Source organism: Akebia trifoliata, chromosome 15, assembly GCF_017979445.1.
Source record: "Akebia trifoliata isolate Shusen 1 chromosome 15, ASM1797944v1, whole genome shotgun sequence".
Taxonomy (NCBI): domain Eukaryota; kingdom Viridiplantae; phylum Streptophyta; class Magnoliopsida; order Ranunculales; family Lardizabalaceae; genus Akebia; species Akebia trifoliata.
This window is the reverse complement of record NC_141389.1, coordinates 25,347,909-25,418,291: the sequence shown is the minus strand read 5'-3', so window position 1 is coordinate 25,418,291 and position 70,383 is coordinate 25,347,909. Positions and strand designations below refer to the sequence as shown.

The window sequence follows — 70,383 nt, the reverse complement described above, 5'->3', positions numbered from 1 at the left end:
CTAAAGAAACCTTAATTTATGAAATTTGTTACCCACCAAATCTTATTTTAACAAGTATGATTCCCAAAAACGTCAGTTGGAGTGGCAATCCATGTCATAAAATTTAAATTAATGTGATGTGGGTAATTTGTTACTGAATAACCTTGGAATGGATCCTAATCACATTAATTTGTAGCATCCAAAAACTTGATCTGATGTCATATCATAGGATTACAAAGGAATGAATACTTAAATATGGATTTAAAAACCGTTTTGACTTGAAAGAGTCAGCAAGGTATCTTCACAAACGAATGGGTTAATCATTGAGAATCATCCTTCACATTGACATAGTCGTTAATAATCCTATACCCGATATGACATAAAGTACTTTAAAATATCAACCAACACTATAAAATTAAGTCAAGTGAATTATTTTTTTCAGTAAAAAAATTATTTTTTAACAATTCAAATATTATTATCTTATTATTGTAAGATATTACAAGTTAGTATTTTGAGAAATTAGCGAGTTTTAGTTTGAAGGGAGATGGAGTTGGAGAACGAGTAGAGGATGAGGGCAATGGAAGAGATGGAAAAGTGATGAATTGATTGTCCTTAATTACATTGACTTATTCGAGATTTGATATGATATATTCATCTACATTTTTTAAAATATTGGCTAAGTCCATCAAATTCGGGTTAGTCAATTGAGTTTTATATTATTATTTTTTATTAAAAATAATTAATTTTTAATAATTTAAATATGGGGACTACATACTTCTTATGCTTCATTAGGACATTCTTAACTTCTAATGCTTTTTGTTAATAACACTTTTAATTATTTTGTATTTTAGTAATAAAGTTAAATGTATTTTGGTATTTGTGCAATGTTGTGACTTTTGTATTTTCCACTAAAAGTAAGAGTATTATTGTACAAGTGGAGGCTAGGTCAAGTCGAGCAAACCGAGCCTTGATAAGATCCTCATGAAGGGTAGGGCACGTGTTCAAAATCTCATGAAGCAATGAATTCCTTAGGGCTACCCTCCAAGGCCCAGTTGACCCTCGACTCAATCAGTTGCAAGTAGGACTTTCTGAGGGGGTGGTGCGTGTGACATGGGATTAGTCTCACCTAAAGGGTGGCGATACCCACGATAAGGAAAAATTAAAAATTAAAAATAAACTTTATTATACAAGTGAAGAACATTTAATATCAAAAGATCAAAATATCCTTACATTTATCACCGCAAGAGGCACAAGACAAAAAAATTAATAGGTATTATTGAAAAATTAAAATATTGGAGATTGCTAAAGTCCAAAGAAACATTGGATGTTAGCATTTCCCTTCAAATATTTATTATTTTAACAAAAAATGATGTTGTGACCCATTAGCTTTTATTCCACCTTATTATATATATATAGGGAAATGTTCAGCACCCAACCATTTACCCAACATGTTTTGTCATACATGGGTTAGAAGTTTTGGAATGGGCTGATTTTTTGTGAGGATGATCTCTACAGTTAGAAGATCATCCTCACCAAAAATCAGCCCATTCCAAAACTTCTAACCCCATATTTACAAGTTGAAAAATCGTGGACCGTCCATTTTTTGTAAACCATTTGTGATGGGGTTAGAAGTTTTGGAATGGGCTGATTTTTGGTGAGGAGATCTCCTCACCATAGAGATCATCCTCACCAAAAATCAGCTTATTCCAAAACTTCTAACTCATGTAGGACAAAACATGTTGGGCAAATTGTTGGGTAAATGGTTGGGTGCCGAACGGGGCCCATATATATATAGTTATGCGTATTTGAATATAAATGTAAGTTAATAAAAAATTATGTGCCAAGTTAAATAAATCTCCTGCATGATAAGATGACTCAGTCAAGTCAACTTGGTATTGGTATGAGACCAATTTTATAATCCTATATTATAATTTTGAGTTGTGATGAATGCACGCGGTTGCCTACCAAAACCACGTGCATTCGTCCTTATTCTATAATTTTAGGTGATTTCTAGTTACATTTATCACCGCAAGAGACGCAAGACAAAAAAATTAAAAAAATTAAAATATTGGAGATTGTTGAAGTCCAAAGAAACATTGGATGTCAGCATTTCCCTTCAAATATTTATTATTTTGATAAAAAAAGATGTTGTATATATAATTATGTGTATTTGCATATAAATGTAAGTTAAGAAAAAATTATGTCCCAAGTTAAATAAATCTCTTGCATGATGAGATGACTCAGTCAAGTCAACTTGGTTTTGGTATGAGACCAATTTTATAATCCTATATTATAATTTTGAGTTGTCATTTATGCACGCGGTTTTGGTAGGTGTACCAAAATCGCGTGCATTCTCACCTACCAAAACCGTGTGCATTCTTCATTATTCTATAATTTTAGGTGATGTCTAGTTCTTATTGTGGGAGAATCAGTTTTATAATGCCTTACACAACTCGGATTTGGATTCTTGATCATGCACAAGTCATTTGCAAGCAAATTTCTCACAGAGACCCATATGTTATTACAGTTTAACTTTAAATAACCGAAATTGAAATTTAATTGTGAAAAAGAAATAAAAATACAGCAATAATGAACCATTAGATAATGGGATGAACCCTTTGATGCCTTTCATGCAATTGATGAATAACAGGGAAACCTCTTTATTCCATGTAAAAAGGGGTCACCCCTTCAAAACAAAAGCGGCGAGAGGGCTTAAAAAATGGCTACTTACGAAGCTGGGGTTGTAAGGCAGATTTGCATTTCAAACATTAATTATATTTATACCGAATATAAGTGGTTTCTACACCTGGATTGTATAATATACATGGAGAAGTGTCTATACTCCTTCAACCATTACAGAAGTTGTCAATAGTCAAGTGTTACTAAACATATAAATATATATATATATATATAGGGTCACGTTCAATGGCAAACTTTTTAGCAAACTTTTTGGCAAAACATTTTTCAAAACTTGAGTTAGAAGTTTTGGAATGGGCTGATTTTTGGTGAGGAGATCATCATCACCAAAAATCAGCCCATTCCAAAACTTCTAACCCCATCGTAAACAGTTTACAAAAAATGGACGGTCCACGATTTTTCAACTTGTAAACATGGGTTAGAAATTTTGGAATGGGCTGATTTTTGGTGAGGATGATCTCCTCACCGTAGAGATCATCCTCACCAAAAATCAGCCCATTCCAAAACTTCTAACTCATGTTTTAAAAAATGTTTTGCCAAAAAGTTAGCCATTGAACACTATCCACATATATATATATATATATTTGTTAATATTGTAGGTATCCCCACCTTTTAAGTGGGACTAATCTACGGTCACATGCACCGCCTCCTTGGAAAGTCTTACATGCAACATGTTGAGTCGAGGATAAACCGGACCAAGAGAGTGGCCCCAAGAAATTCGTAGATTTGTGGGGTTTCGAAAACTTGAAAGCCTTCAAAGTATTATAGGAGTAGTTATGTAGAAGATTAATAAAGTGAGTTGAGATACACCGAATCATATTGGTGTTGTAGTTACGTTACTTATGTGCTTATGTTAACCTAACCTATTTAACTATTATTTATTTAATAGAATCATCATCAGACATCAATGAATCCGGGAATTTCACATTATCTCAAACTCGTAGGCGCCATGTTATCTCGAAGGATCGTTTGTTGACTACAAACTTCCTCCATGACATTTCCCTAGATAAAGGAATCAAATTGTCGCAGCCATTTTCGCTAGCAGAAAAAAAACATAGCATCCAACTTGCGAAGCCAACTTTATCCTCGGCATGGCTCAAGCATGTTTCATCCTTGGCGTCACATGTACCCTTCTCCCCAAGGTGAGGCGTTGTAGCATTCCCATCAATGCCCTGACTGAAATAATCATATACTAAAGATAAGGAGAAAGGCACTCCCCCTCCTCCGAAGATTTAGGGTGGGACATGTTACGATTTCAAGACCGTCTCTGAAACCGTTATAGAAAACAGGTGTAATCGAAACAAAAAAACAAATCGAAAAAACAAAACACAAGATACAATCACAAAGAGACAGAGAGATTTTACGCGATTCCCTCTAGATTGAGGTACATTCACAAATCACATTGATTCCACTATGAAGAGAAAACTCGTAATTACAGATTTTACGCTTTCATCAAAACGAAAAATATAAATACCTTAGGAAATCCAACTAAATTTTTATATAATATTAGTGAAATTACAAAAATACCCTTGAAAAAATTTCTTCCAAGGGAAACCCTCAAACCCCCTGCGAGCTTACTACTGAGCTCGACTAGCGCAAAGGCGTGGCTTAATTTAACTACTTCCTTGTTGACCAGTCGTAATATCAGGCTCCACAAACCACAAGATGCTCGCTCCTCTGCAGCATGCTCTACCGAAGGAGACTAAGGGGCTCATTTGGCTTCCAGTTGTAATTTGGTTTGTCTCCGCATCCATCCAAATGGACCATACACTTCCTCTAGTATCCGTGTTTATGGTTGGAAGGATATTTGAATGGACACTGATTGAATAATCATTGCTCTGCTCTCTTTTCTACATCAAGACAAAATCCTATTGACAAAATACCAGTCATTATCTTTGTCATGGATGCCATCATAAGCACCTTATATCCAACAAATGCCTTCCAACGTGATCCATGGACTTACAACACCATCTTCACATGGAATACCCCATATGTCCTTTTTGCCGCCTACACTTCAGATCGCCGCCATTGAGACAACAAAATGGGATGGCGAAGTCTACAACCTCGCCTTTCAGGATCTGATATTGGGGGATGTTGTAAGGAAGTCATGATGACGCCTTCCACTTGGTCTATGCAAAGGCAACAAATCCTTTGGCTTCCTCAAGCCACATCACAACGCCTACGCCACTTTCATTGCTCTTACGTTGTCTTCATGGTTCACACTCCCATCTTCACGACTTCATGTTGTCTCCATAACACTCGTGCAGCACTCACGCTTATATCAACTTTATTGCTTCTATGTCCTCATGGCTCCCACGTCATCCTCGCAAAGTCCACGTCATCTTCATGACTCTGATGTCGTGCTTGTAGCTCTCACACCATCTTCATGACTTCGACGTCATGCTTATGGCTCTCACGCCATCTATATGACTCCAACGTCGTACTTGTGGCTCTCACGCCATTCTTGTGACTCCGACTTTGTGCTTGTGCTCTCATATCATCCTCGCGAATCCGATGTCACCATTATGGCTCTCATGCCATCCTCGTGGTTCCAACATTATCTTTGTGATGCTCGCATTGCCTTCATGGTGCCCAAGTCATCCTGACAACATGAGTTATCACGATCCCATATCATCCTCATTAAGTTTATGCCATCTTTGCAGTTTTCATTGTGTCTCTGGATAATGTTGCCTTTGAATGTTCTCCTTGGTTTGTATAATTTGCACCAACAGTTGCCCATCACATAGCTCATAATAACAATCTTTGCATCGTGCTAAGGGCTAAATGTGGATGATCCAAATTAAAAAGGTCATGTGTGTGCCACATGGATTGGTAATATGCAAGGTGGAAAGCACGATCAATGAAGGAAGGGGCAATTATGTCATTTTATATTTTTTTGTGCTCTGTCTCTCCCTCACATGTATTGTAGATTTTGTTATACCTTCAAAAATATTGTCACAAGTCTTCGGAGTCCGGAGATATAGTCCTAAATTTGGACAAATCCCGTGAACAAATCTTATATTGTAATCTCTCTCTCTCTCTCACTCACTCACACACAGTACTTATTGTGCCACACTCAAACCTTAGTCATGATGTCACTCACCTAAGACACCATAAGCTAGGACCGTACGGAGATAATTAGAACTCGACGTAATACCAACACTGAACAACCATGAAACATGGTTTAGGCAGTGGTGGGGCTATCCTAAATACCACTTGGCACGTGACGTGTGTAAATACCTTATATTCTGTGTATATAACAAAAATTGGGCATCGACAATTAGAAACCATTGGATTTTTCTTTCATCATTCTCAGTAGCCTACTAATATTTTGTCATATTTTCTTTATAAAAAATTATTAAAAATTTAGGAAAACATCATAAGGTCTCATTTTTTTTGTGACAATAAATAACTTCCATTACTTTATCTAAAAAATATAATACATCGGCGCCAATTGTGGAGGTCATTTTTGTGATTGACCTCGAGATTTAATTTTTAGCAAGATTATTTACCAATAAATCATAAAAAATAATAGAAAAAATAACGAAAAAGATAAATAACACGAAGAGATTTTTTACGTGATTCAACAAACGTGCCTACTCCACGGGCTCGGAGAGCCATTTCACTATAGATCTCCAGTTACATAGCCTCCTCTCTCTTTTTCTCTCCCCCTTCCTATAATAGCCTCCAACTCTTTAAATAGAGAAATCCTAATTAAAGTTTTAACCCTAATTAATTACAATTTACCACCTTGCCCTTTATCCAAATTAACAATTATATAACAAGGAGAATAATCATTTTAAACTTAAAATATTTCCTAATAAGATATAACTCTCTTTAAATGATGTCACGTGTCCACCTCGAGATACGCATTAATGGTGTGAATGGATGATCCGAATAGGAGACAATTTTAGCCCTCCACAATGCTCTCAATCTCACATTCTCTTTCTTTTGTTCATCAATGGCGCTTCGAAGAACCTTAGCTCATAGTCTCTACAAATCTTACCTCATATCTAGATAGGACTATGCATATTAATTTGGACCCATGGGCTCATTGATCACATATGGCCCATGTCCTTCAACCAAATAAATAATAATAATAATAATAATATGGGTTTTGTGGGGGGAAATTCTTAAATATGGACACGTGGCATGAAATTAAGCTCGGAAACATAGATCCGAGGCTCGGATGGCCTGGTATGAAATCCCAGTTGATTAAACTCTTCGGGGTGCGCGGATGTCTAGCTCGGACCTGAGTCACCGAGCAATTAAATAGCCCGGACAATGGCAGTATAGGTCGGTAAGACGGATCTGACAGATGTGCCATTGATTGACAGTTCTAACAACCCACATCATGTCAGATCAGCCCTAATCATCCCAGAAGTGGCAGGGCAGTTGCAACAACTCTTGCAGCTGACATGTCAGGGAGTGAGCTAACTGCCATCAGCAAACTAACTGCCCAGGGTCATTTCAAAGGGTGGCACAGAAAACGATCAAGTTTAACACCTATAAAAGGAAGAGGACTATGGGTAAAAGAGGTTCAAATTCTTCTTCTCTCTAAACTAACTTACATTGATCAATTTGTCTAACTTGATCGTCGGAGTGGGCTGATTTGCAGGTCCGCCCGAGCTAGGAGAAAGGAAAAGTATAGAGCAAATTCTTGCATCTATAATTTGGCACCGTCCATGGGAAACTTACAAGGAGAAAAACGACCAAAATGGGAAGGGCTAGAGGCGAGAATCATGGAGAGCCGTCAAATCTACTACCAGCAGATTCACCTCCAAACGCGCAAGACCCAATGCTTGCAATGTACAACTTACTCACAGAGATGAGGGAGGAAATGCGTAGGGGGTTGGAAAAACAGAATGATGAGATAACAAACATAAGAAGGGAAAATGAGGAGCTCAGGCAAAGGCTAGGCGAGCACGCTGAAACAGAAGAAGGCCCAGGTACAGAGCGAAGTAGTAATCATATTGTCCGAACAACACGGACAGAGGCAGACTGGACCGAAGACTCAGCAGCAGCCAAAACGCAGCAAGGAAGCTCAGAAGTTAAGGAAACAATGACGAGGAAGGAAGTGGAGGAAATGCTCAAGAGGAGGGACAAGGAACTCGCACGCGGAAAGGATCTTGCGCAAAATGTACGGAACGCAATCCGGGAGCTCAAGGGGATACCGTTCTCACCAATGATAATGAATTCGAAACCACCCAGAACGTTCCATATGCCGAAGTTTGAAACTTATGACGGAACGCGAGACCCTATGGACTATATTCTACATTATAGAAGTCAGATGGTGCTGTACCAGAACGATGATTCGTTACTCTGCAAGCTATTTCCATTAACCCTGAGGCTCGGGGCCATGATGTGGTTCCAATCTTTACCAGCTGGGTCCATTATGAACTTTTCCAAACTAGAGGAAACGTTCGTTGGGCAGTTCGTACACTTGCGAAGGAAGAAGGTCGGAGTTAACACTCTGTTTAACCTTCGACAGGAGGTCGGGGAGAGTATCCGGTCATTCGTAACTCGTTTCCGAACGAAGGCTTTGGATGTAGAAGGCATGGACGAGGCAACCGCCTGCGCGGCGTATATCACTGCAGTCATCCGGGGAACACGGTTGCATGAGTCATTGATCAAGTCTGACCCAACTCGTTTGGAAAATTTGTATGCAAAGGTGGAGAAGTACATCCTCGTAGAGGAATTCGTAAAGGGCAGGAGACGAAGCGCTCAGACAGTGGCCAATAGCGAAGGGGGAATTGAAGCAACAAAGGCACCAATTCACCTCGGAGGGGAAGGAAGCAAGAAAAGGCGGAGAGAACCGAACGAGCAATCAAGGTGGAAGAGAGGTCAGGTGTATACACCGCTCAATGAAAAGTTATCTGTGATACTGAGACACATAAAGAGAGAACCCGATTTCATTCAACCACCCTGGGGGTATAAGGGGAAGCCCGGAAAACCTTACTGCAAGTACCATGAGGCTGAGGACCACCCCACCGAGGATTGTTACAGGTTACTTCATATCATCCAAGATATGGTTGAAGCAGGGAAGCTCAAGAGGTATGTCTCGTCAGGAAGAGAGAAAAGAAGGGAAACCACGAAGAGAGACGAACGGAAGCCCAGACCTAGGTGGCTGGCAAAGGATGGGCGCCGAGATCCGAAAGAACGCAAGATAGTTCATACCATCACAGGGGTGATGAGGGCTGGAAGGCTCTCTAGGCAGGACATTCGGGAAAAAGTGAAGAAGATCCGACATGCGATTGGCATAAACCAAGTTACATCGGAAGCGCGGGTTGTAGAGACAACGGGCAGGGGAACTGATGCACGGGAGATAGCTTTCACGGATGATGACCTGAGGGGAACGGTAATGCCCCATCAGGACGCATTTGTGATCGCACTCCCAATTGGGAATGTCGAGTTCCGCAGAATATTGGTGGACTCGGGAAGTGCAGCTGATATCCTTTTCCTAAGCGCAGCAAGAAGAATGGGGATTTCTGATAGTTTGGAGCCAACCCAGACCCTAGTTTACGAGTTCAATGGAGCTCCCAGCAGCTCGGTGGGCGAAATTGCACTCCCAGTCACAGCGGGGTCAAAAGTGGTGATGACGAGGTTTGTGGTGATAGAGGCGGATTCAGCCTATAACGCAATCCTTGGGCAAAGATGGATACACGAAATGAAGGCGGTCCCCTCAACATATCACCAGGTAATTCGATTCCCGAGCCAAGAAGGAGTAGTAGAGATCAGAGGTGACCAGAAGATGGCGCAGCGGTGTTTCCACCTGACCCTAAAGCAAGGACGGCCCGCCGAAGCCGTCCTTCCGAAGAAGAGGAAGGAGCCCCCTATTGAAAGGGAGGCATTATAGCAATTACAGAATGAGCCACAACGGGAGCGACTAGCAACAGTAGAGGATGTTGAGGCCATAGACCTCGGTGATAGCGGAAATCAGCTGGTCAGTATCGGTACCACTATGTTGCAGGAAAAGAAAGTAGCAGTGGTCCAACTACTAAAAGCAAATAAGGATATGTTCGCTTGGTCGCTTGAAGATATGCCAGGAATAAATCCTTCGATCGCGTGTCACAGACTGAACGTCGATGGGGACTTCCGACCTGTCAGACAGAAGCCAAGAAGACTGTCATCCCGACTAAGGCAGGGGGTGAACGAGGAAATCGGGAAGTTACTAAAGGCGGGATTTATCAGGGAAGTAGATTATCCATAGTGGATAGCCAACATAGTCGCAGTGCCAAAGAAGGACGGAAGAGTGAGAGTTGCATTGACTTCACGAACCTCAATAAGGCATGTCCAAAAGACAGTTTCCCTCTGCCTATGATCGATAGGTTGGTCGATGCTACGGCTGGACATGAGAGAATGTCATTCATGAACGGATACTCAGGGTATAACCAAATCCCCTTAGCCGCGGAGGATCAGGATAAAATGTCGTTCATTACCGAGCAAGGGCTGTTCTGTTTTAAGGTCATGCCGTTCGGGTTGAGGAACGCGGGGGCCACTTACCAGAGGCTTGTGACGAGAATGTTCGAAGGGTTGATCGAAAAAACTGTGGAGGTGTATATCGATGATTTGCTAGTAAAAAGCAAGAAAGCGGAGAACCATTTGGCAGACCTCGAGCAAACTTTCCACCGGTTGAGGAGTTTTCAAATGAAGCTGAATCCGAAGAAGTGCGTATTCGCAGTTTCTTCTGGGAAGTTCCTCGGGCATATTATCACCAGGAGAGGCATTGAGGCCAACCCAGACCAAATCCGGGCTTTAGTGGAAATGCCGAGCCCTAGTAACCAAAAATAGGTGCAGAAATTAGCAGGGAGAATATCTGCGTTGAATAGGTTTATTTCTAGAGTATCCGACAGGTGTCGTCCACTATTCAAGCTGTTGCAAAAAGAAAAGAATTTCGCCTGGAGCGCAGAATGCGAAATGGCGTTTAGCGACCTTAAGAAGTATTTAGGGCAGTCGCCGATCCTTAGCTCTCCGGAGGAAGGGGAAGAGTTAGGAATTTATCTGGCCACAAGCTCATCTTCTGTGAGCTCAGTATTATTCAAAGTTGACTTCGGACGAGAGTACCCTATCTACTACGTTAGCAAAACACTGGGTCCATCAGAGGCGAGGTACACAAAGACGGAGAAAGAGGGATTGTCGCTCGTTTACTCAGCACATAAGCTCAGGCCTTACTTCCTCTCACATCGTATACGAGTAGTGACTGACAGCCCATTGAAAGAAATGATGCACAGGCCGAAAAAATCCCGGCGGATGACGAGATGGGCGATAATTCTCGACGAACACAACTTACAGTTTGAGTCACGAACGGCACTAAAAGGGCAAGTGTTGGCAGACTTCCTCGTAAATTTCTCAGTCGAAGATCCGAACTGGGAAGAGTTGGAAGACGAAGACGAATGAGCAGAAGAAGTGGAATTGTGGGACAAGCACGCAGGTTGAAGGATGTTCGTCGACGGTTCGTCAAATTATTCCGGCTCGGGGGTTGGAATAGTGCTGGTAACGCTGAGCAATGACAGACTGGAGAAAATAATCAAGCTCGGATATGTGGCATCAAACAATGAGGCTGAGTACGAGGCAGTTATCAATGGGCTGAAGATGGCAAGCGAACTAAAGGTCGGCCGAATAAAGTTATGTACTGATTCGCAACTCATAGCGAATCGGTGCAATGGCAAATTCGAAGCAAAGGACGAGCATATGGCAAACTATCTAACTGCAGTAAATCGGGAAATTAAAAATTTTGACCAAGTACAGATATGTCAGATACCGAGGGACGAGAACAGACATGCAGATTTGCTGGCCTACATCGCCTCAATGTTGGGGGAAACAGAGAGACGAGTTTTACCGGTAGAATACTTGCCCAAAGCAAGTGTAGATCACGGTGATAGGAAATGCGCACAAGTGGAACGAGCCTCGGGATGGATAGAAGAGTACACGCAGTATCTACGCTCGAAGGTGCTGCCGGCGAACAAGGTGGAAGCTAGAAAAATGCTACGACAGGCCAGCAAGTACACGCTCATTGATGGAGAGCTCTATAGGATGTCGTTCGGGGGACCACTCCTTAAATGCCTTAATAAGGTAGAATCCGAGCTCATAATGGCGAAAATCCACGAGGGAATCTGCGACAATCATTTGGGAAGACGATCGCTTGCCAATAAGGTGATCAAGCAGGGCTACTTTTGTCCCAGGATGCAAGAAGATTGTAAGAAATACGTAAGGACTTGCGATCAATGCCAAAAACATGCCCCCATGCATTTGCAGCCAGCCAGTGAGCTCCACCCTATGAAGTCACCCTGGCCGTTCTCAATATGGGGAATGAACATTATTGGACCTCTGCCTCAGGGAAAAGGCGGTAAGTTCTTCATCCTCGTAGCCATGGATTATTTTACTAAGTGGGTCGAAGCTGTTCCTCTCACTCGGATTAGGGAAGAAGAGGTTATCAAGTTCACTTGGGAACACATCATAACTCGGTTCGGAATCCCTTACGCGTTGATCTCCGACAATGGAACACAATTTAAGGGTAACCGTGTGCAATCGTACTTTAAGGAGCACGGGATCCGATCACTCCAGTCGTCACCAAGGTATCCATAAGGTAACGGACAGGCCGAAGCATCCAACAAGACAATCCTCAGAAATTTGAAAAAGAAATTGGCGGAGCATAAAGGAAGATGGGTGGACGAGTTACACAGTGTCCTATGGGCTTACCGAACTACAGCAAGAAGGGCAACAGGTTTCACTCCGTTCGCGCTAGCCTATGGGACTGAAGTCGTCATCCCGACCGAGATACAGGTTCCTACTACTATAACGCAAGTAACCGAAACAGAACTGAACGATGAGATAGTGGTTCAAAATTTGGATTGGTTGGATGAGACGCGAGAGAGGGTCATGGAAAGGTTGGCGCGGTACCAACAAGTGCTGAAAAGGTCGTATGATCGGAAGGTCCGGCATAGGGAATTCCAAGTCGGCGATATGGTGCTTCGAAAAGTGTTCTCCAACACCAAGGAAGTCAACAGTGGAAAGCTCGGCTCAAACTAGGAAGGACCCTACATCGTAAGTAAAATCAGGAAGTCAAGCGCATACTACTTGGAAACCTCGACGGGGGACGTAATTCAATCATCATGGAATGTATTCAATCTGAAGAGATATTATCAATAAACAGTTATCTTTGCACCTATACCTCTGCCTGAGCAAAGCCTCGGCCTCTCAACAGGAGTCGAACCCAACTGCGGAGTTGGTTCGAAGTTAAAGCCTTGGCCCCCTTACAGGAGCCAAGCCCAACTGAGGAGTTGGTCTAAGGCAAAGCCTCGGCCCCTCAACAAGAGCCGAGCCCAACTGAAGAGTTGGTTCGAAGCTAGAGCCTTGGCCCCTTCACTGGAGCCAAGTCCAACTGAGGAGTTGGCCTAAGGCAAAGCCTCGGCCCCTTAACAGAGCCGAGCCCAAGTGACAAGCTTAAAAAGTTGGCCAAAATAGAAGTCGGGTCTTAACAGAAGACCCCAATATAGAAACGAAAAAGGACAAACAGATAACACAAACGTGGCAAAAAGGGGCATTTCTATTAATGTGAAAGGGAGATTTACATTAACAAATACAAAAAATCGTATTACAAGAAGAAAGAAAAATAATCAGGCGTTCGCCTCAATATTTGTCTCTGCATCATCGGGGGTCTGAACGTCTGCTGGTGCTGCAATAACTTCGGGAATCGGCTCGGGAGTAGCTCCAACGATAGGCTCGGGTACATGCTCGGGGACGGCGACAGGAACAACTTCGGGTTTCTTCGCCGCCACCTCTGCCTTCCTCAGTTTCGCCTTCAGTTTGTTGTAGGCTCTCTCCCAAGTCTCCTCCGAGGAATCCAGTTGGGCTTGAGGGGAGTTGAGCTGATCTTGGAGGGCTCTCTCTTGCTCCACTTCTTTGGCCCTCACCAGTTCTTCCAAAGAAGAAATCTTCCCCTCCGTTAAAGCTAGCTTGTCTTTATTTTGCTCCAGCTCGGATAGTGCGCTATCCAAGCTTGTTTGGAGCTTTTGGGACTTGGCCGTAGCCGCATCCTTTTCAGCCTGAAGCTGAAGTATGCGACCTTCTGCAGCACGGAGTTCATGCGCAGAAGTGTCGCGGGCCTCACCGAGCTTGGCCATGACGTGTTGGGCCTGGAAAGAAAAGAGAAAAAGTGTTAGCAGGTTAAAAAAAGGGGGGGCATATAAAAGGAATGAATGAAAGAAGGAACGAAGAAATTTACCGCGGCCAGGGCCCGGAATGCGTCGTTCGAGAATTTCGCTGGGTCGCTGGCAAAACTGCGACGAGTCTTCTCCACATCCCACGGCAACGTGGACGCTTCGAAGACCGCCCTAGCGACGGCAGCATTGGACAAGGCCGAATCCTTGTCTGTGACCGGCTTCCTCCCAACCTTGGGGCGCATCACCCATAGGGTAGGTGGGGGCACATTCCCCCTGAGCTTCGAGCCAACCGAGGAGGTGTACGATGTCTCGGATGGTTGGCCCCCTTCAGGGGCTAGAAGGGGAAGAGGAGGGAGCGCAGGCGCGGGGGAACGAGGCCCCGGCCCCCTCTTCAACCTCTTGAGGAGGGGCTGGTGGTCTTCTTCTTCTTCTTCTTCTTGCTCGCGGACTCGTGACGCGCCTCGGTGATTCCTTCTGGAACACCAGCAGGAAGAGTGTCAACGACCTCGTCCTCCGAGTCGGACCCCAAAATAGGCGGCGGCCTTTTCGATTGAAGTGGCATGCTTGGGGGACGGATGGACGGTGGAAGAAAAGCTGTGGCGTAATCGTAAAGATCGGGATTCAAAAGCAAGTGAGTGATCACCACTGAATCACTCGGAAACTTGTCCTTGCTCGGGGCTGCAGAAATGAAGAAAACTGAAGTTATTTGCCGGGAAAAAGGAAACTGAAAAAGCAAAGAGAAGAGAATCATAGTAGAAACTCACCTTGGGGGTTGAACGAGGAGTGGGCCAAATAGGGAAGCTCATCACCTGGAGCGCTCTCCCACTGGCCGGATATCCGAATCGGGAACAAGAACCACTCCTTGTCCGAATCGGGAAGATCGACCAAGGACGGCTTCCCCCTCCTCTTAGAGATAAGTAGAAGAAGCTCGGTTTGTTCGGGCATTTCTTCAAAGCGAATTGGGCCCTGATGTCCCATAGCCCGAGCTGGAGGCCATCCTACAACCTACTGTTCATATGCTCGCAGGCGCTAATGAGTCAGAAGAAATTTCCACTCATTTGCCCGGGAGCCCTCCTATAAAAGTTCAGGACCTCCCGAGTCAACCTACTCTGAGGCCTACTCTAAATTGCCCCCAATGTATCACTGTGGTACCTGGGGGGCTTTCCCTGAGAGGTGAGGCCTCATCCACATAGGACATGCCTACATTAGCAGGGACACCTAATGTGTCCCTAACCGCCTCTAGTGGAGGGCGAGCAGGGGCATGGGATTTTCCCTTGGCCATTTGAATAACAGAAAAGAGAACAGGAAGAGGAGCAAGAGGAGAGGGGCCTCTGTTTTCGTTACCTTCCTTTGACCTTGCACTTCAAACGACCGGAAACTTCAGGCCACTGGATGACTGACGCGGCGAAGGCACGAGTGGGGGCAAGAAAGGCAGAGTAACAGCAAGGAGAGTGAAGGTAAAAGAGGAATGAGAAATGAGCAAGGTATTTATAGACCTGAAAGGCCTCGAGATCCGCGTGAGAATTCAACGGTTAAGATCTCTTAAGCGAACAATGATGGGGTATTAATTGCTAGGAGTTCCGATATGACCGTTCGAAATTCGCACGCAAATCAAGCTATTCACAGAACGCCACGTGTACTCTGTCCATAATTGCGCCGTATGAGTCAATAGACATTGCACACCTCACGAGAGCAGCTCTACCGACCGCCGCCCTCGAAAAACGAAAAGGCTAAGTGACTATTCGCCATAAAGAAATCATTAATCCTAGCTGAGACCCAATGAGAAGCTGCCACATGTCAACTTTCCAATTTCTTATTAATATTCTCGAGCGCCCGAGCAATCCTCCCGAGCCCTCGAGAGGGGTATTGTGGGGGGAAATTCTTCAATATGGACACGTGGCATGAAATTAAGCTCGGAAACATAGATCCGAGGCTCAGATGGCCTGGTATGAAATCCCAGTTGATTAAACTCTTCGGGGTGCGCGGATGTCTAGCTCGGACCTGAGTCACTGATCAATTAAATAGTCCGGACAATGGCAGTATAGGTCGGTAAGACGGATCTGACAGATTTGTCATTGATTGACAGTTCTAACAACCTACATCATGTCAAATCAGCCCTAATCATCCCAGAAGTGGCAGGACAGTTGCAACAACTCCTGCAGTTGACATATCAAGGAGTGAGCTAACTGCCCTCAACAAACTAACTGCCCAGGGTCATTTCAAAGGGTGGCACAGAAAACGATCAAGTTTAACACCTATAAAAGGAAGAGGACTATGGGTAAAAGAGGTTCAAATTCTTCTTCTCTCTAAACTAACTTACACTGATCAATTTGTCTAACTTGATCGTCGGAGTGGGTTGATTTGCAGGTCCGCCCGAGCTAGGAGAAAAGAAAAGTGTAGAGCAAATTCTTGCATCTACATGTTTCTACAATAGCAACTTGTTGCGCTATTCCCAACATCATACCACATGAAAGAGGTATAGAGAACTTTACCGACAAATGGCCCTCCACGATTTTGTTGGGCATACCATAACTCGCAGGATTCATTTTTCCATTGTCCTTAGCACAATAGCCCACTAATTTGACAAGGTTTGAGTGCCCCACCATCCCAAGAAAATTTACTTCATTCCTTGAACTCCCAAGGAAGAAAAGGTCGAATGTGTTTTGGGAAAAATGACATGAGATATTTTTACAAAAAGGAATGTTCAAATAACGAGTGTAATTTTGGAAGTCGGGGATGCATTCAATACACTCGGGCTTATGTTATTGGTGGATCCCAGATTCTGTGAGCAATTTTTTTATTTTTTATTCTCTAAAATCTCCTCTCTTTTTCAAGTGTAATGGTTATTTTCCTTGTGTTCTCAAGCAATACTAGTGGATCCCAACGAAGTTTCCTTAAAGACTTGCTATCAATTAGGATTCTTTACTAAATCACATCATCATTTAGGATTTTTGTTAAATAATACCTCATCCCTTCATCTTTTTTGCATTCTCTCCATTAACATATCTCAACTAAAAAAAATTGAAAGAACCTTGCAAAATAGAACTTAAAATATATTATTTTGTGCAATGGATGATGGTAAAAGCTTTTAGATGAGTTATAATTACTATACATTTCAACTGAAAATCTCTACTTCCCAACAAAAAATAAGAAAAAAAAATTCAGGATTTTCGATTCCGAGTAGGACTAACACTCAATTTAAATTTACCGGAGAATGATGTAATTTTATTTTCATGTTATATTATGAGAGTTTCACTGAAAAATAAAATGTTAAGTGTTAGCCCCCTCATGTAAATTGAACATGAGTGTTGACCATCTCCCATGCAAAGTTGAAAATCCTAATTTTTTTTACTGATGTGTTTTGTTGTTAGAAAATAGAGATTTTGAGTTCGAAATATGTATATAAACTTGTCTAAAAGCTTTTACCACTATCCTTTGCATGAAATGATTGTTTTAAACCTCGAATTTACAAGATCACTTCAAGATTTTAATGGAGATACATTGATGACGAAAATTCAGAGAAAGGATGACTTGATTCATGAGTAAAGAAGACGAACTAATGAACAAAATCCTAAAAAATAAACTAATTCAATGAAGAAAACAAACTCTACACCTTGATCTGATCCGTATAATCTTCCTTCCTTTTTTATTTTTATTAGAAAATGTAATGTCCTTTTAGTAATTTTTCTTGGGAGGTTATTTTAGTTATAATAAATACAATAAAAATTACAAAGCTACACTGACTTTTTGTCAAGAGGAAAAAGCATTTCAGTAAGGGGTATTCCTAATATTGCCAATTTTGCAGGGGTTATCGCTAAAATTCCCTTTTTTCAACTGCACCAATTCATAGCCAAAGTGATCAGAAGGTAGGACCTACAAATTGACTGGGCTTCAAACCCCATCTCCTTATCATGACTACAAGCTCCCATCCCTCCAATCAGATACAATTACAAATATTCTCGTGTGGCTTCCGAGGATTCTGTGTTCTGTGAGGATCGACTTGGTATCAGTGTGAGACCAATTTTATAATCCTACATTATAATTATAGTCGATATCTAGTTCTTATTATGGGAGAATCAGTTTTTATAATTCAAGCCAAACATGACATCGGATTCTAGAATAAGTTTATGAGCAAGAACCTGTGTTCAAAATCATGCACAATTCATTTGCAAGCAAATTTCTCAAACAGACCCATACATTATTACAGTTTATTTAATTTCAAATAACCCAAATTAAAACTTAATTATGAAGAAAAAAACAGAGCAACAATGAAATATAATCTCGGATTCTATAATGATCTTGGAATGCTATTAGAGTTTGTAATAAGGCATATTTGCATTTTACACATTAATTCTATTTATACAGAATATAATCATTTTCTACACCTAGATTGTACAATATAATATCCTTCAACCATTTTACATAACAACATATCAAGCCTTCTAACCTCAAAACAAGCTTTTTTTCGCCATTTGATTCCACAAAACTTCTCTTCAAATTGGATCCTTTTTCTTTTGGGGCACTTCAGAAGCATACTTTAGATCCCAGACTCATCATGAAGAGTTTATTGCTCCCATATCTGTTGCTTCCACAATCTGCTTCACCATCTCCAACACCTCACTCATATTGGGTTGTACCTTTGGATCGTGCACCAAACAACAATCTGCCACATTAGATAGCTTTATTGCAGACTGGAGGGAGTACTTCCCTTCGAGCCTTGGGTCTAATATCATTTCAAACTTCTTCATGTCTGAAAGATAAGGCCTGATCCAATCCAAGAGCTTCTGTTCACTCTCGGGGAGGTTTCGGTCCAGTGGGCGCCTACCAGTGATGAGTTGGTAGAGGAATACCCCGTAGCACCACATGTGACTTTTGGTTGTTAGGTGGCCAGTTTCCATATATTCGAGACCCGAAGATCTGACAGGATGTACAACCTGTTTCAGGATTAGGCAAATACATTGTTATCTCTACTAACCCATTCATATAGTTTTGGGGGTTTGGCACAAAACCAAGCTACTACCAATGAAAGCAAGTAGCAGAATTGGTTGTGAATGATCTCATTTCCAAATGGCAAAGAATGTAAATATGCTTTATGTGGAGGATATTTTTTGTAAGGGTACCAAGGGGTGACACGTGGCATATAAGGATCTGGGTTAACCATAGAGATCCAAACCAACTCATCTGAGGGTAAACCAATCATGGGTTTGGAACTCGGTTGGTCGGGATGTATTGGGTCAAAGTCACGTGATAGGACAGTTCAATCAACCCAAATCCCTAAAAATTAGGGGTAATGTAGTAGGATAGAGCTTATAACTTATTTATAACCTATTACTTCCAATGGACATACCACTGTTGAGACATGAGTTAGTTCTTCGGATGGCCCCAGCCTCGCTCTCATAAAGTCTGACAGTGACAGCTTTGCGTTCCATTGGTAATCTAAAAGAATGTCTGAAGCTAAAAAATTGCCAGAGAGGATCTGCGACAAATAATACAAAGATGTCACACCGAACAACTCCCACACCATCCTTTTTTTTGAAGAACATCAAAGCATGATAAAATTTTACTTTTTTACTGAAGGTCTGAAACCCTTACGCTGTGTTTGGATTGAGAGAAATGGAGAGAAGAGAAGAGAAAATAAATGAGTTTCTCTCCATTTCTCTTGTTTGGATTGTTAAGTGGGAAGATGAGAGAAAAGAATTGGAGAGAAGAGAGAAAAAAAAGGTGAGTTTTCTTTCTCTCCAAAAGTGGAGAGAAGATGAGAGAAATGGAGTTAAAATATTTTATAATTCCAACTCTACCTCTAGATCTCTTTTAAGATATTTTAAAATTCCAAAGTTGTCCCAAGTTCTCTATTGTCCATCTAAACATGGTGGAGAGAAATTGAGTTTCTCTTCTCTTCCCTTCTCTTAATGGGTTTTTCTTCTCTCCACTTCTCTCAATCCAAACATAGCCTTAATGTGCCAACCCCTCCCGTAAAAATATCAAGAATTCAAAAAATAAATAAATAAATAAATAAAAAAGGAACTTCGGAAATAACCTAGAGATACTAATCCCTCGTGCATGAATGGTCAATTCAGTAAGAGAGCTTACCAATGCACAGTCATTTACATTCGATGAGATTAATAAAAATTATCAATTAAACGATAAGATAAATTGAGTAAAAATAATCTCTCAAGTGAGAAGATTTTTTGAGATCTATTTCTTTTATCTACAAAAACAAAAATGAATTTCTAGAAAAAAAAAAAAAAAACATAAACACATGAATTTCTCTCTTCTAGAACAAAAGAGATATAAAAGGAATATTGATAAGGTGAATTACCATTTCGTGAGCTGAAAATGAGTTCTTTATGATTCTGGCTAACTGTTCATTTTAATTACCAAAACATGAATGATCACATTTTTGTTAAAATAAAAAAAAATCAGAACAGTAATGAATTCGGCGGTTTTCCAATTTATTCACTTTAAACCTGCGAAATAGTCACTTTAAAATTTTCTGAATCCATTATCATTCACATTTTGGAAATTAAAATGAACAGTGAACCGGAATTGTAAATTCGTCAAAAGTTGATCACTTTTTTGTAAATATCCCATATTTATAGACACAAATACATCTAATATATATTATCAGCCATCTGGAATATGGATTAAATTTAAATCCTTTAACACAAATTAACAGGAAAAGAACATGGAGTACCTGAAAATCCATTTCTTCGTGAAGGTATGTTAAGCCATGAGCAACATCCTGGGCTATTCTCAACCTCATGGCCCACGAAAGTGGTGTAGAGAACCTTGTTAACAAATGGTCCTCCACGCTTTTGTTGACCATATATTCATAAACCAGGAGTCGTTGGGTTTCTCTTTCATAGGCCTCATAACAATAGCCCACTAATTTGACAAAGTTTGGATGTTCCACCCTCCCAAGGATACATTTCTCCATCACCCATTCCATATGCCCCTAAGAGAGAAAATGTCAGATGAGAAAAGACAAAGAAGATTAAAAAAAAATATTCAGGGAAGAATAATAAAACATTTTTAGGGAAAAAGAATGTCCAAATGAGATAAGTATAAAATTTCCTCTCTTTTTCTAGTGTAATAGTTATTCTCCTTGTGTTCTCAAGCAAAAGAAAAAGGTAGTTTTGCAAAAATTGTAAGACTCAACAAATTTTCCTTTCAGCTGGTTCTTTCAACAATCTTTTCTATGTAAACCGAAAAATCAGGTTTATAAAGATTGTAATATTTGAAATAAGCTCAAGCTCTTTCAAGTAAAGTGCCTACCTGCTTCTCAAGTGAGAGAGAGGGCCGACAGTTGTGAATGTTCACTAAATTCCCCCTCCCTTTCAAGTAAAGTGCCTACCTGCTTCTCTCTATCATGGATGCTAGCAAAGATGCATTACTCTTGTTGCAACCTTTAATGTGCACATTCAATGGTTAAGGAATCTCAACAATGTAGTCCCTTATGCAATGCTAGTAAGATGCACAAAAAGTACCCTAGACATTAAAGTAAAAAATGCAACAAAGTATGAACGAGTGCAAGCTAGGTTTGACAATGTAGCATATCAACAAGAAAAAAATAACTTGGAAAGTCCCAAGGTCAAACCTCAAGGATTGGGATTTTTGTGTTCAAGAACTAAAATTACTACAATGTGGGTTGGTAAAAAGGAAGGAGCAAAATGAAAGTGTAGATGAAGTGCTATGGAGAAGTGAATGATGCAAATGCAAGAGATCAACAAAAAATACCAGAAGAGTGTGCTAAAAGTATAAATGGATGTGAGAAAATCAATAAGAAAGAAATTTTGGAGCATCAAGATTTGGCTTACACCTCCCCTCTTTGTTTCTTCTAGGGGTATTCCAAGCAAGTGGGGAGAATTAATAAGTTCCCCACTCAAGAAATGAAGCATTGAGCTCAACAGATGGTAAAGATTAGAGTTTCTCTTCACAAGAGATATTTTAATTCATTCAAGTCCTAAATTATATGTGATTTGTGACCAATGTTTTCAGACGATGAGGCATGAGCTTAGTGACCAGATTGCAGAGCGGGTGCACTAAAACATATGCGGTTGACGTGGCAAGTACATAGAACAATAGATCTTTTTCCTTCCCTTTCCAAAACTTGGTATCTTGGTGCAAAATTTGTGTTTCTCTACATTTGATTATATACGAAATATGTTTCAAATTCAAGGGAATTTTGATTAGAACCATGCTTTTAAATCTCTTCCATGGAGACCATTTTAGTCATGCAATAAGATAAGGAAACATACCATACGGATATAAAATGAAAAGCCCACTTAGAGTTCTAAGACACTCTTCAAGCCCATGAGCAAAACAGTAAGTCACCAAGCTCTACATCCTAAGGCAAGAATACCAAAGCAAGAAAAGAGATAGTTGTTCGCGTTCCCTGGCATGAAAAATGCGGAGCACAGTACCAACTGTTGTAATATGTGGCTCATATTGAGTGGAACACGTATATAGAGAAAGCAAGCGATGGATGCAAGAGTGAAGCAAAGTGGAGAGAGGGGAGTGTAACGTTCTGAGCAGAGTGAGGAATGCATAACGTATCGAACGGGAACGGAGTGGAATAACGGTATTTGCTTTTTGGGATAATTTATTGTTTTATTGCCAGGGACAATTACTCTCCGCGGTACGATACAGGGGTATTATTGGAATTTTCTAATACCTATTGTACAGCTAGGGTTTACTATAAATTCATATAATGTAACCCTAATTTGACATATAGTGAAAATTCAACTCCTCGCTCTTGTGGATGTAGGCACACCGCCGAACCACGTTAAATCTGTGTGTTCTTATTTATTTCTTGTTTTTTTTTTCTCTTTTCGTACTATTCCTCATAATTGTCGCACGTAACACAATACAACCGAGATCATCTTTAAAAAAAGAGCAAGAAAGGACTTTGGGTAGACGAGTATAAGACGATAAGTTACAGGTTGGATTGAAAAAAATCGACTATGTCGGTCAGACCTCAAACCGGACTTAGGGTTCATTGAATATCCAAGACAAACTTAAGAAAAACAAGTACTCCCTCTTAAAACAAGCTATCTCATTCATAACACAAAGACCAAACGCAAGTCAACCCCCCCCCCCCCCCTCCAACTCACACTCAACTAGACCCACAACACATGAACGACCTCGAGCAAGTATCTAAAACCGGGCACATTTGCTCGTGGGGGTAAGTACAAGAAAGATCTAAGTCAGATTGACGGGACGCTAGATGTCAGAGATCTTTTTCTTCATTAATAACCTGCAATACTTACACATCAAATTCAAATCCTACTGACAAGTGATGTAATCATCTCCCAAAGTACTTGAGTGCACTTCAAAAGAAATAGCTCACCAAACACCTGGATCAACCATATGGTGACACTTGTCCCTGGATTTTCATCTATATAAACCAAACCACCAAGTAGAGGAGGGGTGGGCAAAAAAGAAAATGGCAAGGGAATGATGAGTTGTAAGCAGTAAAGAAAAAAAAGAAATACCTACAAGGAAAAATTCACTATGAAAATCCTTTATTCATCAAATTCTTCTCTGTTCATTCTTTTTTTTTTTTTTTTTTTTTTTTTTGAGAAGTATAATGTATTGAGCAAAAGAAGGAGAACTACAAAGAGAGAGGCCGAGAGAGCCTCAAGAACAAACAACAAACAAAAAGCAGCAAATCAAAGAAAAAAGAAAAAACATCACTGATTACATAAAGAGTCCCATCTAAAAACAAAATCGTCGAAGGTAGTCCCCGCGAACTCTATATTCTACTTAGACCAAATGTATAACAGACCCAAAATTTCCAAGAATCTTGCATGAGAGGTACTGCTCTTGTTGTTGAACACTCTGTTGTTTCTCTCGTTCCAGACTCCCCAAATAATAGCCGAGGGAACCATAGCCCATAGGATCCTTTTTCTGATGTGGAAAGCGTTATTGGTCCATTCAACTAACACCGAGGAAAACTTACGAGGGAAGACCCAGTTCATACCGAACATACCAAGGAAAATTGACCAAATATTATAAGAAAAAGAACAATGGACTAAAGTATGATCAACAGATTCCCCATCACTCAAGCACAATGGACAGCCATTGGGAATGATCCAACCCCGCACAATCAAATTATCCAACGTAAGAATCTTACCAAGGGCGGCCAACCAAACAAAAAAAGATATTTTAGACGGAACTAACCTGGACCAAGTGATTGAGCCCAATAAGGGTTGCTCAGCTTCGAAAGAAAGCCAATAAAAGAAAGACCTGACAGAAAATCTCAAATCCTTAGCCTTTGTCCATTCCCACTTATCCTGTTCGTTGTCGTTGAGGTTAGACGTATGTAGAAGATCAAGGAGAGATGTCACCTGAGTTAGCTCCCAGTCATTAAAGTTTCTCCTGAATCCCAAGTCCCAAGTAGGGCCAGACTCGTTGCGAACCAAACACTGCTGAATAAAGCGATTCTTCTTAATAGAACTAGTGTACAGAGACGGAAATTGAGTTGTCAAAGACGATGTACCGCACCAACTATCCTCCTAAAATCTAATTCTATCTCCCGAACCCACTTTGAATCTAATCCCTCCTTCGAAATCTTCACTCCCTTTAAGAACCCCTTTCCAAACACTGCACCCGTATGAATCTTTAGACACACCACTATACCAGCCTAACCTCTTCTCCCCATACTTGGCCTTAATAACCTTTCTCCACAAACTGCTCCTCTCCTCATCGAATCTCCAAAGCCATTTTCCTAACAGCACTCTATTAGCTAATCTAAGGCCCCTAATTCCCAACCCCCCGCTCTTTTTGGGCATGCAAACAATTTTCCATTTGACCAAATGATACTTTCTCATGCCATTCCTGTTGTTCCACAAGAAATTTCTCATAAGCCTTTCCATCCTAATTTCGACGGACCTCGGGAGCGTAAAAAGCAATAGGAAGTAAACTGGAATACTCATTAAAGTGCTTTTGATCAAAGTAACATTCCCTCCTTTCGACAAATAATTGGCCTTCCAAGTACTCAACCTTTTCTCTAGTCTCTCAAACACCCCATCCCAAATTTTGATACTATTATAAGGTGCTCCCAAAGGTAATCCCAAATAAGTCGTGGGCAAGGTACCATACCCACAACCCAACATCGTGGCCAACAAGTGAATATTTGTTTCCTCACCTATCCCGTAGAGCTTACTCTTGTGCAGGTTTATGTGTAAACCTGACATCGCCTCAAAGCAGCACAGTAAAACACGAAGCGCCCTCACCTGATCTCTCGAGTGCTCCAAAAAAACTAGTGTGTCGTCCGCAAATTAAAGGTGAGAAATCAGAGGACCATCTTTCACTCTGAACCCCGAAAGCTTGCCTATATCAACCGCTCTTGTAAAAAGTCTGCCTAAGGCTTCAGCTATAATGAGAAACAAGAACGGAGATAAAGGGTCCCCTTGCCTCAATCCTCTTGAACCCCTAAAAAAACTTGCCGGACTCCCATTGACAAGAATCGAATAAGACACTGTTGTGACACATTTCATTATCCAACTGATCCACCTCTCTCCAAAACCCATCCTTCCCATCATGTACTCTAAGAAATCCCAGTTCACATGATCATAAGCCTTTTGAAGATCAATTTTCCCTATCATTCCCCCCTCCTTATTCTTAATCCTAGAATCTAGACACTCATTTGATATCAAAACTCCATCTAAAATTTGTCTACCCCTAACGAAAGCCCCTTGCTCGTCACCAATCAAACTAGGAAGAACTTTCTTCAACCGGCTTGCTAACACTTTGGATATAATCTTGTAGACCGAGCTAACCAAACTGATGGGTCTAAGATCTTCTATCCTATCTGTCCCAGTTTTCTTAGGGATCAACGCCACGACAGTGCTATTAAGGCTGTACTCCAGACATCTCTTATCTTGCAGTTCCTTGATGACCTCCATAAAATCTCTCGAGACAATATCCCAACAATGCTTGAAGAATTCCATGTTAAAACCATCCGGTCCCGGAGCCTTATCCCCACTCATCGAAAAAAGAACAGACTTAACCTCCTCTTCCCCTATTTGTCTTTCTAACCACACCCTTTCCTCCTGATTCAAAGACTTAAACTCTAGATTATCCGGCCGCGATCTTAAGGGTTCCTTTTCCTCAAACAGATCTTTGTAGAAACTCACTACTCCATCCCTACTTCCTCCTCTCCTACCCTCATGACATTTTTAATGTTGAATTTGTCAAGCTGGTTGCTTCTTCTGTTCATTCTTTTTATCTGGGTACTAACAAAATCATCATAGGGATGTTGACAGGCACTACACCGGGGCCTCATCCTTCATGCCATCTTCATGCCATCTTGTCTTCTACCATCTCAGAGGTCACCAAGGAGCAAGAGGGAACCAATCGACAGATGAAAGAGGCGTGAGATTGTAGTTTAAAGTCAAGTCTTTTGATAGAAGAAAATGACCATGCCAACGCTAGCAAAGAAAGAAAACCGAGCCAACCATCAGAAAAGGGAAGCAAGGCCAGCCGAAGAAGTCAGTCACACTGCCAAACACAGAAGAAAGATACCTCGGACTGACCATCCAAAACAGTTGGTAATTCACCACCCAAGGTGTGGAAGACCAAAAAGCTTTTGGATAGACCTAGGAACCCGCAAACAGAAGATTTATGGCATCTCGGGCAAGCCAAAGCGGTGTCTCGAGAGAGTGGAGGAGAACTGGAATAACACCAACGAACAAACCGAGGAAAGTCAAAAGATCACGACAAGAGGAAATGACCATAAGACCGAACTCAACTTCAAGGGACAGCTCACATCTCGAGGAGTGGAAGGCCTAAAAAACTACTCCACATCCTCCAAGACCGGTATCTTCTAATAATGAAACAGATGGACATGGCGTCTCACATATGCAAAATCTTGTGAGATAAACGAGTTGATTCCGAAGATATTTTGAAAATCTCGGCCACATCAATAAAACTTGTGAGTCATCAGGATATTGTATATTTTAATAAAAATAATAATTAATTTTTTTTATAATTTAAAGAGTTATTAGCTAATCTAATCTAACCTTATTTTATACAAATAAGAGGGATTCTATTGCCACACCAACTTTTTCTATCACCAAAGAATTAGCACACATCTTGGGTTGTAATTAGTAAAAATTCGTGTGGCAATAGAAACTCTCATAAATAATTGTAAACCGAGATAAATTATTTATCTCGTTCAAGATGAGTTGATTCATCCGAGACAACTCGTTCCCGCTATGGACGAGACGAGATTTGAAAAAAATGAGGAGGAAGAAATCTTACCAACAATCTTCCTCTACCCATTTGTTTAACAGCAACATCGAGTTTGGTGTTTGGATCAGATGTCGTGATTGTTCCCCTGTAAACACACCCAAACCCACCATCATCACCGATCATGAGAGAGGGGCTGAAATTCATAGTTGCTTCCTTCAGTTCCGAGAACGTGAACACTCTCACTCTGGGTTTTTGATATGATTTTGAGGGAAAAGAGCTTTGAGCGGTTCTGAAGGAAAAATTGCTGCGTGAGGTCGTCCCCATGGATTCTGTGTTCCTTATGGATCGAGTTCGAGAGAAGGAAAAAGGGCTGTGTGAGGTCGTCTCCGAGGATTCTGTGTTCCTTATGGATACAGTTCGGGAGCTTCGAGAACGGGTTGGAGTGCTTCGAGGGGTCGACCCCGTTGAGCTGGGCTCCACTGCGTTGGTTTTCGTTTTTGATCTACACATGGATGAGAGAAAGCGAGAGAGATTCAGAAACCCTAATAACTGTATAAATTAAAATTTTGAGAATTTAATCAGTTTTAGTTTCAACTCTTTCAAGAGACGCGTATATGGAAGATGAGGTAAGGATAATGGAGAGATGGAAAAGTCGTGCAAGGAGGGAACTGGGTCTCGCGAAACTGCACAAATGGACAGGTTCTAAGAAGAGAACTGCTATCGGCACCCCAACTTTTACTTATTACATCCCAAATTAAAAATAAAGAGAGTAGAAGTTAATGATTGAGAATAAGAAAATTTTGGAGTGCCAATAGAAGTTCTCTTTTTTTTTTTCTTCTCTTTTTTTTGGGGCATAGAATTGTATAATCATATTTTAAACAACCACTTTGAATGTTTTGTTTTGTGATGTTGAGATTTTAATTGGAGCCAAACCTTTTTCATGTGTGAAGAGTGTCTTATAATCTTTAAATGGGATGGGATAAATAGTTTAAAATTTTTGAATGTAATAAGTAAAAGTTGGGGTGCCAATATCGACTCTCTTTAAGAATCTTTCCCAGCATTATATGTGCTCATTGTACCCACGACAAGTTTTTGCACACATTTAATCTAACAATTTTTAATTGACTTTACCAAATCAATTTGATGGAGCCAAGACCTTAAAATTGCTTTCCAATGTGTGAAGCCAACTGAGTTATGGGTTTAAGTTCTTCTTTGTATCTAGAATTGTTTGAAGAGGGTTTTATACTTGATCTTACTTTTTTTTAACTCCAACTCAAAATTCAAGCGAGTTGAAGTCATTCATACGAGAAAATTCCTGTGTAAAATTTTATGTTTGCTATATCAATATTTAATCATTTTTACTAAGTTTAGTATGTACCTACCAAGATCCTATAAATTAAGATTTGGTATTGGCATACCAAACACAAAAATTTGCATGAGAAAATATTATTTGATAGGCACCTAACGAATTGATTTTGCAATGTTTGCTGGTACCTACCGAATAAGATTAAAAAATTCAACATAAATTTACCGAACAAAATCTGTTAAAAATCTTAGGTTTTTTATTAAAAATCATCATTTTGAAGGTTTTAATATTGATTTCTCTATCTCCCTTGGTGATTAAATGCAAAAGATGAGAAAAATTAAAAATAATTAAAAAATAATAATCTCCATTGATTCAACTTCTCAAAACTCAAAAAGAGGTGAATATGAAAAGACAGATAGACATACACACACACACACACACAAGAGCAGAAGAAGAAGAAGTGGTTTTAATCAGCAGGTGTTAAAGTGGGTGCAAAGAGTTCATTTTGAAAGGTAAATAAGTAATTTTTCATTTTTTGAATAGTGTTTTTTAAGTGGGTACAGTGAGCACATTAGGTGTGTGCAAATAGTGTGACCATTTTCAAAATAGCTCGATTCAAATTAATCATCTTGGTATCTTTCAAAATTGGCTTTTTTAAATTAAAAAAAGGGAAAAAAATAGAGATTTTTGTAGATTCAAAAAATCTTCCACTACCTTAATATATGCAACCTCCTTGTGGATCCTCCCTTACTCTTGTAAATCCTTCTCAATGAACCTACACACAAAGCCTTCAATGTCCAAATTAATCCACAAAATAATTTTAGCAGAGTTTTGATATGAGAAATTACATACTTTGATTGGCATGGGTGTGCCCCTTTTATAGCGTGTGGGATAAAATCATCTCTTTTTAGATACTTCTTGATTCACCCTTACTCTAATTAATTAACCTTGCTTAATTAGAATTGTCCTTCCTTAAAGTACTTTCTTCTTTTAAATCTTCTAACAACGAAATCATTTAAATATCATGCACAAATCCCTGAAAATCAAGGATTTAGTGTGATCTACGAATGCACACCATTTGATAAATTTAGACCGAATATACTTTAGATGATTCAATAAATACCTACTTGACATTACAAAACACATGTGGTATACCTACCGAACAAAACTTTATTGTATAAATCTTTGTGTTCAATATGTCAGTACTAAATCTTTATGTATAAGATTGATGGGTACCTATTGAACCTTGCAAAACTGATTCAATACTAACATTCCAAAAAAGAAATTTCAGACAAATTTTATCATGTAAATGACTGCAACTTGATTGAATTTTGATATGTTAGGGTAAAACAAAAATTAAGATCAAATAAGGGGAATGATAAGACTCTCCCGAAAACTTTTGTAAATACAAAGAAGCAGGGGTGGATTTAGAGTCTTGCCCTCACAAGAGTTTTCAAATTCTATGGATTAATGTGCTATTGAAACAGATTTTTACGGCAGATAAAGAAATCTGCCACTATTATTTTTTCACTCTTAATTATCCCCACAAATTTTTTTTCTACTCTTGATTTCCCCCACATGAGCAAAATCCTGGATCAGCCCCTCCAAAGGAGAATAAGAATAAGCAAAAGAGGAATGAGAGAGAGGATGATAGTTGAAAAGAAAGAAAGAATAGTTAGTGAAGTTGGTGAGATGGTTAGGCCTTTTAATCCTGTGAGAGTAGATGGTGAAGATGGCGGTTGTATAGTAAAGTACAAAAAGGGTATTTCAGTCTTTTTACTCTAAAAATTAAAATCAAACAAACCACTTAAGTGGGTGCAAAAAGTGAAAATGGTGAGTGCTTGTAGAACAACTCTTTAAAAATATAAAACTCCATGATTTTTAAAAATCATTACATGGAAGAGCCATCTCAGTTTCGTGAACAAATGTCTTATCTAGTGTGAATCTCTTTCACATTGACTTGTCGATTTGAAATATATCGTCAAGTCCATAACATTAGGTCAAGTCAATTGAGATGGAAATTGAAGAAATGGAGCACAACCCATCCTTGGCCGTCACGAAACATATCTGCCTTACATTGTGGAATTGGTGTCGGTCTCTCTAGAATGAACGAGGTGATCGTCTTGCACATTGACTTGTTCGATCTTCTGTATGACTCGTCCAATATTCTGAAAAGTGTAGGTATCTTCTAATCCGCCTAATTTTATAAAAAAGAATTACAATTAATTAAGTACAAATATGATTTAATAAATAATGAGAGCTGTTATTGGCACCTCAATTTTTTACTTATTACTTATTACAAGACAATTACAAATAAAATAAATAAATGAATTATTGAGAATAAGTAAAAGTTAGGGTGCCAATAGAAGCTCTCGTTTTTATTTGCTAGATTTCTATTTCGTATGTTTAGATCTTTATATGAGCCTAATCATAATTATAAACAGCGACTGAAATTATCTCAAGAAGAGTTATAATGTTTTGTAATGTTGAAATTATAATTTGAGCCAAAACCTTTGTAATGTTTAAAGAGTCTGTTTTAATCTTTGATTGGGGTGTAATAAGTAAGATTTTGGATGCCAATAGCAGCTCTCTAAATAATTATAAAAATGAGTTAAATTATTTATTGCATCCAAGACGAGATGGCTCTGATGAATCAACTTGGTATCGGTGGGGAACGAGTTTTTCAATCCCCACTTATGATTTTAGTCAAGTTCTATTAGTTTCTAATCTATTAGTTTTATAATCCAAACCAAACACAACATCTCATCCTAGAATAACTCTTTTGCACAATTCATTTGCAAGCAAATTTCTCAAACAGATCCATATCTTTTTATGGTATGATTTAACTTGTAATAACCCTAATAGAAACTTCATTATGAGAAAAAAATACTCGGACTCGATAATCATCTTGGAACATCAATGGCAATTAGAGTCCTCTACAAGACAGATTTGAATAATGCAGAAGTGACCTCAAGATTGGACCTCACATCGCACACCCTGACATGAAAGTGTATTGGAACCATAGATGCTTTGCTTGAGATATGAGTGGAAAGGCATCTATGGTTCCTGTCCACTTTCACGTCAAGACGTGCGATATTAGGTCCAAGCTTGAGGTCACTCCTGCACAACTCTCGAATATAATACGTGGAGAAATGTTTGTAATATCCTTCAACCATTACAGAAGAACATGTTGGGCCTTATAAACTCAAAACAAGCTTTTTTTACCAACAAGAAAACCTTCCAACTACCAAACCAACAATCCACTTTATCTGATTTTCTATTCTGTAATCCTCTTTCACGAGGAGTTCATGGCTCCCACATCGGTTACCTCCACAATCTTCTTCACCATCTCCAACACGTCACTCATCTTGGGTCGTGCCTTTGGATGCCGAACCAAACATCTATTTGCCACATTAGATAGCTTCTGAACAGACTCGAGGGAGTACTTCCCTTCAAGCCTTGGATCCAATATCGTTTTGAGTTTCTTCATGTCTGAAAGATACGGCCTGATCCAATCCAAGAGCTTTTGTTCACTCTTGGGACGGTTTCGGTCCAAGGGGCGCCTACCCGTGATGAGTTCGTAGAGGAAGACACCGTAGCTCCACACGTCACTTTTGTATGTTAGATGCCCAGTTTGCATATATTCGGGTGCAGCATATCCGATGGTACCTACAACCTACCGTAGATTGGATTGTTAGTATCATCAAGATGGTGATTTTCCTTAGATGTATCTGAGGTAGAAATCTGTCAATTACTTAGTTATAGTCTGTCAATTTTGATAAACATACCGCTGTTGAGACATGAGTTAGTCCTTCTGATGGCCCCAACCTGGCCATCCCAAAGTCTGAAAGCTTTGCGTTCCATTGGTCATCTAAAAGAATGTTTGAAGATTTAAAATCTCTGAAGATGATCTGCGACAAATAATACAAAGACATAAATATTTTTTGAACACAGAATAATTGAGATCATTATAGCAATAGTAATCTGATTTCTGCCCACATGATCAAACAGAACAAAAAAAACTCCCAGGCCATCATTTTTTCTCTAGAAATGTCAAGGAATGATAGAATTTACTCTCCTTTTTATTGAAGGTATGCAAATCCTTAATGAAAAATCAGTCCGCACCCTTCTCATAAAAAATATCAAGAAATTCTATAGAAAAAGAAGAGGAAAGAAACTTCCGAAATAACCAAGAGATACTGATAACTTGTACGTGAAAGGTCGGGTCAGTAAGAAAGCTTAACAATGCACATAGTCTTTTACATTTGATGAAATTAACAAAAATTATCTATTAAATGATGAGATCACTTGAGTATAAAAATTACTTCCTTGACCTTTATATGTACATATATACCCACACAATTTTGCCTCACATTCGAAAATTCCAAGAATATGAACAAATAGAAAATATAATAAACAAAAGGCATCAGCCAGGGATCTCAAGTAGGCCAACCTATCAAATTGAGAAGTAGATTAAAATTCTAGAATATACCCATGCATTTTTCTATCCCTTTTTCATACTTCGTGGTGTTTCCCTAGAAGTATGATGGCGGATCAAGGCCTTTGTCGACTACGAGAGGATCCAATATAATCTTATTCGTTTTTTCCATGTGTTGAGGCATCTGGAAAGAGAGGAATAGTAGAATTTTCTAAGGGAATGAGCATTTCTTTCAAGAAGTTATCAGTATGCCCAGCTTCACTATGTGAAAACTGAAAATTTTGACAAGAAAATTCGATGGGCCAAAGCCCACAAAATTTAGAAACTGAATTTCGACAGACCATAGCCATTGAAATTTTTTATGTTTCCAATTCGACAGCTTAGAGCCATCAAATTTCTTCCATCCTCCATTAATTTGACGGTTTCGGTCCGTCGAAAAAAAAATTGACAACGAAAAATTTGACGCTTAGGTCCATCGAATTTTAAGAAATTCGACATCCTTGGGCCGTCAAATGTGCTTCCTATTTTCTGGTGCTAAGTATTTTCAGAGTTTAATGTTGCGTAGTTATAGGACTTTCTGTTTAGTTGGGAGTCACTTTGTAATGTGAGTAGCTAAATTTGTATTTTTCCTTGTTGGGTTGTTAGGTCTCGTACCTATCGAAAGTGTAAGGCACAGGAGTTTACCATCTAAATGAGCTAGAGATATAAAAGGAATATAAATAGATAGAAGTACATCTAATATATATTATCAACCATATGGAATATGGATTAAATTAAATCCAATTAATATAAACTAAATGGAAAAGAAAATGGAGTACCTGAAAATCCATTTCTTCGTGGAGGTATGTTAAGCCACGAGCAGCATCTAAGGCTACTCTCAGTCTCATGGCCCATGGCAGTGGTGTAGAGAATTTTGTCGACAAATGGTCCTCCACGCTTCTGTTGGGCATATATTCATAAATCAGAAGTCGTTGGATTCCTCTTTCATCATCCTCGGCACAATAGCCCAATAGTTTGACAAGGTTTGGATGTTCCACCACCCCAAGGACATTTACTTCCGTCACCCATTCCTTGTGTCCCTGAGAGAGAAAAGGTTGAATGAGAAAAAAAATATAATGAAGATTACAATATTTAGAGAAGAATGATACAACATTTTTTTTTGGGGGGTGGGGGGAGGAAAGTCCGAATGAGATAATCATTAAATTTCCTCTCTTTTTCGCGTAATAGTTTACTGTCCTTGTGTTCTCAAGCAAAAGAACAATAACAACAACAAAACCTTATCCAAAGATTTGGGGTCAGCTAAATGAATCTCATTCTTCCATTCCACTTAATTCAAAGCCAAGTCATGTTAGACCTTTTTTCATGTAAACTGAAAATCGGGTTTATAAAGATTGTAAATTTCGAAGTAAGTTTCATGAATGAGGAGATAAGAAAAGGTCACTGATGCTAGCAAAACAATGCATTATGCATCCCTCATGCCTTAAATATAAATTGCTTCAAGTCAACAAGGGTCCCTGACACTGAAGAACATCTCAATAGCTTGGTTGGGCAGTTAAATTCTGCTTAAAATTGAATAAATAAAGAGTTAAAATGACTGCTATCTTAAATCACACTGTTGTCTTATGCGTCTGCTATCAGGTTGTCTATAATAACAATAACCCATAAATAAAAAAAACAATTTGAGTAGCGTAAGGTCCTGGCAGTAGACACTATTTTACCTAATAAAGTATACTTTTGTATCAAATGCGTCATCTATGCTAATTCCCTCGGGCATGCCCCAACATGCCGACATCAACTTGAACACAATTTAATGCATATCTATCTCCATGACTCTATAAGAAAAGTACGCCAAAAACTAACCATCAACTGCCCATTACAAACATTAAGAGACACCTCTCCACTATAAGTTTCATAAATCACCAATTCACCATAACAAATCCATCAATTATTCCAGTTATTTTTTATTTCCAAAATTTGGTATTTTGTTGTTTTACTAATAGTAGACACTAAACAAAAATTTCTGCTCTTCTAGTTGGTATAGGGGGGAGAAACCTTGCCTGTAATCCTCTTCTGCCCAATTGTTTAACAGCAATGTCAAGTTTAGTATTTTGATCTTCTGAACTCTTGATTGTACCCCTATAAACGCACCCAAACCCACCCTCACCAATCATGAGAGAGCGACTAAAATTCTTAGTGGCTGCCTTCAGCTCCGAGAAAGTGAACACTCGGAGATTGTTGGATCTCTGAGAAAGACTCGGAAATGGGGTCCTTCCCAAGGATTCCACGCTAATGTCCGAGACATTTTGAGAATTGAATTCAGACCCAGATTTCTTCACCTCACGATCAGTTGATGTAGAAGTGGAGGACCGAAGTGAAGTGGACTTTGAAGTGGGCTTTGTAGTCTTTTGTTCATTCTTCTTCCCTCCTTTGAAGAAATAACAACAGTTCATAGCCCTTTAAAACACTAATTCCCTTACTGCAAATAAAAAATGTAGAAAAGGAGAGATCTTCAATTCCAATGGAAATGAGAAAAAAAAAACTCAACTTTACACTAACTTTTTCATACAATTTTGTCATCCCAACCAAATCAAAGAAATCTATTTTAAGGTTATTTAAGAACAATCCATCTTTTTTTTTTTTTTTTTCTTTTTCTTTTTCTTGAACAACTACATAAACTGCCACTTTTTTTCACTGGTTTTGCAGAAATCCTACATGTCCCCAAATTTTGATATTACACCTTATTGTTCACCTTTAAAAAAAAAACCTCCTAATTGATTTTCTTTTCAGAAAATTCAGTTTTTCCTGCATCATAATTTCCCAAAATTCAATCTTAAATAAACTAAAATTCCACCACCACAAAAAGCTCCCCCTTCTTTTAGAGATTTTCTCAAGCACCCAATTCTCCAAACCGTTTTATTTTTTATTTTTATACAAATAGAATCCACAATCCCCCAACCCAAATCTAGAAACAAGACTTCAAACCTAAAACACATAAAAAGAGAAGGGAAAAAGGGAAAAAAGCAATAACAAAGTAATACTTGTTGGTGCTTTTTCTCCCAAGAAAACTTATTTTATTTCACAATCAAATTGCAGAAACTCAATTTCAACATTCAAACCCAAAATCATCATTCCCAAATTAGTGGGGGAAAAATAAAAGCTCACCTTTTTTTGCTTCACAATCGGATTCCCCAATCTTGCCTTGTCAACTACAAATCTCCAGAAATTATTTTTCGTGGGTTTTAATGTAAACCCAGAATCCAAAAAGACTTCAAAATCCATAGAACGACGAGCATCTCATGATTTGACATAAGTCAAGACACGAAAGTAGCTGGAAGTCAGGTCACCAAACCAAAACGTTAGAAAAAATAATGAGAACCCAAAAAAAAAAAGATACAAGAGAAGACCCGAAACACAAGCAAAAGGTGTGAAAAAGACGAGAGTCTTTGGAAAAGAGTGGAGACTCTCCACGAGTAGGATAGTCGACACGACATAAAGAGGTTTCCTTCGAAAGAAAGGTAAAATAAACTATTCTCTGGGTTGAGAATAATAAACAAAAAGGGATTAAATTGGTAGCTCGAACCCATTACAAAGAGATTATAGCGTTTATGAAAAAGCTCTCTCTTGAATCTTCTTTTTGTTTATAAAGTTAAAATTTCGGATTATTTAATCCAAATGTGTTTCGACTCTTTGAGACAAAGAGAGGTTTTTTCTGCAACAGATAATGATCTTTAATTCCATGGCCGGTTCTGCTTGGATGACGACTTCATTTGAATTTCAATCTTCTTAACTGCCACGTGTCAATCATTTGGGAAGATGAGATTGATGCGAGATTCTCAATGAACATTATATTATGGGGAAGTGCAACGTTTATCCCGAGGCATACAGATCTATGCTATTTGAACTTGTCACGTATGCCACCTGATGAGTCATATATTATCACGACTTTATGGTATATGAGAAAAAAGAGTCGTGATGAATGCACACGGTCTTGATACGTGGTAAGCATATGGCTGACATAGCAAAGGTACAGAATCATAAATCATTTTTATAGGGGTAAACATGTAAAAATGTGTGATTCTATGCTTTTGTCATGTCAGTCGTGTATCGTACCAAAATTCCGTGCATTCATAGTTATTTGAGAAAAATATCAAATAGATAATTAAGAATTTTAATCATTAAAAAAAAAAAAAACAAATCTAAGATGACAAATGGCCCAAAAAGTAGTTTAAAAAGACATTATAGTACAAAGATCGGAAAGAACAAAAATCACATATAGAATGACGACTTGTTTCATGAAATAGTAAATAAGTATGGTTAAAAAAAAGGATAATGATGAAGTAACATTATACTGTTCATTGATTGTACATTTTAATGTGTCGGTGCATACATAATGTTATCATCAGGTGTTCACCATCACATCAGAATGTTAGAATTGTACATTTCAATGTTTCTCCAGCATGACTCAAAATAAATAAATAAATTTAAAATAGAAATATTACTTTGGATGATTTTTAAAGATGATATAATAAAGAGTCTTAGTAACGTGTGCCCAGAGGGCATATGTTAAAGTGCAATAACTACACCTTGAAAATAAACACGAGGAATTTTAATATAAAAAAATTAAAAGTATTTTCGATACAAATTTTAATTTCCCTAGTGTATTTATTGCATTTTAACATGTGCCTAAGGCACACGTTAATAAAACCCTTTAATAAAAAAGAGTTGTGTTGGAGTGACCTCAAGATTGGATTTCATATTGCACATCTTAATGTGAAAAGGGATAGGAACCAGATATGTTTTTTCACTTGTATCTCGAGGAAAATATCTATGATTTTTACCCCTTTCACGTCAAGATATGTGATGTTAGGTCCAATCTTAATGTCAATTCAGCATTATTTAATAAAAAATGTTTTTGTTACTTCAAAATGTATTAGTTGTAGAATTTGTGGGATCATAAATGTGGAAGCATTTGTGGGATTTCAAATTTTGGGCCGAACCATTTGGACTTTGCCTATTCTCATTTTATCAATTAATAGGTGGCATGTGTCACACACATGTATTACAAAAATTGGAATTTATCCTTGATTAGACTTTTTGAAATAATATATTTTATATCATATTTAACCATTTAATATAATTTTAAGGACTTTTCTATTATCTAGAACATTGACCGAATTGTTTTTGACAATAATGCACTGAGAAAGTTTTTTAATTTTAGAAAAATAACTAACTTGATATTGAGAGTTGTGAGATTATGATTTTATTTATTTTAAAAAAATAAAATATCTTTGATAATAATAAGAATCAATGCAAATATGGGAACATTTTTATCTTCTAAGGCTGGTGTCGAAATACTTTACTTCGCCTTCTCTCATTAATATTTTATGATTGAAAGTTATTTGCTTGAATTTGTGAAAATAAAATTTAACAATATAAAATTATTAGAGTTTGCTTATTCATTCTTTTTGTGTTTAGGGTTAAAAGAGAAAAAATAATGATGTTAGGCAGATATTATTAAGGAAAACATGTAGTAGGGGAAAAACAATAAAATAAAATGTGTATTCTAGAAAGGGAAGAGAGAAAAAAAAATTAAAAGGGCATATAGGACAACTTTAATTTTATTATCCTTCATCTTCTCATTACTTTCAAAAATGCCCTTCTAATTTTTTTTTTCTTCCTGATATGTCTCATCTCATTCGAATTGTCTCGTTCCACATTGAGACACTGATTTTTAATTACTTACAAATTTTGAAAAATTCTGAAAAAAATTCAGAAATGATTCCTATTAAAAAATGAACCTAAAAAACTATAAAATTAAAAAAAAAATCGATTTGGAGGGGTGAAAGAATAGAGGGTTGAGACTTTAATTTGTTTGTCTCGATTAACTCGAACGAAATTTTGAAAATCTCATCCAATACATCCCATTTAACTTATGAGTTAATCATTTTTTACGCTATCACGTTTGTATCGTCTAATATATTAGAAAATATTGTTCAAGACGACTTGTTTATCTCACGATATGCGGTTGTCTCAAAATATTTTGTGAGTTGGTCTCGTTCAACTCTGATACCGAGTTAACTCGGGTGATACGTCTCGGTCTCGGACGAGAATACATACCATGACGTGTACCCAAGACAAGGGTAAAAGGGTAATTTTAGTAAGTGTTAGAAAGTGACCGTTAATTGCCGGTAACTAGACCGATAATCTCCCGCTGACACTTGTGGGAAGTTGGGAACAGAGTCGGAGAGAGAACGAAAAAGAGAAGAGGCCTTCCTTTCTCTTCAAGGCTATAAATACATACCAAACTCACATCTCACTTTGAGTAAATGAAGTCTGCCGTTCGAAACACCTTCTTTGCCCAAATATGTAACTCCATAAACCCTAACCCTAATTTCTCCATTTCTCTTCTCCCTTTTCTTAGATACTCCGCCATTAAACCTCCTCCATCTCTCCATCCTTGTTCTTCGTGTTTCCGAAACGAGAGTTTTCGCCTCTTCTCTGTAACTCCATCTGATACTTTAATGGCGGACGGTGGAGATTCAACTACTTCGTCTTCTTCAGTAGAGAAACAGTTCGAAGAGTTTCGTCTTCAGCTTGAAGAATCTGGAAGCTTACGCGAACGGATTCGAGCAGTATCGATGGAGATGGAATCTGCTATCCGTCTCATGCATTCTGGTCTCCTCCTTGTTCATCAATCTCGTCCTGTTCCAGGTATTGAAGTGGATAGCTTTGTATTAGTTTCTCGATCTCATTTCTAAGGATATGAGCTTAGATTAGTGTTTGATGTTCGTTTTTTTTTTTTTTTCTATTTTTTATTTGGTGATTCAGAGGTTTTAGAAAAGGCTAAGGTTCAGATCGACGTGTTGAAGGAGCTTTACGGTCGTCTTGCAGAAATCCTTGGAGAACGCCCTGGACAGTATTATAGGTTGGTTCTTAGTAATCCACTCGCATTGGTAATGTCCTACCTTACTCTGCTTATTTACAGTTAGAAAACTGTTTTTATTGTTGTTTTTAATTTTTTTTTTTATAGGTTTCATGGAGATTGGAGGAGTGAGACACAGTCAGCGGTCTCAATGCTTGCTTTCCTACATTGGTTAGAAACAGGGAATCTTCTTATGCATTCAGAAGTGGAGGAAAAGCTTGGATGTATGTTTAAATTTTTTCAACATGTTGTCGTTAATTTATTGAGGATTTTATTGATTGAAAAAGTTGGTTGTTCTGCGATGCTAATCACATGTTATGGTAATTTGTTTTTTTGGTTTTTTAAAATTCCAATAATCAAGAACTTTGCTTGCTTTCCTCAAATATGCTTAGGTTCTGTTTGTTATGACTTTTTGGGCTTTGAGCAGGAAAAAACACGTTTGTTGGTACCGGCTTCTGCTTCAACATCTTTTGTGGGCAGCCCAAAACTACGTTTTGAGAAGCTTTGTTGGGGTTGCTTTCTTGCGAGAGCCGCTAATAGAAGCCAACACCAAAAAACATATAGGAGTGAAATGACGATTTCACCCCTTATTCTTCTTAACTCATCGAGTAAACAACACAATCAATTTGAACTCTGTCTACTACGTCTATTAATTTTTTGTCTGCTTCTGTAACAAACGAGATTCTCCTGGAAGCAGCTTCCCAGACTCTGAGTTTCTGCTTTTCCTATACACAGAATCCTGAAGTAGAAACTAGACTCTAACAAACAGGCCCTTGATGTCCCATGATTGGAAAGATTGGAGCTTCTTTCTAATATTTCTCACTTCAGATCCTTAGCTTACTAGAGTGCCCAATTCATCATCAAAACCTTATACCAAAAATTTGGGTTATGCTGTACAAATTATGTTCTTTCATTCCATTATGTCTACACACATTTTTTTTTGTCATTGCAAGTGTGTTCATACCCGCACTCACTACTTAAATGCACGTTCTATTGGTGTTCAAATCTGCTTTCTCTGCTCAATCTATGTTGTATGTAAACAAAGATATACCAAGGGACTTGATTTTGGATATGAGCAGTTACTACATCTATAAGTATATCAAACACAATAAGGAATCAGAGCCGATCCCTGATGTAAACCAATTGTAAGTGGTAACCACTTGTTAATGATAACTCATTTATATCTTCACCACTTATTCACACAATAGTCACAATCCTCATACATGTCTGTTATGTGAATATATCATTTGTAACTCTCCTTCCTGATGCCTGCCAAATTAACTTTCTAGTACTTTGTGTTATATATATATATATATATAGACATATATATTTTTAAATCAATAAAAATCAAATGGAGATTCTTTGTGGCCAATTGCTGTAGAATGGCCAATTACACGTATATTTTTGGGGTGAATATGTTCATGAGATGAGAAAGACCTCATGGTAGACCACCAACTTAGCAAAGTTGTAATATTCTCAATTTGGCTGTTTTTGAAAAAAAATACAACATTGTAGGTCTTTTGCTGAGATGGTATTTTCTTCATCTTGTTATAAGACAACAGTAAGATTGAGTGATTGGCTGTAGTTTATGGAGCTGAATGTTAGGGTATCAAGACAAGTGCATAGGTTGAGCATTACTCTAATGAGGATACTGAAAAAACTAGGAAAGATAACATAGAAATTAACACATTCAAGAAAATGTAGGATTACCCCTAATGGGTGACAAGCTATGGGAAAGTCAATGAGATGGTTTGATCGTTTGCAAAGAAGGCCAACTAAAACTTCAATTGGAAGATGTGCAAATTGAAGGTTTTTAAAGAGAAAGGAAGACCAAAAATAACATGGATTGTAGTGAGAGCAGAACATACTAGAATTAATAGAAGACATGGCTTTAATCAAACTTGAATTGGGGAACAGGGTTTATCTAAATGACTACATATTTTTGGATTAGGCTCTTTTGGTGATAATACTGTTGAACCTTATATATATATATTTAAGAGTCTTGATGAATGTATTTAATGTTTTGTTGTGTAAGTTGCGCATGAAATATTTTTATTTTTTAATGATTGTTTTGATCAATTGTGCAGTGGATGCTTCAGAATTTGGTCTGGACATTGAAGATTATCTCATAGGTGAGCCAAGAATTGGTTTATTATTTTTGTATTTTTTTCCTATCAAGGTTGTTTTCACAAGAAGATAAATATATAATCTCATGGTCATGTTTTATCGGTTGCCCTAGCTAAAAATTGGTTGGTGTGGTTTGATTCTCATCAAACAAGCTGGAAACATTATTTTCCCATTTACAAGTAGTAGGTTTGATTGGTTTCAATTGTGGACTATCTGACTGATGAATCTGTATAAGTTATATATCTGGACAGATAGATAGAGAGAGAGTTCCTTGGGGCCACTCTCTAGGGTCCGGTTGACCTTGGGATTAGTCTCACCCGAAGGATGAGGATACCCACAATTAGCACAAAAAAAAAAAATGTTGTATTTATCTTAGCGGTAGTCGTGTATTGAGTTATCAAGCTGCAAAGACTTTTCTTTCTTTCTTTAGTATTTATTCCAACCCATTCTCACTTTTATTATGTTTATCCTAAGTTAACAAAGAGTCAGTGGATCATCTCCTTGTGTATTATCCCACCTCTAGAGAGGTTTGGGTTTCCTTTCTCCGAGAATTTGAGATTAGATGGGTGATGCCCATCAAGTTGATGAGATTGTTTCAACTGTGGTGCTTCAATTCAATTCCCCTGTATGTGGTTGTTTTCTTTGGACTCTAGCGCCCTTCATAAGTTGTTGGTGTGTATGGAAATAATGCAACAACAAGCTCTTTAAATCAAAAGAAAGTCTCATCATCATCATCATCATCGTTATTGAAGCTTTATGCCAAAGATTCAAGGTCAGGTGAATGAATCTCGTTCCTCCATTCAATTCTGTACAGAGTCATATCCACTTTCATTATCTCTACATGTTCTTTTAGAACTTTCAACTTGTATATTCCTTCTAATTGGGTTTGAAATTGGCTTTGGTGGAACGTGGCCAAATTATCTCAATCGACTCTCTTACTTTATCGACTATTTGAGTTACTCCTACATTTTCTTGAATTCTAATTTATCTTTCCTAGTCTTTCAACTTATCCATTCAACTTCATCATCTCTGCTATACTCAATTTATTAAAATGGTGCTTCTTGATTGGCCAACATTCTGCTCCATAAAGCTTAACTTGTCTTGCTGGCATCTTATAAAAAATTTCTTTTAATTTTATTGATATGTGTCGGTCATGTAGCACTTCAGAAGTGCACCAGTGCACCTCCACTTTAACCATCCGTCTTTGAATCTATGAGTAACATCTTCCTTAATCTTTCCATCTCTATATACAATAGATCCAAGATAAATGTAAATGGTTGTTTTGAGGTATTTCTACACCATCCATTTTTACTAGACATTCCTTTTCATGGATGTCAATATGAACTGTATACCCCACGTACTTCGTCTTGGATTCTTGGTTCTACTTAGTTGAAAGTCCTTTCACTCCAACACCTCTTTCCATTGTTTAGTTTGACTACTTGTCTAGTTACATCAACTAATACTACATTATTTGCAAATTTCATACACCAATAACAGTATTCTCTAGGTGAAAGCCACTGTGTTTCTTGGTCTTCTATTTAATCGAGATATGTAGAGGAATTTGCTTCGAAGGCATACTGTTTAAGTGGCAATGCACCATGTCAACTCTAAACCCCATTTTAATTGTTTTTGTTAGAAGCAAAACAATGTTCTGTAACTATTAAACAAAGCCTTGAATCTCTGATATTTGTTTCTAGACCAGTGATGTTGCTATGGTATCTAGCCAGTTGTCAATGCTATATCCCTTTATATTTCATAATTTAATAGATGTGCTTATGTGTAAGCTTATGTGTAAGCTTTTCTTCTTATGCAGGAGTATGCTTCATGTCCAATGAATTGGTAAGAACCTTTCTGCAAACTACCAAAATATTTGTAACATATAACATGAGTTTTCCATACATTTGTTCTTTTGTTGATAACATCGCATCATCTTGTTCATTATAGCCTATAGGGTTTATCTTCTCTCTGTTTCCAATTCCAATGTTCAATCCTTATTTGTCGAATGTTGATTTCTGCTAGGTTTATCTCAAACTGGTGTTCATTACGGCAAGATTAATCATAAATCCCTTCCTTGCCCTAGCAAATTGGTGTTGTTAAACAGAAAAGTTAGAACTTATTAGACTTTTACTTCCAATTATCTGACCAGTTGTCAAGTAATACTGTGGTTCTCCATTCAATAAAATGGTTTTTATGATTTTGAAATTTTGATGGAAAAGATTTGTTGGTGACTTGGTGTTTTACTGGATTCTCTATTTACTACTTCCTAGTCTTTAATTTCTTGAGAAACCATCAAAAAGACCCGGAGATGCGTAAAACAAGACCTCGAGTTTTTTTTATGAATCTTGAGGACTTGTTTTACAAATCTTGAGGTCTTTTTGACGGTGAATGGGGCTTAGTAAGCCTTTTTTACTCACTATGTTAGTAAGGCTAGGCGGACTCTAATTTCTTCATCCCTTGATGCTCATCATTTTCGTCAATGACTCATCCCAAAAAAAAAAAAGAATTGGGGTGGGCTGAACAAATTTTGTTCAACCATTCAATTGTTGAATGAAATGAAGGGTCAAGATTCATATTAGGAGGTGGTGAAGTCTTTACGTCAGTGGCCAACCAGAAATGCTTCTTTAACTGGGTTTGGACCTGGTGATTTAATGTAAAAGCAGGGTTCCAACAATAATTTTTTTCCCTTTTTATTTTTATTTTTTATCTTTAAAACTTAATTAGTAAGGAAAAAACTAGTTGTTGACATCTTCTGTGGAATTCCACATTAATCTCAATAATGTGGAATTTTTTTTTTCCAAATCTGTCTGCATCTCCAGTTAACATCTTATGTGGAAGTTTTTATTCACATAGACTTTACCGACTAGTTCTAGAGGAATACTGTGGTCACCCATTGAAGAAAATGGCTTCTTCTTGTTTTGAAAAATGTTGATGGGAGAGTTTGTTGGTGTCTGATTGGACTACCTTACCAGATTCTATATGTTCTTATTTTCGTAATCTTTCTAACATGAAGAAAAACCTGTGTTGTTTTTATTTCTAAATTAGAAAAAGAAAATGATGATAGTTGGTGCTTTTGCAGCCCCGTTATGTGGTGAACCAAGTGACAGCAGGGGACTATGATTGCCCAAGAAAGGTGTTGAAGTTCTTAACTGATCTCCATGCGTCATTCCGGATGCTTAATCTCCGAAATGATTTTTTGCGTAAGAAGTTTGATGGTATGTCTTTTATACCAATTCCTCCTTTTTAAGCCACCAAGGCTAGATGCTGGTTTCTCTAACTTGTTGATCAAATTCCCTCTGATTCATGTAAGCTAAAATAAATTCTGAATTTCTCCCATATGTGGCAGGAATGAAGTATGACCTGCGAAGGGTTGAAGAAGTTTACTACGATGTTAAGATCCGAGGCTTGGCAGTCAGTGGGAACTCATCAGGGGACCAAGGTACCCAAACATCGGTCTAGGTGAAGAAAGTATGTTTTACTTTTTTGTCTGAATATTTTGATCTATTTTTTTTTCTTGTTCAAATTTTAAATTTTGACTAAAGTGCCGACCCAATTTAAAAATCAAAATTGAAGGGATCAGGATTAAGAAAGTTTGAACAGTTCTGAGATTTTTAGATTGAACTGCCACGGGGAATAGTTGCTTCAAAAATCAAAATTAAATGTGCAGGGGTGTGGTAGAAAATGGTGGTATAGTCAAAGGCGATCCATTCTATAAGTGATGGACTATGTGTTATATACATATACTAGAGTTTGCCATCCTCTCTAGGGTTAAAGGGGTAAAATAGGAAAAACGATAATTGTAGGGTTATTATTAAAAAAAACTTTGGGGTTGAGAGGGTAAAAGAGGTAAGATAGTAAAGTTAGAGGAGTATTATTGAGAAGGGAATAAGGTAGAGGAGGAGGATAGGAAAGATAATACATATCATTCCGATATGTATTATTGGGATATGCATAAAATCCCAATAGTTGGTAGTTGTGATTACACGATAGGGGATCATGTGTTATTTCTTGAGTCAGGGATGACTATTTGTTACAATATTTTTTACAACACTGCGGAATGCCTTAAGATCTCTTAAAATGAATGACAATCTGCCGTTGTATTAAAAAAGAAAAAAATGTTGTAACTAGTGGTTGTCCTCCAATCTTGACTCTATATCCAATGTTAGCAAGGATTCCTCGTGGATATTGTAGTTGGTATTAAATCCCTCTGGACCTCATGAAACGATGGCTCCGAGGAAGTTGCAATAGAATATATTTAGCCAAATTAATGTTGATTTTTTCAAATATCTGTATTTTTTTTTTCTTTTTTTGTGAGTTTTAATGTAGATAGAAATAAGTTATCCCCTGAGAAGATGAGAGAATTGATGAGTGATTAGCGGCAATACACGCTTTATCAAGGGAAGTTTGTCATTTTAAACGGAGTAGGCCCCTAAATTCCTAGTGACTGTAAAGGTCAATTTCAAGTATCAAAAGTTGTTTTTAATTGATTTTCCAATGAAAATTCAATTCGTAATTTTAATACTGGTTTGAAGTTGAAGACATTCATCACTAGCCCAAATTCTAACCCTCTTGAAACTTAGATATGAAAAATAATCTTAAATCTGAGTAAAAAATTTGTATTTCTGGCCATTTGTTGAGATCCTGACTTGAGAGTAAAAGTTATAATCTAAGCTCTTCATTTTCTAGGCAGTTTGTTTCACTTGAGCATATATAATATAAGATAGGGGCCCAAACAAATTCCTTAGAAATAATGAGACAACTAGAAACATTGAATGGGAACAACAATGAAATTTTGTTTTAGTAATTTAATTTAAATATTTAAAGATCATTTTGTAAAAAAATAATAATCAAAATTTCACCGTTTAATCATCAAGAAAATACAACATTGACTTACGGTCCAGGGTGGTTATCCTAATCTTGCATTTTGCAAGTGGTAGACCTAATATCACCAATTGTAAGGTGTGTGTGTGTGTGTTGTAAAATGCCCTAGTATCATTTGTGTATGGTCTGCAATCATCTAGGGCTAGCCTCCTTAGAAATGCCTACATTCAATCTAATATCCTTTGTAAGGAGCTCTTATGAAGGCTCGGCTTGCCACTAGGCAAATCCCTTGGAGTTATTTGAGGAATTAATGCTCATATTAGGTATCGGTCGCATTGTTAAAAAAAAATTTATTATTTATTTAGAATTTTAAAATAATTAATAAATTAATTACAAAAACAATCTTAATCTTGTACAAATATTGATGATACACAATCACACATTTTCCACATACTATTTTTATCTTAACGAGCAGTCAAGGTCATGGTGAAATCAGTCCGGACTTTCATCCCATTCGCCCAAATCACAGATTCCAAATAAAGCCTCGACATAATACCTGCCATGCGTCGCATATCTGGTTTCTTTTCAACATCCACGTGTACGCAATCCGACGCTAAACGTGTTATAGCCTCCGCCACCTCTACAGGGAACGAATCCCTCAATCTTCCATCCACCCATCTTCGTATCCTTCCTGGTGAGGCTCTTCTCCTGATAAAAGTTCCAAGATCACAACTCCAAAGGGGAATACATCAGAATTCTGTGTAACGATACCTGTGGATTGAAGTTTGGGTGACATGTAACCTTTTTTTTCTTTGAATTTTTTAATATGACTGGCTGATCTATTTAATTTTGATGTTGATGGAGATGAATCAACAGAGATCTCTGTAATGGTGATCTCTCCGTAGAGTTCTGCTGTTTCGAAATGGCAAATCTTTGCATTAAATGAAGGTTGGGTGACTATCAAGCTGGAACTATTGATGTGTTTGTGAACTAGACTTAGATTCCATCCGGTATAATGGGATGTACTCGAGTCCTTGTGTGAGATCTGTTGCGATTTGCATTCTAGATATCCAAGTCGATAGGACTGTAAAACTAGGGTTTCGAAGACAATCGGCTAGATTAGTACCGTTCACATAGTCGTGGATCAAGTAGATCTGATTTCCAGATATACAAGCACCTAAAAGCTTGATCAAGCTGACGTGATGGCTCTTGCAGATCAAGGAGAGTCGTTCATGGATCTGTGATGTTTCGATTGAATGGTGAAATTTGCGTTGGAAGACGATAACGTCTTTTTCGCGGATGGAACATCGCCAGGCGTAGGAGTAGGGAGACGAAGAGAAGGATAAGCACTTGTCGAGGAATCCAGTAGCATTGTAGATTTCTGAGAAAGTGTAGACGTTGGTGCTTGTAGAGGCTTTTGATGAGTCTTTGAGGTTTTCACTTGTGTAGGGATCTTCTGATTTTGCGATTGAAGGGATGGGTGTTTGAGATGTTTGAGAGGGGAGTGTGGTGTGAGCAATTTTGTAGGATTTGGTGTTTCGTGAGGTGTCTGAGGGTTCTGTGTTTTGTGTCGATCGAGGGCTTCGAGTGGTTGGAATACTTCTAGGAGAGGTTGAAGGTGAAGAACTTGGAGTTCTTCGAGGGGTAGAGGCCTTTGAATTGGGCTCTATTACGGTGGGTTTGGTTTTTGGTCCACACATGGAGGGGCACAGAGATTCAATGAGAGAAATATTCAGAAACCCTAACTATAGAAGTTGGTTTTTTTAGAATTTGATAAGTTTAGGCATCAAAATAAGGATTTGGAGATGGAAAAATCATGGAAGGTGGAACTCGGTACCTCGAAATTGCACTGCCTCATTCACATAGACTTTGTCGATGTGACTCGTCTTAAACTCTTGTAAAAATGTCGAGTCGAGTCAATTGACCACATTTTAGATATTGACTCGATTGGGTTACACAGTGAATTGAGGTTGAAGTCGGTGGAATGAGCTTGCCAAGTCAAGTTGATCAAGTTAGCTCAAAAATACATCGAGTCAGGTAAAAAACTTAGACTGAGTTATTTGGTTTTCTACATAGTACTTTGGAGCCTTCTTAGTAATTCGGATTACGGCAAAAATTCGATTAGTGAAAAATTTGATTTCTATTCGATTTTGGATTGCAAAAATCCAGTCATAAATTCAATAAATGAAAAATATGCCGCATATGTTAAAACAAAAATAGAAAATAAGAAAGCAGAATGTTCAAGCACACCCAGGAATAAATAAACAAAGACGTCAAACTATAGATTGTACTAGTTCTCTAATTCTAATTATAGGAAGGATTTTTAAACTAACTAACTAGTATAAAGAAAATGTGTAGTGACCAGTCAAACACTATGCAACAGCAGGTATGCGCGTTCAGGGCACCACCCACAAGATAAACTAATTGTTGACACTCTCCCTTAGTGCATGCTTACTGTCGATTAACTCAAGTGCAGTTCTAAATGCCTCAAAACTTTGATTTTGAAAGTGCGTTGATCTCCGATTTCATGATCTCTTGAAGGGAAGGCATGGAGATTTGTCATATTTATATCTTTTCAAAATCAAAGTTTAAGACATTTAGAACAAGTGCATCTTGTCGGTGGTGCCCTGCACGTGCATACTTGCGGCTGGATAGTGTTTGACTTGGTCACGACACATTTTCTCTATACTAGTTAGTTATGAAATGTGTGAGACATCTTAAGAACTAATTTGTTATTTGTTTTGTTGGTTAGATATTAGTGGAGAACATATAGGAAGTAGTGAATATTTCAATTTCTTTAAAGGTCCCTTCTCTAATTAGAATTAGAGAACTAGTACAAGCTGTAATTTGGCTTCTCTGTTTATTTATTTCTGAGTGTGCTTGAACATATTGTTCTTTCTTATTTTCTATTTTTTTGTCACATGATTCTTACGTGTATTATCCGTTTCATTTAAAAAATTCAGACATATGCTAGTGATGGTGATGAAATTGGTGAAGGTGATGATGGTGCTAATGAGGACATTAAGGTTATTGTTTCATGGATCTTTAAAAGAAGATCAAAGTCAAGGGACAAGTCATCAATTTAGAAAATTAAGAAATAATCTCAAATAAATGTAGAGGACCATGTCATTAATTTTTTAAAGACAAAATGGACATTTGTCACTTAAATAGGTGGCTGCAAAGTCGATTTGTATTACATGTCACAACTTACAAGTGTACACTTTCCAACATACAACAAGTTATAATAACATTTTTTCTTCCATTGAGTTTCATTAAAATTCATAAAAAATGAGTTTTATTCTTTTCAAATTTAAAATACGTGAATTATTCAAAATAGTTTAATAATCAGGAAAGTAATACTTTCATTAAAAAAAAAGAAAAATTTGTGAATTTTTCAAGAATTAAATGGGAGAGTGCTAACTAGGCTTTGTAGAGAAAAATTAAGAGTCATGATAATATGACTCATCAGGTGGCTTACTCTAATGACTCCATGATGCAACAAGTTTGGATATTGTAAATCTGAATGCCTCGGATACACAATGACACTTTCTCATAAAATAGTGTATACGAGGGAACCATGTATCTTGAGACCCAATTTTATGCCTTGGAATACACAATTGCACTTTCCATTCCTGAACTTGTCCACATCATGGAGTCATTTGAGTATGCTATGTGGTGAGTCGAGTTTTAAAGTTAGTTATTCATATTTAAAGAGAATTTTCAAAACAAGGTAAACTTTTGATGAAATTCCTAATTTGACTTAAGTATTCATTTTAGCTCTTAAAACAAGAAGAGATCCCTAATTTTTCAAAGTCATGTTGGTTAAAGTAGTGAGATCATTATTATTATTATTTTTTTCTTTCGAAGTGACAGTCATAATTGATTATAAAGGTGATAATCTCATAGGTTCGCAAGGATCTTGTTACTGTAAATCAATCATCACTTTGAAAAACCTGCAATTTGGATTTTCACGTGTTTGGGATTGAATTGAACAGAACCAAAATTCGAATTTCGTCATGTTGTGCCCACGAAATGGTAAATTAGCCTATTTAAAATTATTTTGAATTTTTCTAATAAATTTGAAACGGAGTTATTTTAGAAATAAGGAGTTGAGTTTTATACCTAAAATGATCTTTCGAAAAAAAGAGTTACACATGACTAAGGAGTTATTTTTGAACCAAAATATTTTCATTTAGTTAGGGTTAAATGAGTCAACTTTCTTTATGATTCATCACTTTACATCCAATAATAGAAGAAAAAAAGACTATCTCATGCAAAGGGAGACTCACACATCATAGAAAGGATTTCCAAGGGTCCTCCAAAACACTGACTACTCACAAATTAGATGTAAGAGTGGTGCACGTGGCATACTTAATTGACCACCTGATGTGACAAGTTTGGGAATCGTAGATCTGCGTTCCTTGAGAAAGATGTTTCCTTTGAGATACATTTTTTATGGGAAAGTTCATCCATACATCCCAAGGAGTGTAGATTGTCACATCAGGGTAATCGATTGAGTTTGGCACGTGGGGTAATCAGATTATCACGATTCTAGATATAAATAAACGTATACACGTCCACGTTTGCACACTCATTGCATTTTGTTTGTTAAAGAAAGTTTTAGCATTTGAAATTTAATTGCGTGGAACCTAAAGTCACTGCAAGTAACACAAATTAGTATAAGGGTAATGATTTTTTGATTCCACCACGTGTCATGTGCTAGAATCATAAATCTTTTTTCTTTAAGGTACAATGCACATATTTATGGGGATGTGTATCCCGAGGCATAAAATTTATGATTCTGGCACATGCCATGTCAAAGAGTATTTTGATATGCCAAGTGGGGGAGTTAGATTATCACGACTCTTAATATAAATGAAAAATGATTTTCTAACTCCCCCCTTTGACATACACCCCCATACTCTTTTGACGTGGCATGTGTTAGAATCATAATTTTATGGGGCTGTGAAGTTACCTATTCTAAGAAAAAATCTATGATTTTGGCACATATCGCATCAGGAGGGTGAGGGGTTCAGGGAATCCCTATTGGATAGTGTTATTAAGACTTGTTTATTTATCGGGCTGGGATTGGCTAGGCTCAATTTATGTTTAGATTCAGACTAAGGCTTGGGAGCTAAGCTTATTGGATGATCCCTATGAGTGGCCAAAGAGAGGGCTTGAACTCAAAATCTCTCCTGTTTTTGGAGGAATGTCTTGGTCATTCCCCCAACGCTTATTTGTTGTGTTAAATCTCTCTTACTTCCCATAAATGCAATAAAACTTGTGGGCGGGATAATTATCACTTGGCCCAGTCCGACCCAATCATTAATGGGTCATAATTAAGACCCGATTAGCACAAACGATTTACGATCTGACCCAACCCAACTCATTGACAGCCATGTATTAAAATTTAAACAGACAAAGCATACTTTCCTTTAATAATTGACATAATGGGATGCGCCAAAAAAATAAAATAATAATAATTAAAATTCAATTAAAATATACAGTGTTGATTGTTGAAGCACTTGCGTCACATCCCAAAGGCGACGCCATTTTCACTAAAATAAAATAAAAAATTCAACAAATAATCTCTAAGAAAAAATATCCAAAAAAACCGTAAAAATGTTTTTTTTTTTTAATTTATTTTTTATTTTTTAAAATCTCGTTAGAGGATAATTACATCTTAACGAGCAGCCAAGGACATCAAGATGAAGTCATTTTGGAGTCCCATCTGATCTTCCCATCTTCTAAAACAGTTTTTATTCTTTTCAAACTTAAAATCCGTGAATTATTCAGAGTAGTTTAATAATACGAAGAATAATACTATCATTGAAAAAAATGAAAAATTTGCAAAATTTTCAAGAATTAAACGGGAGATTGCTAACTAGGTTTTGGAGAGAAAAATTAAGAATCATGAAAAAACCTTGGTGGCCACGCACCGCTCCACGTAGTGGGGTATAGCCTGAGTGCGGTGCTTAGGGACTAGTCTGGTGCCAGCAAGCTGGCCTGGATACCCTTCATTATAAAAAAAAAATAATAATAATATGACTCACCAGGTGGCATACTCAAATGACTACATGACGTGACAAGTTCAGATATCATAGATCTAAACGTCTCAAGATACACGATTACACTTTTCTCATAAAATAGTGTATATCAGGGGAATCATGTATCTCGAGACTCAATTTTATGCCTTGGGAAACAGAATTGCATTTTCCCATAAAGCAGATCTACAGTTCTTGAACTTGTCCATGTCATGGAGTCATTTGAGTATGCCATCTAGCAAGTCAAGTTTTAAAATTATGTATTTCATATTTAAAAGAGAGTTTTCAAACACGATAAACTTTTAACAAAATTCCCAATTTGACTAACTATTCATTTTAGTTACTAAAACAAGAAGAGAGATCACAAGTTTTTCAAAGTCATGATCTCGTTGGTTTAAAATAGTGAGATCATTGTTTATATTTTTTTCTTTCAAAGTGAGTCTTAACTGATTATAAAGGTGACAATCTCGCAGGTTCGCAAGGATCTCGTTACTGTAAATCAATCATCACTTAAAAAAATCTGCGATCTGGATTTTCATATTTTGGGATTGAATTGATCAATGAACCAAAATTCGAATTTCGTCACATTGTGCTCAAGAAACAGTAAATTATCCTATTTTAAATTATGTTGAATATTCTAATAAATTTGAAACGGAGTTATTTTAGGAATGAGGAGTTGAGTTTTATACCTAAAATGATCTTTTAAAAAAAAAGAGTTACACATGACTAAGGAGTTAATTTTGAACCAAAATATTTTCATTTAATTAGAGTTAAATGAGTCAATTTTGTTTATGATTCATCACTTTACATCCAATAATAGAAGAAAAAAATGTATCTCATACAAAGTGAGACCCACACGTCATAGAAATGAGTTCCAAGGGACCTCCACAACACTGATTACTCACAAATTAGATATAAGACTGGTGATAATCTGACTACTGGCATACTTAATTGACTATTTGACGTGACAAGTTTTGGAATCGTAGGTCTGCACTCCTTGAGAAATTGTTTCTCTCAAGATACACTTTTTAATGGGGAAGTGCATCCATATATTCCGAAGAGTGTAGTTCTACGATTTTCAAGCTTGTCATGTCGAGGTAATCGACTGAGTTTGGCACGTGAGGTAATCATATTATCACGATTCTAGATATAAATAAACATACACATGTCCACGTGTGCGCACGCATTGCATTTTGTTTGTTAAAGAAGGTTTTAGCATGTAAAATTTAATTGCGTGGAACCTAAGTCATTGCAAGTAAAACAAATTAGTATAAGGGTAATGATTTTCCGATTTCACCATGTGGCCATTGCCCCCGACGCTTGTTGGTTGTGCTAAACTTCTCTTACTTCATCTACTCTCTTTTTTTCTTTTTTTTTCTGCTAACCGAGTGTCCGGGCCAGCTTGCGCGCACCACAACTAATCTCGGGGAGGACTACCACAGCAACCCATCGCCATGATCCCCCAGTTAAATCATGAGAAAAACTTAAGAGGGGAATCGAACCTGTGACGTGCGCCTAACCCACACTTCACTTGCTCGCCCTTACCACTTAGGCAACCCATGGGTGGGTTACTTCCCCTACTCTCATTATCATAGTAAAAAAATTTGTAGTGGTTTGAATTCCATGGCTCATGTTAAATGACTTAGATAAAAAACATGTAATCTCCACCGTCAAAAAAAAAAAAATTCAACGATCAAGATTTATGTTTACCTTGGAGAAATGAGATATATCCTTGGGATATATATTTAATCTCAATCGTTGAATTTCTATTATAACAGTTGGGATTGTATTTATATGAATCATTTTTTCCATAAATGAAAGAAAACTTGTGGGCGGGTTATTTATCACTTGGCCCAGCCCGGCCCGACCCAATCATTAATGGGTCAGAATTAAGACCCAATTAGCACAAACGATTTACGATCTGACCCAACCCAACTCATTGACGGCCATGTATTAAAATTTAAACAAACAAAGCATACTTTCCTTTAATAATTGACATAATGGGATGCGCCAAAAAAAAAAAAAATTAAAATTCAATTAAAATATACAGTGTTGAAGCACTTGCGTCACATCCCAAAGGCGACGCCATTTTCACTAAAATACAAGTTAAAAATAAATAAAAAATTCAACAAATAATCTCAAAGAAAAAACATCCGAAAAAACCGTAAAAATGTTTTTTTTTTATTTTTAAATCTCGTTAGAGGATAATTACATCTTAACGAGGAGCGAAGGACATCGTGAAGTCAGTTGGGAGTCTCATCTGATCTGCCCATCTTCTAGATTCCAAATAAAGCTTCGAAATCTTCCCTGCCACGCGTCGCATATCTGGTCTCTTTTCAGCATCCACGTGTACGCAATCCAGAGCTAAACGTGTCAACTTCTCAGCCACCTCTACTGGAAACGAATCCTTCAATCTTCGATCAACCCATCTCCGTAACCTTCCTGGTTCTTGAGATTCAATCGCCTCTCTCGCTGTTTCGATCACAGAAATCTTCATGTAATCTTTTGTCTCTTTGTCGATTTTGTACTTGAGAGGTTCTTCTCCTGATAAGAGTTCCAAGATCACAATTCCGAAGGCGAACACATCAGATTTCTGCTTTGCGACACCAGTAGATTGAAATTCGGGCGACATATAACCTATTGTTCCTTCGAATTTCATGATTCCACTATCTGATCTCTTTAATTTTGATGTTGTTGGAGTTGAATCATCAGAGATCTCTGTAATTTCTTGGTTCGGTTCTTGTTCTTGTTTTTGTTGTTCTTGATGTCTAACGATCTCTCCGCGGAGTTCTGAGGTACCAAAATGGCAAATTTTCGCATTAAACGAAGGTTCGGTGACAATCACACTTGAACTCTTGATGTAATTGTGAACGAGACTTAGATTCAATCCTGTGTAATGATGGATATACTCGAGTCCTTGTGCGAGATCTGTAGCGATTTGCATTCTCGAGATCCAAGTTGAGAGGACTGTAAAACCAGGGTTTTTAGGATTTCGGAGACAATTAGCGAGATTAGCACCATCAACGTAGTCGTATACGAGGTAGATATGTTCTTCAGAGTTAGAAGCACCGAGAAGCTTAATCAAGCTGATGTGATGGCTCTTACATATCAAGGAGAGCCGTTCACGAAGCTGTGATGTTTCGATCGAACGGCGGAACTTGCGTTTGAAGACGATCACATCTTTGCCTCGAATCGAGCATCTCCAAGCGGAAGAAGAAGAGGAAGAGAAGCGCTTCGCGAGGAAGTTGTTTGTAGCGTTACAGATTTCGGATAAATCGTAGATAACGACGTTTTCGCGGATGGAGCATCGCCAGGTGGAGGAGTAGGGAGACGAAGAGGAGGATAAGCGCTTGTCGAGGAATCCAGTAGCGTTGCAGGTTTCTGAGAAGTTGGTGCTTGTAGAAGCTTTTGCTGAGTCTCTGAGGTTTTCGCTTGTGGAGGGGTCTTCTGAAGGGATGGTGTTTGAGATGTTTGAGAGGAAAGTGAAGTGTGACCAGTTTTGAAGGATTTGGTGTTTCGTGAGGTCTCTGTGTTTGGTGTCGATCGAGGGCTTCGAGGAGAGGTTGAAGTTGAAGAACCTGGACTTCTTCGAGGGGTTGGGGCCTTCGAATTCGGCTCTATTACGGTGGGTTTGGTTTTTCGTCCACACATGGATGGACACATAGACATCGAATGAGATAAATATTTAGAAACCCTACCTTTGGAAAGAAGTTAGGATTTTGAGAATTTGGTAAGTTTAGGTATCCAAATAAGAATTTGGAGATGGAAAAAATCGTGGAAGGTGGAACTTGATACCATGAAATTGCATCGTCTCATTCACATGTATTTTTGTTTTGTTTGAAAAAATTATATGTAAATTTGCTGATGCTGAATTAAATTGATGAAATTGAGAAAAAGTTGTTGTTACTAAAATAATTTATTGCATTGAATATATTGTTTGATAACATGTTATCTAATTATACTGTTGAGATGTTGAACTGTTTGGTAACTTGTTGTCTAAAAATTATTAAATAAAATTAAAAATAATATTGAAAAATATATTATTTATTTGATATAAATACTAATATGTTAACAATAATTATAAACATAAGAAATAAAAGTAAAAAATTCAATTTCATTTTTTCTTTACTGACCTACTTAATATCTATTAAATAAATAATAAATAATTTAATAAAAATTTAATTTCTTATAATGCCCGTTGGGATATCTTACTTGGTTGGGTTTGGGAGTTAATTTGAGAAGAGACTCTGGTATGTAGGTCCCTAGTGGGTTGCTCATATTTATGATACTAATAAGTTTTGGAAACGGTTTACCATGTATGTATATTTAACTTGGTTGGGTTTGATAAATTCTCTACCAACTAGGAGGTAAGATTCCAATTAAGCAATTAATCCTATGCAAAATGTAGAACAATTCACATGGATTTACACCAATAATATCATAGGTGTAGACACCTTGATATTGCACAACCATAGAGCCCGAGAATTGAGAGATCGAGAAAGAGCTAGAAATGGTAAAAATAGAATAGAGATAGAAAATTGAAAATTCTCATTGCCCATGTTACCCTCAAATCGAGTCAACTCAACTTAACTCAATTCAACTCAATCATTAATTCACCATTCAATCACCTAAATACATCTAATCAAAGCCCAAATTGAATCAACTCGACTCAACACAATCCAACTTTCCATAAACACCAACACAACTGGCCCCCACTTTATCATATCTCAGTTATCATACCTACTTCCATCACAATTTTCTCCTTCTCCAACTACAAACATACCCTCTCTTAACCTCTCACACCAATCAGACTTTCACTTCCAAGTATCTGACCAGTTGTCAAGTAATACTGTGGCTCTCCATTCAATAAAATGGTTTTTATGATTTTGAAATTTCGATGGTGTTTTACTGGAATCTCTATTTACTACTTCCAAGTCTTTAATTTCTTGAGAAATCATTTCCTTCCTAATAAGATAGTGAGGAAAAAGGCCTTATTAAGGCTCATCAACTATCAAAAAGACCCTGAGATGCGTAAAAGAAGACCTCGAGTTTTGTTATGAATCTTGAGGACTTGTTTTTTAAATCTCGAGGTCTTTTTGACGATGAATAGGGCTTAGTAAGCCTTTTTTCCTCACTATGTTAGTAAGCCTAGTCGGAGTCTAATTTCTTCATCCCTCGACACTCATAATTTTCGTCAATGACTCATCCAAAAAAAAATTTGGGGTGGGCTGAACAAATCTTGTTCTACCATTCAATTGTTGAATGAAATGAAGGGTCAAGATTCATATTAGGAGGTGGTGAAGTCTTTACGTCAGTGACCAACCAGACATGACTTTACCAACTAGTTCTAGAGGAATACCGTGGCCACCCATTGAAGAAACTGGCTTCTTGTTGTTTTGAAAATGTTGATGGGAGAGTTTGTTGGTGTCTGATTGGATCACCTTACCGGATTCTATATGTTCTTATTTTCTTAATCCTTCTAACACGAAGAAAAACCTGTGTTGTTTTTAATTCTTAATTAGAAAAAGAAAACGATGATGGTTGGTGCTTTTGCAGCCCCGTTATGTGGTGAACCAAGTGACAGCAGGGGACTATGATTGCCCAAGAAAGGTGTTGAAGTTCTTAACCGATCTCCATGCGTCATTCCGGATGCTTAATCTCCGAAATGATTTTTTGCGTAAGAAGTTTGATGGTATGTCTTTTATACCAATTCCTCCTTTTTAAGCCACCAAGGCTAGATGCTGGTTTCTCTAACTTGTTGATCAAATTCCCTCTGATTCATGTAAGCTAAAATAAATTCTGAATTTCTCCCATATGTGGCAGGAATGAAGTATGACCTGAGAAGGGTTGAAGAAGTTTACTACGATGTTAAGATCCGAGGCTTGGCAGTCAGTGGGAACTCATCAGGGGACCAAGGTACCCAAACATCGGTCTAGGTGAAGAAAGTATTTTTAGCTTTTTTGTCTGAATATTTTGATCTATTTTTTTTTTCTTGTTTCAAATTTTAAATTTTATTTAAAAATCAAAATTGAAGGGATCATTGTAGCTTGGAGGAGACGACGTTTATCCCTCACAAATGGATCTTGCTACGTGTTTTATTATATATATATGATCAAGTTCCTTGATCTTCATGAGTAGATAAAATCCAATGGTTGGGATGATATATATCATCCCAATATGTATTATTGGGATATGCATAAAATCCCAACCATTGGTAATTGTGATTACACGATAGGGGATCATGTGTTATTTCTTGAGTCAGTGGAATGGGTCGTCATTAAGGGACGGCTATTCGTTATAATATTTTTTACTACACTGCTGAATGCCTTCGGATCTTGTAAAATGGATGACAAGCTGCCATTTAAAAAAAAAAATGTTGTAACAAGTGGTTGTCCTCCAATCTTGACTCTATATCCAATGCTAGCAAGGATTCCTCGTGGATATTGTAGTTAGTATTATATCCCTCTAGACCTCATGAAATGATGGCTCCAAGGAAGTTGCAATAGAATATATCTGCCAAATTAATGTTGATTTTTTTCAAATATCTGTATTTTTTTTTAGAGTTTAATGTAGATAGAAATAAGTTATCCCTTGAGAAGATGAGAGAATTGATGAGTGATTTGCGGCAATACATGCTTTATCAAGGGAAGTTCGTCATTTTAAACGTAGTAGGCCCCTAAATTCCAAGAGACTGTAAAGGTCAATTTCAAGTGTCGCAAGTTGTTTTTAATTGATTTTCCAATGAAAATTCAATTTGTAATTCTAACTTTATACTTGTTTGATGTTGAAGACATTCATCACAAGCCCAAATTATAACCCTCTTGAAACTTAGCTATGAAAGATAATCTTAAATCTGAGTAAAATTTTTGTATTTCTGGCCATTTGTTGAGATCCTGACTTGAGAGTAAAAGTTATAATCTAAGCTCTTCTTTGTCTAGGTAGTTTGTTTCACTTGAGCATGTATAATATAAGACAGAGGTCCAAACAAAATCCTTAGAAATAATGAGACAACTAGAAACATTGAAAGGGAACAACAAAGAAATTTTGTTTTAGTAATTTAATCTAAATATTTAAAGATCATCTTGTGAAAAAAAAATAATCAAAATTTCACCATTTAATCATTAAGAAAATACAACATTGACTTATGGTCCTGGAAGGTTATCCTCACCTAATATCACCAATTGTATAAGAGGGTTATTTGAGGAATTAATGCTCATATTAGGTATCGGTCGAAATTACTGTCGCATTGTTAAAAAAAAAAAAAAAAAAAAAAATATTATTTATTTAGAATTTTAAAATAATTAATTACAAAAACAATCTTAACCTTGTACAAATATTGATGACACACAATTACACATTTTCCACCCCTCTATTTTTATCTCAACGAGCAGTCAAGGACATGGTGAAATCAGTCCGGACTTTCATCCCATTAGCCCAAATCACAGATTCCAAATAAAGCCTCGACATAATACCTGCCACGCGTCGCATATCTGGTCTCTTTTCAACATCCACGTGTACGCAATCCAACGCTAAACGTGTCATAGCCTCCGCCACCTCTACAGGGAACGAATCCCTCAATCTTCCATCCACCCATCTTCGTATCCTTCCTGGTTCATCAGATTCAATCGCCTCTCTTGCTGTTTCAATCACTGAAATCTTCTTGTTTTCTTTCGTCTCCTTATCGATCCTATACTTGAGAGGCTCTTCTCCTGATAAAAGTTCCAAGATCACAACTCCAAAGGCGAACAAATCAGATTTCTGCGTTATGATACCTGTGGATTGAAATTCGGGCGACAAGTAACCTTTTTTTTCTTCGAATTTCTTAATCTGACTGTCTGATCTGTTTAATTTTGATGTTGATGGAGATGAATCATCAGAGATCTCTGTAATGGTGATCTCTCCGCAGAGTTCTGCTGCTCCGAAATGGCAAATCTTCGCATTAAACGATGGTTGGGTGACTATCAAGCTGGAACTCTTGATGTGTTTGTGAACTAGACTTAGATTCCATCCTGTATAATGGTGGATGTACTCGAGTCCTTGTGCGAGATCTGTTGCGATTTGCATTCTCGATATCCAAGTCGATAGGACTGTAAAACTAGGGTTTCTAGGGTTTCGAAGACAATCGGCTAGATTAGTACCGTTCACATAGTCGTAGATCAAATAGATATGATTTCCAGATATACAAGCACCTAAAAGCTTGATCAAGCTGACGTGATGGCTCTTGCAGATCAAGGAGAGTCGTTCATGGATCTGTGATGTTTCGATCGAATGTTGGAATTTGCGTTGGAAGACGATAACGTCTTTTTCGCGGATGGAACATCGCCAGGAGTTGGAGTACAGAGACGAAGAGAAGGATAAGCGCTTGTCGAGGAATCCAGTAGCGGTGCAGATTTCTGAGAAAGTGTAGACGTTGGTGCTTGTAGAAGCTTTTGATGAGTCTTCGAGGTTTTCGCTTGTGGAGGGATCTTCTGATTCTGCGATTGAAGGGATGGGTGTTTTAGATGTTTGAGAGGGGAGTGTGGTGTGAGCAGTTTTGTAGGATTTAGTGTTTCGTGAGGTGTCTGAGGGTTCTGTGTTTCGTGTCGATCGAGGGCTTCGAGAGGTTGGAATACTTCGAGGAGAGGTTGAAGTCGAAGAACTTGGAGTTCTTCGAGGGGTTGAGGCCTTTGAACTGGGCTCTATTACGGTGGGTTTGGTTTTTGGTCCACACATGGATGGACACAGATATCGCATGAGAGAAATATTCAGAAACCCTAACCGTAGAAAGAAGTTAGGTTTTTGAGAATTTGATAAGTTTAGGTATCAAAATAAGGATTTGGAGATGGAAAAATCGTGGAAGGTGGAACTCGGTACCGCGAAATTGCAACGCTTCATTCACATAGACTTTGTCGATGTGAGTCGTCTTAAATTCTTGTAAAAATGTCGAGACGACTCGATTGACCACATTTTAGATATCGACTCGATTGGGTTACACAGTGAGTTGAGGTTGAAGTCAACGGAACGAGCTTGCCAAGTCAAGTTGATCGAGTTAGCTAAAAAATACACCGAGTCAGGTAAAAAACTTGACCGAGTTATTTGGTTTTCTAAATAATACTTTGGAGCCTTGTTAGTAATTTCGGATTACGGTAAAATTCGATTAGTGAAAACTTTGAGTTCTATTTGATTTTAGATTGCATTCCAGTAAAATATTCGATAAATGAAAAATATGCCGCATATGTTGACACAAAAATAGAAAATAAGAGAGATAAGTATGTTCAAGCACACCTAAGAATAAATAAACAGGAAAGTCAAACTATAGATTGTACTTGTTCTTTAATTCTAATTATAAAAAGGATTTTTGAATAAATTAAAATATTCCCTACTTCCTACATGTTCTCTATTAATATCTAACTAATAGAACAAATGACAAATTAATTCCTAAGATTTCTCACATATTTACCAACAAAACACATAACAAATTAGTTTCTAAGATTTCTCACATATTTCATAACTAACTAATTAGTATAGACAAAATGTGTTGTAACCAAGTCAAATACTATGCAACAACAATATGCACGTGCAAGGCACCACTCACAAGAGGCACAAATTGTTGTTACTCCCCCTTAGTGTATGCTTGCAGTCTATTAACCCAAGTGTTGTTCTAAATGCCTCAAAACTTGATTTTGAAAGTGTTTTGATCTCCGATTTCATGATCTCTTGAAGGGAAGGCAATAAGATTTGTCATAGTTATATTTTTTCAAAATCAAAGTTTGGGGCATTTAGAACTACATTAGGGTTAGTTGATAACATGTATGCACTAACAAGGAGTGCCAATAATTAGTGCATCATGTGGGTGGTGACCCGCACGAGCATACCAGTGGTTGGATAGTGTTTGACTTGGTCACAACACATTTTCTCTATACTAGTTAGTTAGGAAATGTGTGAGAAATCTTAAGAACTAATTTGTTATTGTTTTGTTGGTTCGATATTAGTGGAGAACATATAGGAAGTGAAGAATATTTTAATTTCTCTAGAAGTCCTTTCTGTAATAAGAATTAGAGAACTAGTACAAGCTGTAGTTTGGTTACTCTATTTATTTATTCTTGAGTGTGCTTGAACATACCGCTCTTTCTTATTTTCTATTTTTGTGTCATATGCTTCTTACATGTATTATCCGTTTCATTTAAAAAATTCGAAAATATGCTAGTGATGGTGATGGTGATAATGAAGATATTGAGGTTATTGTTCTATTGATTTTTAAAAGAAGACCAAAGTCAAGGGATAAATCATCAATTTAGAAAATCAATATGTAATCTCAACTAAATGTAGATGACCATGTCATTAATTTTTTAAAGACAAAAGGGACATTTGTCACTTAAAAAGGTGGATTCCTTCAAAATTTTGAAGCATGACCGTTTCAAAGTCGACTTGTGTTACACGTTACAACTAACAAATGTACACTTTCCAACATACAACAAGTTATAGTAGTATTTTTTCTTCTACTGAGTTTCATTAAAATTAATAAAAAGCAGGTTTTATTCTTTTCAAACTTAAAATCCGTGAATTATTCAGAATAATTTAATAGTATGAATGAATAATACTTTCATTGAAAAAAAATGAAAAATTTGCAAAATTTTCAAGAATTAAACAGGAGATTGCTAACTAGGCTTTGGAGAGAAAAATTAAGAGTTGTGATAATATGACTCACAAGGTGGCATACTCAAATGACTCCATGACGTGACAAGCTTGAATATTGTAAATCTGAACGCTTCAAGATACACAATTACACTTTCTCATAAAATAGTGTATATCGAGGGAACCATGTACCTCAAGACCCAACTTTATGCCTTGGGAAACACAATTGCACTTTCCCATAAAGTAGTTCTACGGTTCTTGAACTTGTCCACATCATGGAGTCATTTGATTATGCCCTGGTGAGTCAAGTTTTAAAATTATGTATTTCATATTTAAAAGAGAGTTTTCAAACAAGATAAACTTTTGACGAAATTCCCAATTTGACTAACTATTCATTTTAGTTCCTAAAACAAGAAGAGTGAGATCACATGTTTTTCAAGTCACGATTTGTTGGTTTAAAATAGTGAGATCATTGTTTATATTTTTTTTCTTTCAAAGTGACAGTCTTAACTGATTATAAAGGTGACAATCTCGCAGGTTCGCAAGGATCTCGTTACTGTAAATCAATCATCACTTTGAAAAATCTGCGATCTGGATTTTCATATTTTGGGATTGAATTGATCAGTGAACCAAAATTCGAATTTCGTCATGAAGAAACGGTAAATTACCCTATTTAAAATAATGTTGAATATTCTAATAAATTTGAAACGGAGTTATTTTAGAAATAAGGAGTTGAGCTCTCTACCTAAAATGATCCTTAAAAAAAAGAGAGTTACACATGACTAAGGAGTTAATTTTGAACCAAAATATTTACATTTAATTAGAGTTAAATGAGTCAATTTTCTTTATGATTCATCACTTTACATCCAATGATAGAAGAAAAAAATGTATCTCATACAAACTGAGACCCACACATCATAGAAATGAGTTCCAAGGGACCTCCACAACACTGATTACTCACAAATTAGATATAAGAGTGGTGATAATCTGACTACTGGCATACTTAATTGACTATCTAACGTGATAAGTTTTGGAATTGTAGATCTGCACTCCTCGCGAAATTGTTTCTCTCGAGATACACTTTTTTATGGGAAAGTGCATTCATATATTCCGAAGAGTGTAGTTCTACGATTTTCAAACTTGTCATGTCGAGGTAATTGATTGAGTTTGACACGTGAGATAATCACATTATCACGATTCTAGATATAAATAAACGTATACATGTCCACGTGTGTGCACTCATTGTATTTTGTTTGTTAAAGAAGGTTTTAGCATGTAAAATTTAATTGCGTGGAACCTAAGTCATTGCAAGTAAAACAAATTAATATAAGGGTAATGATTTTCCGATTTCACCATGTGGTCATTGCTCCCGACCCTTATTGGTTGTGCTAAACTTCTCTTGCTTCTCCTACTCTCATTATCATAGTAAAAATATTTGTAGTGGTTTGAATTCCATGGCTCATGTTAAATGACTTAGATAAAAAAAACATGTAATCTCCACCGTTAAAAAACAAAATTCAACGATCAAGATTTATGTTTACCTTGGAGAAATGAGATATATCCTTGGGATATATATTTAATCACAATCGTTGAATTTCTATTATAACAGTTGGGATTGTATTTATATGAATCATTTTTTCCATAAATGAAAGAAAACTTGTGGGCGGGTTATTTATCACTTGGCCCAGCCCGGCCCAACCCAAACAAACAAAGCATACTTTCCTTTATGGGATGCGCCAAAAAAATTAAAATTAAAATATACAGTGTTGAAGCACTTGCGTCACATCCCAAAGGCGACGCCATTTTCACTAAAATACAAGTTAAAAATAAATAAAAAATTCAACAAATAATCTCTAAGAAAAAACATCCGAAAAAACCGTAAAAATGTTTTTTTTATTTTTAAATCTCGTTAGAGGATAATTAGATCTTAACGAGGAGCGTAGGACATCGTGAAGTCAGTTGGGAGTCTCATCTGATCTGCCCATCTTCTAGATTCCAAATAAAGCTTCGAAATCTTCCCTGCCACGCGTCGCATATCTGGTCTCTTTTCAGCATCCACGTGTACGCAATCCAGAGCTAAACGTGTCAACTTCTCAGCCACCTCTACGGGAAACGAATCCTTCAATCTTCGATCAACCCATCTCCGTAACCTTCCTGGTTCTTGAGATTCAATCGCATCTCTCGCTGTTTCGATCACAGATATCTTCCTGTAATCTTTCGTCTCTTTGTCGATTTTGTACTTGAGAGGTTCTTCACCTGATAAGAGTTCCAAGATCACAATTCCGAAGGCGAACACATCAGATTTCTGCGTTGCGACACCAATAGATTTAAATTCGGGCGACATATAACCTCTTGTTCCTTCAAATTTCATGATTCCACTATCTGATCTCTTTAATTTTGATGTTGTTGGAGTTGAATCATCAGAGATCTCTGTAATTTCTTGGTTCTTTTGTTGTTCTTGTTTTTGTTGTTCTTGATGTCTAACGATCTCTCCGCAGAGTTCTGAGGTACCAAAATGGCAAATTTTCGCATTAAACGAAGGTTCAGTGACAATCACACTTGAACTCTTGATGTGATTGTGAACGAGACTTAGATTCAATCCTGTGTAATGGTGGATGTACTCGAGTCCTTGTGCGAGATCTGTAGCGATTTGCATTCTCGAGATCCAAGTTGAGAGGACTGTAAAACCAGGGTTTTTAGGATTTCGGAGACAATTAGCGAGATTAGCACCATCAACGTAGTCGTATACAAGGTAGATATGTTCTCCAGAGTTAGAAGCGCCGAGAAGCTTAATCAAGCTGATGTGATGGCTCTTACAGATCAAGGAGAGCCGTTCACGAAGCTGTGATGTTTCGATCGAACGGCGGAACTTGCGTTGGAAGACGATCACATCTTTGCCTCGAATCGAGCATCGCCAAGCGGAAGAAGAAGAGGAAGAGAAGCGCTTCGCGAGGAAGTTGTTTGTAGCGTTACAGATTTCGGAGAAATCGTAGATGTGAGGGTTCTCTGGCAAGGAATCTCGAAGGCTTGCGAGAGATGTTCGGTCGGAAACTTGAAGTTTTTTTGATGAATCTATGTTGCTTGAACCAGTCGTGTAGTAGTTCCGCTTTTGTAAGTGCTTGTTGAAGGTTCCTGAGATTGAAGGCTTTGTTTGTGTTGAGATGTTTCAGAGGTTTGGTGGTTCGAGTGGTCCTTGATGATGTTGGGGTTCGTGTAGATGGATTGCTTCGAGGATTGGTGGGCCTGCATTGCAGTGGTTTTCATTCTCGATCCACACATATGGATGATGGATACACAAAAAATATTCAGATACCCTAAATTTATAAAAAATAAATAAAAACGTGTTAGGGTTTTAAGAATTTGATGAGTTTTGGTTTGAAGAGATTTGGGGTTGGAACTTGGAAGATGTTGTGATGATGGAGTAGTCGTTGAATTCGGTCCCACTAAATTGCACTGGTGAAGACCGCGCATTATAGCGAAACTTTTGAGAAGATTTTCGTTTTCGATGAATCACGAATGGGTCCTTGTTCTTGTGAAAGAGATGGTACGGTAACGGATCGTGTATGACATTGGTATTGCTTACCACTACACGCAAACGGTTATACGTCTCTTTCGCGGTTTTGAAGCAAAAGGTATGCTTTTTATTTTTTATTTTTTGTGCTAACATGCACTTGTTGGGTTGTCATCGTGCTAATTTGCGCTGTTGCTTTGTGACCCATCTGTTTTTGAACCCTTTTTAATTGGCCTACTATTCATTCCAGTGTATTTAGTCATGCGGCAAATCTAAGGCGACCTCCTATCACATTGTGTTCAAATTCGATTTCCAACATATAACAAAGTAAGTAAAAAGACTATTAATCTTGTCTCTATGTTGTTGTTGGGATTTTATTTATAAAATTTATTTTTTGATTAAATAAGTTTTTTTAAAAGATGCAAATGATTATTATTTATGGAGTATGAGGTCCGTTTTGGTTTCATCATGAATCTTTCCGTATTAATATAATAATATTATATGAATGAAATATCCCTTGACTTTTTTTTTAATGCTAATTTCAAGGAGGACTACTTACAACACCCTATCGCCATGGTCTCCCAGTTAAATCATGAGATGAAAGGACACCCTTCATTCAAATGTCTTATGGAAAGAGAATTTTTAAGAATCCTATCAATCTCTATAAATAGGATTGACATTTAGGTCAAATCACTCTAATTTTTTGAAGAATTTAACTTTGTATTTTTTACATTTAGATTTAAATTCAACTAGAGTTTTTCCAATAATTGTGAAGTTTTTAGTTTTTTCAAATTATCAAAGTCGAAGAATATATACTATTCGTAGAGAATTATCAAGATTGTTGTTTGTAAATTCTCACAATGGCTTTGTTGGATTTTGGAGGCTATTTTATCGACAACTCGTCAACAAACTCTTCTACGAGTGGAGACAAATAAAGTCTTGAAGAATCGATATTTTTTGCACCTCAAAATCCAAAATTTTGATTTTCTTATTTCCACACTCTCTATTTTCCCAGCAGGATAGGTTCAATGCATATAAGATCAATACATGGATGGAGTTACGGATTGTGGTTCCTAAACAACCCAAAAAAAAAAAAAAAACAAATCGGTCTTATACTTGTTGGAACATTTTTGGAGTCACAAGAGAATCTTTTGGTTCAAGTATGTATATAAGTATTTAACTATTTAGATTTGATAAATTCATTAGATTTCTATTTATGGGTGTGGAGTGGTTTTTTCGTGATCACCGATACCTTAAGATTGTTAATATCTTATGTTAAAAGTAATCATTCGTCATGATGTTGAGGGCGACACTATATTATATATCAAAGAATCTTCAATGCTTAATTAAATTAGATTACTGGTTAATCACATAAATTGATCAAAAAATTGTTCTCCGAATAAGATCCTCTTTTTATGCCATTGAACTGTTATCCTGACCAAGGAGACTGATAATCCCAATGAATAATCTTTGACACATCTCTTGTGAGGTTATATCTCATCATAAGGTTCCACTTTTATGTTATTATTATTTATTAATTTTGTTTTAATAGGAAAAATTGCTTAAATGATTTCTAATAGAGGGATTTCTTCTAAAGACCCGCCGTTTTTGTGTAGTAATAATTTGATGGTCTCTTTACTTAACTTTCTTTCTTAATGCCCTCTCACCCACTTCAATTTGTGATTTGGGTGACTCAAATTATCAAAATTGACAGTTCAAATCATTGAGGTCAACCTTTTACATTTGTCGTGAACACCAATTATAAATAGTTGATTTCGACATTTAACATGGATGGTTGTGACCAATGATTTAAATTGTCAACACCAAGCATTTTACAATTGTCAGTATTGACGTTTGAACATGAATCATTGTGATCAACAATTCAAATGATCGAGTTTTGAATGGTTGATCTCAACAATTTGAATCATCAATATTCATGATTTTAGTTAATTTAATCTTTTTTAAGACACTGCCCCAAAATTCACGGTGCATTTAAAAATACATCCTTATCGAAAGGATTGCCGCCTAAAATAGGTTTTTCTAGCATATATGGTTGGCGTCTTCACATCACCTACTGAGTGAGTGAGTGAGAGAGGACCGTAGAAAAAGTTTGGCGCCTATAAAAGGTTTTTTTTTATAGCATGTGTGGTTTAAAAACTATTTTGCTTAGCTCTCTAATCATGTTTGACCTTTTTTTTTTTTCTTTCTTTATTAAAAAAAATTACTTTTAAGGTCGATTGTGAAAGGATTTCTTTTTAAATAGTCCTTACGTTTGCATGTTAGCTTGACCGGATAATTAGTAAAAAAATTTCTTTGTTAACAGATCTTTGTACTAATGAGTTTGTAATTTTTAGTGTTGAACTCGACATTTATTTATTTAGTGTTGAACTCACATTTTTTGATGTCGAATTCACCATTATTTACTATTGAGTTCATCACTTTTTATTTATTGTCAAACTCAATGCTTTTTTAATTAATGTCAAGTTCACCGTTTGTTAAAATAAAAAATAGTGAATTCAACTTATTTAATTTTTGAGTTTTTCTAATTAAAATAAATGAAAATATCAACTAAAACTTGAGATAATGATTTATTTAAATGATTTCAACCCAAAATAATTATTATTGATAGATTTTCATTAAAAAATTATATAAATTTTTTTTTTTAAATCCTAATTTTTTACATATATATTCAAAATATTTGAAATAGTCCTTAAAAATGATTTCTTTTTCTTTCTTAAATCCTTTCTGATATAATGGAGTCCCCTTTTTAGATATAGAACGATGAGTTCGAATGGTTAGGACATTCAATAGTGAGAAATGTGGGAGATGATGAGTTCCAGAGACCGTTTAAAAAGAAAAAGTTAACTAAATGTATTGGCAGACAATTGTTGAAAATTTTTTAGGGATTATTTAAAAAAAAATCCCCTGCAAGGGTCCTTTAAGAAAATTTTTCCTTCTTTATATGAAAACATTCACTTGCCTTTTAGTGAGGAATCTATTCGCCCCCAAAAAAGTCACAGATGAGGAATCATTTGTGATTGTTGAGTCATTGAAAATTGGATCGATAACTTTTGGATAAAAAGAAACGGATTTATCTCCCTCAACCCTCCCATCCCTCACATCACATATATATATATATATATATATTTATAAGACTAATGATAATCTGACTTGAATCACTCACATTGTACTTGGTTGATGTGGTAAGTGTATAGAACTCTTAGATCTACGGTTCTGTGCACTTGCCATGTCGACTGAGTGAAAATTTTTGAGTTAGAATATCACGACAATTTGACTACCCCACGTTAGAGTTGGCAGCGGATCAATACCACTCCAATATTGATCCGAAAATTTGTAAACATGTACCCGATCCGATCCAAACTAATTAATAAATATGTGAACCGTTTCAAATGATCAATGTTCAACAAATTTAAAAAATAAAAATCATATAATTTTTTTAAAAACCTACGTTTCAACTATAAATATAGAGGGAAACCAAAATATTAAAATATTTTATCTATATGTATTTATATGAAATTAAGAATTACAAAAAAATTATTAAAATATG

The 70,383-nt window shown here is 37.2% G+C and overlaps 8 protein-coding genes and 1 pseudogene across 11 annotated transcripts; 3 read left to right on the top strand and 6 right to left on the bottom strand.

Annotated features, from left to right (window-relative positions):
- Positions 1-7,393: 7,393 nt before the first annotated feature.
- On the top strand, positions 7,394-10,467 carry LOC147384791 (uncharacterized). Its single transcript, XM_086424982.1, has 2 exons — positions 7,394-9,523; positions 9,751-10,467. The coding sequence occupies exons 1-2, from the start codon at positions 7,394-7,396 to the stop codon at positions 10,465-10,467; spliced, it is 2,847 nt and encodes a 948-aa protein (XP_086281108.1).
- A 648-nt stretch (positions 10,468-11,115) lies between these two features.
- On the top strand, positions 11,116-12,705 carry LOC147384790 (uncharacterized). The gene is made up of 2 exons (XM_086424981.1): positions 11,116-12,251; positions 12,360-12,705. The coding sequence occupies exons 1-2, from the start codon at positions 11,116-11,118 to the stop codon at positions 12,703-12,705; spliced, it is 1,482 nt and encodes a 493-aa protein (XP_086281107.1).
- Positions 12,706-18,107: 5,402 nt separating this feature from the next.
- Positions 18,108-27,699, bottom strand: LOC147384789 (serine/threonine-protein kinase PCRK1-like). Its single transcript, XM_086426764.1, has 4 exons — positions 27,105-27,699; positions 20,533-20,793; positions 19,186-19,314; positions 18,108-18,772 (listed from the first exon to the last, which is right to left on the bottom strand). The coding sequence occupies exons 1-4, from the start codon at positions 27,543-27,545 to the stop codon at positions 18,392-18,394; spliced, it is 1,212 nt and encodes a 403-aa protein (XP_086282890.1). The 5' UTR covers positions 27,546-27,699; the 3' UTR covers positions 18,108-18,391.
- A 3,489-nt stretch (positions 27,700-31,188) lies between these two features.
- LOC147384788 (serine/threonine-protein kinase PCRK1-like) lies at positions 31,189-36,574 on the bottom strand. Of its 2 annotated transcripts, XM_086426765.1 has the most exons (5): positions 35,942-36,563; positions 34,837-35,255; positions 33,598-33,858; positions 32,130-32,252; positions 31,189-32,017 (listed from the first exon to the last, which is right to left on the bottom strand). In XM_086426765.1, exons 2-5 carry the CDS (start codon positions 35,227-35,229, stop codon positions 31,637-31,639), a joined length of 1,158 nt encoding a protein of 385 aa, XP_086282891.1. In that variant the 5' UTR covers positions 35,230-35,255; positions 35,942-36,563; the 3' UTR covers positions 31,189-31,636. The 2 variants fall into 2 exon arrangements, with proteins under 2 accessions (XP_086282891.1, XP_086282892.1); XM_086426766.1 differs by lacking the exon at positions 34,837-35,255 and having other exon boundaries at positions 35,942-36,574.
- A 2,440-nt stretch (positions 36,575-39,014) lies between these two features.
- On the top strand, positions 39,015-58,672 carry LOC147384785 (Translin family protein). 3 transcript variants are annotated; one of them, XR_015172643.1, is made up of 8 exons: positions 39,021-39,490; positions 39,608-39,704; positions 39,810-39,925; positions 41,789-41,833; positions 43,642-43,667; positions 44,905-45,040; positions 45,172-47,594; positions 47,862-52,296. XR_015172643.1 is itself a non-coding variant. In XM_086425624.1 (7 exons), the coding sequence occupies exons 1-7, from the start codon at positions 39,106-39,108 to the stop codon at positions 58,624-58,626; spliced, it is 918 nt and encodes a 305-aa protein (XP_086281750.1). In that variant the 5' UTR covers positions 39,015-39,105; the 3' UTR covers positions 58,627-58,672. The 3 variants fall into 3 exon arrangements, 2 of the variants coding, with proteins under 2 accessions (XP_086281750.1, XP_086281749.1); XM_086425624.1 differs by lacking the exons at positions 44,905-45,040; positions 45,172-47,594; positions 47,862-52,296 and adding exons at positions 58,247-58,382; positions 58,514-58,672 and having other exon boundaries at positions 39,015-39,490; XM_086425623.1 differs by having other exon boundaries at positions 45,172-52,296.
- LOC147384787 (lysM domain receptor-like kinase 3) lies at positions 46,996-48,346 on the bottom strand (annotated as a pseudogene).
- On the bottom strand, positions 54,706-56,372 carry LOC147384786 (lysM domain receptor-like kinase 3; the record flags this gene model as incomplete). The annotated part of the gene is made up of 1 exon (XM_086426484.1): positions 54,706-56,372. A coding segment is annotated over one exon (1,467 nt), but the record flags the coding sequence as incomplete, so codon positions are not given.
- A 1,298-nt stretch (positions 58,673-59,970) lies between the features above and the next one.
- LOC147384784 (lysM domain receptor-like kinase 3) lies at positions 59,971-61,576 on the bottom strand. The gene has a single exon (XM_086425674.1). The coding sequence runs from the start codon at positions 61,421-61,423 to the stop codon at positions 60,071-60,073; it is 1,353 nt and encodes a 450-aa protein (XP_086281800.1). The 5' UTR covers positions 61,424-61,576; the 3' UTR covers positions 59,971-60,070.
- Positions 61,577-64,905: 3,329 nt separating this feature from the next.
- Positions 64,906-66,775, bottom strand: LOC147384783 (lysM domain receptor-like kinase 3). Its single transcript, XM_086424980.1, has 2 exons — positions 66,703-66,775; positions 64,906-66,436 (listed from the first exon to the last, which is right to left on the bottom strand). The coding sequence occupies exons 1-2, from the start codon at positions 66,773-66,775 to the stop codon at positions 65,232-65,234; spliced, it is 1,278 nt and encodes a 425-aa protein (XP_086281106.1). The 3' UTR covers positions 64,906-65,231.
- Between the last annotated feature and the right edge of the window lie 3,608 nt (positions 66,776-70,383).

Excerpts from the sequence above, each read along its gene's own strand:
- LOC147384791 (XM_086424982.1), top strand. The coding sequence starts at position 7,394 with ATGGGAAGGGCTAGAGGCGAGAATCATGGAGAGCCGTCAAATCTACTA. Across the intron at positions 9,524-9,750 it reads AGCCCCCTATTGAAAGGGAG|ACTGAACGTCGATGGGGACT; the intron begins GCATTATAGCAA and ends CGCGTGTCACAG.
- LOC147384790 (XM_086424981.1), top strand. The coding sequence starts at position 11,116 with ATGTTCGTCGACGGTTCGTCAAATTATTCCGGCTCGGGGGTTGGAATA. Across the intron at positions 12,252-12,359 it reads TCACTCCAGTCGTCACCAAG|TGTCCTATGGGCTTACCGAA; the intron begins GTATCCATAAGG and ends CGAGTTACACAG.
- LOC147384789 (XM_086426764.1), bottom strand. The coding sequence starts at position 27,545 with ATGTGTAGATCAAAAACGAAAACCAACGCAGTGGAGCCCAGCTCAACG. Across the intron at positions 20,794-27,104 it reads TGGGTAGAGGAAGATTGTTG|GGGCATATGGAATGGGTGAT; the intron begins GTAAGATTTCTT and ends TTTCTCTCTTAG. Across the intron at positions 18,773-19,185 it reads TAACTCATGTCTCAACAGTG|GTTGTACATCCTGTCAGATC; the intron begins GTATGTCCATTG and ends ATCCTGAAACAG.
- LOC147384788 (XM_086426765.1), bottom strand. The coding sequence starts at position 35,229 with ATGAACTGTTGTTATTTCTTCAAAGGAGGGAAGAAGAATGAACAAAAG. Across the intron at positions 32,253-33,597 it reads ACGAAGAAATGGATTTTCAG|ATCATCTTCAGAGATTTTAA; the intron begins GTACTCCATTTT and ends TATTTGTCGCAG. Across the intron at positions 32,018-32,129 it reads TAACTCATGTCTCAACAGCG|GTTGTAGGTACCATCGGATA; the intron begins GTATGTTTATCA and ends AATCTACGGTAG.
- LOC147384785 (XM_086425624.1), top strand. The coding sequence starts at position 39,106 with ATGAAGTCTGCCGTTCGAAACACCTTCTTTGCCCAAATATGTAACTCC. Across the intron at positions 39,705-39,809 it reads CGCCCTGGACAGTATTATAG|GTTTCATGGAGATTGGAGGA; the intron begins GTTGGTTCTTAG and ends TTTTTTTTATAG. Across the intron at positions 58,383-58,513 it reads TTTGCGTAAGAAGTTTGATG|GAATGAAGTATGACCTGAGA; the intron begins GTATGTCTTTTA and ends CATATGTGGCAG.
- LOC147384784 (XM_086425674.1), bottom strand. The coding sequence starts at position 61,423 with ATGCGATATCTGTGTCCATCCATGTGTGGACCAAAAACCAAACCCACC.
- LOC147384783 (XM_086424980.1), bottom strand. The coding sequence starts at position 66,775 with ATGCGCGGTCTTCACCAGTGCAATTTAGTGGGACCGAATTCAACGACT. Across the intron at positions 66,437-66,702 it reads ATCATCACAACATCTTCCAA|GAACCTTCAACAAGCACTTA; the intron begins GTTCCAACCCCA and ends CTTCAATCTCAG.